Source organism: Gymnodraco acuticeps, unplaced genomic scaffold (genome assembly GCF_902827175.1).
Source record: "Gymnodraco acuticeps unplaced genomic scaffold, fGymAcu1.1, whole genome shotgun sequence".
NCBI lineage: Eukaryota > Metazoa > Chordata > Actinopteri > Perciformes > Bathydraconidae > Gymnodraco > Gymnodraco acuticeps.
In genome coordinates, this window is record NW_022992287.1 from 193,474 (window position 1) to 265,562 (window position 72,089).

The following is a 72,089-nucleotide window of genomic DNA, read 5'->3' on the forward strand; positions in this document are numbered from 1 at the left end:
GTGTGTGTGTGTGTGTGTGTGTGTGTGTGTGTGTGTGTGTGTGTGTGTGTGTGTGTGTGTGTGTGTGTGTGTGTGTGTGTGTGTGTGTGTGTGTGTGTGTGTGTGTGTGTGTGTGTGTGTGTGTGTGTGTGTGTGTGTGTGTGTGTGTGTGTGTGTGTGTGTGTGTGTGTGTGTGTGTGTGTGTGTGTGTGTGTGTGTGTGTGTGTGTGTGTGTGTGTGTGTGTGTGTGTGTGTGTGTGTGTGTGTGTGTGTGTGTGTAGTTTAAAAGTCTCAAAAATGCTACAACTACTGTCACAAACTGGATGAATGTGAAGTATTTTGTTAAAGGAAGATGAAAGCTTAATTAAGGAGCACTATTGGAGTGACTTTGATGGTTATTGGACTCAGGATTAATTCATTTGGATTCCCGCTGTATGAAGAAAATACAGGGTGGCGCAAGTAAAACAATTCACAAGTGGATGAAACTGTTTAAAACACATGCTCAAAGTAAGCCGGATGTTGCCGATGTGTTTATGTGGATTCAAAAGTCGTAAATAATCTACAAAATGGAGGAGACCGATCTGATCGGAGCAACTGTGACAAATAATCCAACTGAAACCGGCATGGCCAATGACTATGTTTTTAAAATGTGCTTATCCAGACAAGCCTGGTTTGGACACTTTACGGGCAGAAGAAACATTTCTATTAAAGAAAGAATTATACATTTCTGTCTTTTTATGCCTTTAATACTAACTTGAATATTAAGGTATTCAAATTAATTAATCAATTGTTTTTTATATTTTATTGTAATGTAGAGACAAGGCTTTTAGTGACAATCATGTATTGCCTTACAATTATGTGTAAAAAAAAAAGGCTAAATATGATATTTATATTTGGCCTCAAATCATCTGAGGCCTGGCGCCCCTCCCTGTGATCTTTGGTGCCCACTGCTCTAAGGTAATAATAAAAAGGAGTAGTTTATTAGGGGCAACGGTGTTGATTAGACTAAATGCTGTGGTCATTTGAGTCTGTATCATTGCTATTGTATGGTTTTGCAAGGTTTTTCTAATATTTTGTCCATCTCCTTTTTTGTGATAGTAGGGCTGAAATTATTTGCCAAATGAATTAATTCATATATTTGGAACAAAAAAATAATTGGGACCTTTTTTGATGATTGAACCTGTTTCTGTTCTGTTATCCTATATCCATAGGATATGTGTTTTAATTCATATATTCAACTTATGAAAGCTTACGATACATTATGTTCTTCTTTCTTCTACTTTTATTTTGAATCTTTCTTAATTTTTTAGCCATGTTTTTGCTTATTTTAAACGGGTAATTTAAGTCTTCTCTTATTGACTATCTCTCTTTTATTCTCTTACAGGTATGCAGTGATTTACCTCCGTACATCCAAGTGTGTGGTTCTGCTTCTTGTCCCATTCCTGTCTTGGCAAGTCTTGTCCATGGCTGGTCCTGTTTTTAATCGGTAACCATCCAGCGTCAAGCTGGACTCGAAGACGTCACCTCCCCTCACCTGCTCCTTTGCCCCGCCCCCTCAAAAGTCTTCAGATCAAACAGCGCGGCTCCACGACTCTGGGCTCCGATTGGCAAGTGAAGAGGAGGAGGAAGAGGAGGAGTATGTCATTGAATCAAGTCGACCCGGTACAAGACAGGAGTTCACAGCCACCTACAGAGATGCAGAAACCATTACTGGTAAGAATACGTTATAACCTTTTGTAGACAAAACTTGCTGGAATCCATTTGGCAGTGTTAAATTGCACTAGATCAGGGGTGCCCAACCAGTCGATCGCGAGATGTGTCTAAAAATAGAACAACAATATTCTGTTTTATCGTTAATGTCCTATAACATAATCTTCCTGTGCCAGAATAATGTACTTGAACGCATCAAAGCTTTGTGATTGGCCGGCGTGACCCCATGTGTCGGGGCGTGGCTGGTGGGCAGTGGGCACTATTTCGCTGACGTTGTCCGTGTCAACAGGAGTGACAGTCCGCACACACACAAGACCGCAATTATGGCAGAAGCAAAAAAGCCCAAAATATATCATTTTCACTCCGAGTGGGAAGATGATTATTTTTGTATCTATTCCAATTCAAAGTCCAATGCGAGCGTGGCTTTATTCTTTCACACACACATACGGGTATTGGGCCGAGGGCGACACCGTACTTCCGGTATCCGCCGTTTTACGCGAGGTGCAAGCAGGCCAAGGGTTTAGCCGTACACCGTCTAGGTGTTGCTAAGCTTCCTGTACTGAATATCATAGTCTATTGCCTTAATCAATATCTAGTCAACTCTAAAATACCACATATGCAATGGCATGATAATATTATTGTGACAAGTGGGGTATTCACCTGGTGTTTCCAGAAATTAGACGTAGATGCAGCCAAAATCGACGTTTTTCCATACATCTGCAGGCAGTCCGTAAGGGCAATCCGACAACCCACACAGCTCTAGTTTACGCTGGTAACCACCTAGAGCACACCCCTCAAGTCCAGAGATGTAATCCGAAGACATGCAGCGATTTCTTCGGTCGTTAATTCAGAAAAAAAAACTAGTGCGCTCTGCCTTGCTACATTACCTAGCTGTTTATATTTGCACTTCCAGGATATTTGCACCTCCATGAAAATGGCGTATTTATATATATATATATATATATATATATATATATATATGGCGCGTGTTGCATTGTGGGTAGCTCGTGACGTCACTGTGTGTGAAAAAATCGAAGAAGGGTAATTTAGGAGTGGCATTTCAAAACAGTGCACAAACGCTACGAGACGGAACTCCCTCCTAATTCTGCCCTACGCTCCCAAAAGGGGAGGGGCCTGAAAGGACAGCTAAATGCACAGCAGTCCATTTTCACCAGGCCCTAACAACAAGAGCAAGGCTGCTACCATAGCATCTTATCGCAATCAGTCACGTTCTTGAGAAACACATGAAGTCTTTCAAAGACGGCGAAGTTGTGTAATAAAAATAACAGTAGCATTTCAACAGGTTTTTGATATAATAAAAACTCAAGTTGGATACCGTTATTAATCAGCTGTAAGTTTTAGTTTGTTTGAACTTATTCATTATAATTATTGTACAAAATGGTATAAGAATGCAAACTTAAATTGATTATAGTCTATCATCAATTCAGGTTAAGAAACTAGTGTTGCTTGCATCCTATTTTAAATGCATTTATTTTTATAATCTACTAAAATGCAACAAAAAAGGGTTTGATTCTATTAATTTTGTCTTTTTTATTGCACTGTTGCAGCAGATTCCTGTGTAGCTTCAGATCTGAGTTGTCTTATTAGTAAGCCTAATTTATACTGCAACACTATTTTTATATAATGGCAAAGAAAGGGTTCAGAGTCTTTTATTTTTTCCCTGTGTCATATGTGGCCGCACTGTTCAATGTTTCTTGAAAACATTACCCACTGTAGTATGTGACCTGTGAATACACTCCAACTCTGTATCAACAACACTGTTGTGTAACTTCAGTTAAATACTTGTATGTGTGTAGATTAGAAAGAGGTAAGATAAAGGATCTGCAGTATTTTATGAAGTATTAATCGTACAAAGGTCAGTTTTATACAAGTAGAAGTGTGTATTTACCTGGTAGTAGGCTGTCAGTAATGGCTACGCCTCTCTATTTGGACTGGTAGATCTCGGCAGACTGGCAACTTTAAAAGTAGCTCTCGGTCCAAAAAAGGTTGGGCACCCCTGCTCTATGCATTCATATATAATGCAGCTGTCAAATATGCCCTCCTAGTAAATATCCATCTTGTAGTATGGTCTGAGTCAATACAATAGGGTTGGTTATTAAATAAGTTTTCAACCTAATTAAAAACCTCTAAGAATTCAAGTTTACTATGAGTAATTGTGATGGTCAGTTTGTGGTCTATTTTGGATAAAGTGAGACTGAGGCATGTGGAGCTGTGAGAAAGGGTCACTCTCTGACCCTTTTTCTAATGTCACATCCTGTCAGTGAAGCAGCTCCAGGGGACCTCAGCTCTGTGTACAAGCCAGCATGTGAGAGGAGCTCCCAGTGGAGGGTCTCCATTAGCTCTTTCACTCATCTCCCCTCCTCCGCTTATCTTTCTCTCCGAGCCAGCAGCGAGACACTCATGTTTTGTCCTCAGTGATCACAATTTAGCTCTGCCGTGGCCCAACTCATTGTGACCAAGTTTCTGACGGACTCTTAACTATTAAAGTGTATTAAAGTCCCTTTTGTAATGCTGTCCTAATCATGCAACAGCCTATATTGTCCCAAACTCGATTTGAAACAAACCCTGATGACAGGAAAACATAAGGAAAAAAAAACGTTTGACAGACTACATTAGAATGTAGTACTACAAACACACTAAGAGACAAGTTGTCTTGTGATGAGACTTTAAGGACAACTCCTAAGTTTCAGCAGTGCTCAGACTCAATTTAGCAAGACGTTTCAGACCTTGAGAAACTGTAAGGAATGGGGCCCGGGGGAAGGGAAAGGGAGCCTTAATACAACTTGGCCTCAAGCCACATCAACAAGGCCATGAGGCTTGCCATGCATTGTACAACACCAGACTAATGGGTCGGTTGAACAGTGATTGAGACTCTTGCCGTTTCTTACACACAACAGGAAAATAGTTTCCTTCTAAGGTTTCCTGTAGCACAGGGGTTCCCAACCTTTTTTCCCAAGAGCCCCCCCAAATGACTCCTGTTGGAAGTTGCGCCCCCCCCCCCCCCACACACACACACTTCTACGGGCAGAAGAATCATTTCTATTAAGGAAAAAATTATACATTTCTGTCTTTTTATGCCTTTAATAGCTACTAACTTGAATTTTTATTAAAATTCATTAATCAATTATTTGTTATATTGTAATGCAGAGACAAGGCTTTTAGCGACAATCATTTATTGCGTTACAATTATATAATTTTTTTAAATGAAGAAAAAGTCTAAATATGATATTTGGCCTCAAATCATCTGAGGCCTGGCGCCCCCCCTGTGATCTTTGGCGCCCCCCCAGGTTGGGAACCACTGCTGTAGCACACACCCTCCTACCCCTTACCATGACCTTAGTTCCTTGTATTATTTGAACACAAAGTGGAAAAACGGCATTTAAAATTCTAGAGCTTCTGTTGTTTCTCCCCTTAAACACTCAGAAATGTCTCTCTTCTGTCTGTACATCTATTTAGTATCACATTTATTTTCACAAGGTCCTACTGGGCTGCAGCCTACAGTGGTTAAGAGCCTGGATGCTCTCTGGAAAGGTCATCAGTCTATCACAGAGCTACATTCACTACAGGCAGTTCAGAGTTGTCAGGTCACCAATTGGAGGACACCAGAGCACCCAGATGTCCTGTCTTGTTTCCTTCTAGATGGAGACGCTGAAGTTTAGCACAGCAGTAGTTTTGCAAGAGCTTCTTCATGGGAAGCTAAATGTTGTGTGTAGATGTGTGGAGTCCATGCACTGGAAAGGGCGCTAACAGTTTTGATGGGCTCTGGATTAGTGCATTTATGGCTACTTCCTACTGCATGCTGTTCTCCCATGATTAAATAAGCAGGTGGAGGACAAAGTATAAGGAACACTGTATTGTCGTGACAAGTACAGTAGCCTTGAAGCTTGTTTTGAAGCTTATTACTTCAAGTCTCAAGTGTAAGATACCTTTTGTAGGAAATGTTTGCGCCTGTGTTGCATTATATTGTTAGGCTGTAACTAACAATTATGTATACCATCAATTACCAGCCACATTTATCGTTAGGTCAATACCATGTCAGAAAATAGTGCAAAAAGTCAGTTTCTTAAAATCCAAGGTAATGTCTTTAATTATCTCTTGTTTTACTCAAAACAGATTGGTTAAAAAAAAACAGATGCATAGGGAATTCTACATATTTGAGGCTTTTAACCTTATTTTCCCAGAATGACAATTTCCTTTAATGATTAATAGATTATCAAAATCATGATAATATTTCTTACAATCTACAAATCAGTTATTAGCTGAACCTGGGAGAAAAATGTAATTGCATCACAGTCTCCGTTTCACTTTTGCCTGTCTTTGGTTCTGATACTGTCAAGATGTCCAGGTTAATGTTGTGTGTCTTTGTTTTAATGTAGTATTCTATGACAATATTCTGATCTCCTAAAGATTTGAATGTGGTAGTTTCATTTCCTTTCCCGTGACTTCAACCTGGCATTATCAGTCAGACAGACCAGTGTTTCCCCTACCATTGTCTTGGCGCTGCGCCCCTCCAACGGAGCCCCACCAACGGAGCCCCGCCAACGGAGCCCCGCACCCCCCTGAAATTCAAGGTGTTAAAAAAAATTGTTTTATATATATATATAGCACCAAATTGCAACTAATCTATATCTACTGTCACTTTTCACATTGAACATGTGCTCTTTTATTAAATAAACTAAACACTTTCATTTTAAGTTGTGAGTTTAGTGTTTTTGACCCTAAGAAACACTGATGCATTAATCAATAACAATAATCCACAGCTCCTCTCTCTGCTCCAGAGGATTTAAAAAAAATATATCCCCCCCCCAAGCAGTAAACCTAGGGGTAACACTGCAGACTGAACAGACACAGATTGGTACATGCTAGTGCAACAGCTAAACGGGTACATTTTCTAAATCAGATGGTGAAATACCATGCTGTTGTAATATATTCTGTAGTCATTTGTCTTTAACACTATCATCATTTAAGGGCAGTACAGTGGAGCAGGATGGATGAGTGCTGCCATCTGCTGGTATGGAAGTTTACAAAAAAATCAACATGTTTCGTTATCACCTGTTGTATTTTACGTTTTTACTTCTTTCCCATCATTCTTTGTCAGTCACGTCTGCTGCCTAAAATACTAGTTGAATACTTCCCTGCCAAGAAAGAAAGAAAGTGTGTGTGTGTGTGTGTGTGTGTGTGTGTGTGTGTGTGTGTGTGTGTGTGTGTGTGTGTGTGTGTGTGGTGTGTGTGTGTGTGTGTGTGTGTGTGTGTGTGTGTGTGTGTGTGTGTGTGTGTGTGTGTGTGTGTGTGTGTGTGTGTGTGTGTGTGTGTGTGTGTGTGTGTGTGTGTGTGTGTGTGTGTGTGTGTGTGTGTGTGTGTGTGTGTGTGTGTGTGTGTGTGTGTGTGTGTGTGTGTGTGTGTGTGTGTGTGTGTGTGTGTGTGTGTGTGTGTGTGTGTGTGTGTGTGTGTGTGCGGTATAATTTCACTAAGCTTTGAGGATGAATGAACACAAAAAGCTGAATAGAGTAGCTCATTGCTATGGGGCAGTTCCTGGGCGTGGGGTTAATTCTCCATGGTTACCAGCCAGCAGTGATGTAAGGAGTTGAGTAACTGTGGAAATTATTATGGGATGCTGGTTAGGAGAGAGAGAGAGGGATAGAGAGAGAGAGATCAGGAGCCTACAGGCAGAGAACTGGAAAGAGACTCAAGCAAAGTTACGTAAGTGGTCAAACGGAGAAAAATCCAAATAGCTGGGTCTGCTTCCTGACTCATCAAACCACGGCAGGCGAAAAACCTCCATTGTGCTGTAAAGCTCAGAGCACAGCTTCACACACACACACACACACACACACACACACACACACACACACACACACACACACACACACACACACACACACACACACACACACACACACACACACACACACACACACACAGTAGAGACGGAGCCAGAAACATGTCTTAATGTTTGACGTGTGTGGAGAAATTAGCAATTGTAGCTTGTTCGTTCATGCTGTTGAGTTTATGGGAGGAGTGCAGTCCTTTTTGTAGGATTTTGAATAATCTTTGTGTCTGTTATGACACGCTGACAGTATTTCCATGGATACAGAGTTTTTTTTGAACAAAAAAGGCTGAACCATCCAATGAATAACTAAGAGCAAGGACAGTGGCTAGCTCCGCACTTCACTGAGCAGGCTGAATGGGGAAATTATTTAGTGTAATGATCGGATTATAACAAATCAAAATACTTGGGGAGTTTGTGATAAAGTCATACAGTCATTCAGTTTCTGTCTTTGTTACCTGGCTCATAAAGGTGGTGTTGTTAGCATGTGACGTTTCCTGTTTACATATCCGATACAACCACATGTCCTGTCATGTCCATGCCTCCTTTCGACCTCTTGAATCGGTCTTATTTTACATAATATGAGCTTGTTACTACAACAATTGTAAAAAAAAAAATACAAGTTGTCGACCAAAATAATTGCCAGCAAGTTTAAGCACATACTCACAAAGGATTTCTTAACATCTGCATCAGGATTTGTGCAACTGAAGGATAATTAGTGGTAATTATTATTTTACAAGTGTAGACAAGAAGGACATTCTTACTGGACTCTAAGCTTTATTGGGTTAGTGACATTTAAACACCTTGGTACGGTCCCCCACACGTAGACCTTTTAGCTGCCAGTGATATTTGACCACGTTGACGTACTCTCCTGTATTTCATTCACTTAACCTCTGTGACCAGCGGCAGCTTTCAACTGTCGCCCGGTCTAATTCTGGACAGGGTTGTGCTGCAGCTCTATAAGAACAGTACTGAGGTATTTGTTTGAATGGCTCCAATGGGGGACGTGTTAGTGGATTCAAGTTCATAGTCAGGCCATTCTTTTTATTGACTTTTGTCATGATATGTACTAAGGTTGTGTGGAAAGCAGCATGCTCATACAGTGCCGGATTCAAACAATTCAAAATGTGTTTTTCATAGATTGAATCCTTTTAAAGAAGACCTTCTCTCAAGGAATCCTTTCAAAAATATTTGAACAACAGAATTCTTCACATTCACATTAGTCAGAATAATTCTCTGGATTGTCGTTGTCGCTATGCTTTCTGTCCTTTAGCTTCTACTAATTTTGCATCTGGTACCTTGTCTGTATCTATTGTCTGTGTTAATACCCAGCGGTGGTGGATGAATCCAAGCACAAGTTAATTAAAGAATAGGTACCCAACATTTCTAAAATACAACCTTTTAGTCATCTACCATTACTTTGCAATAATATGAAATGTATGAACTTGATATACCCAACCTATTTAAACAGGATGTTTTGTAACTAATAATTATAAACTGATTAGTGTAGTTTCCAAGCTTAAAAACAAACTCACTTATCAGGTGCATTTGATTGCAAAACACACTGGGATCTGTAGGATTACAAAGAGAAAACTGAGTGGGTTTTTGGCAGTTCTTCTGCTGCAGCTTTGCTTGTGTTGTGGGTGTGATTACGGCTTTAAATGGGCTGGATCCGTCACATGACCTGTTGATCCCGCAGTTATAAAGAGTTTTCATTCTCTACTTCATTAGTATCTCTCATCAGGTATGAGTCTCTACATGTACCTTTTTAAATAGACTGTGGGGCAGCTAGGAAGACAAACAGTTACAGGAGCAGCTTCAGGCCTGCTGCTAAAGTGTTTATACTGGAGCAGCAGAGAGAGAGAGAGAGAGAGAGAGAGAGAGAGAGAGAGAGGGAGAGAGAGAGAGAGTGTGTGTGTGTGACTGTGTGTACAGCCCAAAGGAAGAGTCCAGCTGGGCTGTCAGAGAGGAAGAGAGAGGGGGTGGGGGGCAAGCTGCAGGGCGGGCCATGTGGCTATCGTCATTGGCATGTCAGGCATGACGAACCAGTTTGGCTCGGGTCTCTTCTCCTCTTAACTCCTCCCTCCCTCTGTTCCTGTCTTTCTCTCTCTGTCTCTTCAACCCAATGCCGTCCTCTAAAACTTTTAGCACCCTCTCTCTCTAGTTCTTCCGGCCTCTCACCCTCCCAACAATCTTTCTCTTTCTCTCCCTCCTCTCCGGGTTACTTCTTGCGACCTTGCCTTCTCCCCGTTCAGTGGAAAATGTGATTGGGGGGCAGTAACGTTGGTGGTTGTCGGGCTTCAGGCACCATGAGTGAGTACACTGTGCACAGCGTGGGTTTCTGACAGTTTTCAGCTAGTCACGAGTCTGGCTAAGACACGGTGACACAGAGCTTATCTCGCTGCCTCTGTGTTCCCTTTGTTTGTCTGGGAATCAGATGTTGTGAAGTTAACGGAGCTACAGGGATTCGGTTAACATGTTAACTGTTGTGCTGTCATGTTAAATAACCTTAAAGCTTATCAGAGAACATACAACTTTAAACTCTACATGATCTGTTTAAGGAGATGTTTGTAAAGGTTTATAATAAGTGTATTGTAGAAAGGTCAACTTGGCTCTGTAACTATCTCTTGCCTTACCCACTGTACTGTTATAGTTGACAGGAGGCAGCCATGTTGGACAAAAGAGGTATTGGACTTTACATTTGTACTTCAGTTTAGCAACATTTTAACAACATGAATCAAGCCTGTGTGCTTCTACAGTATAACAATTCTTGTCTTAATTAACCTAGTTTTGATTCTCACTCAGTCCAGTGATACTTTATGTGCAGTGTTGCTACAAGTGTGGGTTAACTGTTAGGAGGCAAGTAAGCAAGTTCTGTTTAACCACAAGCACTATTTGTATGTTTTTATTCATATCTTTAAACCAATTTCTTTGTCTTTTTGGATTATGATAAGTACATTTCTAGTGCTTAGCCCACATAATGCCTTGATCTCTTGAATTTGACACTTGTCTCTTTCTCACTCTGTGTCCTCTGCACAGGTTGACATGTGTGTTTCTGCTCATATTGACAGTAGTCTATTCTTGCACTTGAACTTTCTTTCTCTGGTGGCTGCTAGCTGCTGCTAATGTTGCCATGACCCTGCGCGTTGTGTTCTTTGTGCCAGCAGTCTATATTTACATTTGATTATCAGACTTGGACTTGAACTTCTTTTGGTCTTATATTCACTTTGTTTATTGATCCTCAATATAACATGAAATGTTTCCAAGGGACAAAACTCATAGTTTTCTACAAAATACTACTTTCATACATTTATTTAGCAAAAAACAAGTAAGTTCATAGTTGTACTACTCTCCTGCTAGATGTAAGGTAGTCCTTGCATTGCTAGTGACTGGTGGTCTTTAAAAGGGTTGACTGTCTCAAAGCAGAACACAAGTCAACAACACAGCTGTCGGTTGACTCTGCCCTTTGGACAGTCCTGATTAACTTTTTTTGCAATCTTTGCAACTTATTTAGCCACATTGTTTCTATTTAAGAACAGAAATCTAATCTTTAAATGACTGAAAACTAGATTAGTGCAAAGATGGGTGAAAAGTAGCTCAAACAGAGAGGTTGCAGTTGGAAAACAATAATTGTTTTACCAAATACAGCAAACAACACACATTAGATACTTGTCAATAGGAAAATACTTGCTTTTCCAAAAAAAAGTAAACATTTGAATGCTGTATTTACCCAGTAAGTAGGCTCAAACTTGTGTTTATTTTGTCCAGTCACAGAAAACCATATGTAAAATTAGCCTAATACAATGATAAGGCTCTCTTCTGAGCATCGTCACGTTATTCTAAGGGCCCACTTTATTATAAAACTTAGATTAACAATAAAATGTCTTTCCTAATGGCTGGCATTGGTTGCCTTTGCATTTCAGTACTGACTTGTCAGTTGAAACCTCATTGGCTGTGCTTCCTGAAAGATTCCCCTGTGTGTGTGTGTGTGTGTGTTGTGTGTGTGTGTGTGTGTGTGTGTGTGTGTGTGTGTGTGTGTGTGTGTGTGTGTGTGTGTGTGTGTGTGTGTGTGTGTGTGTGTGTGTGTGTGTGTGTGTGTGTGTGTGTGTGTGTGTGTGTGTGTGTGTGTGTGTGTGTGTGTGTGTGTGTGTGTGTGTGTGTGTGTGTGTGTGTGCGCTTTTCAGCACAGCCAGTCATTCAGTCTGGATTAGCAAACTGTGAGAGACAGCATTGTTAGAGAGACAGACAGCAGAGAGCTACAGAAATAGAGGGAGACATTATTTGTTACTGTATGTTAAATCTGATTCGATGCTACTTCTCTTAGCTTGTAATTTCAACATTTCTGTAGAAAAAGTAGCTGAAATCTCAATTCTGTGTGAGCAGAGTGCACGTTAACAGAGTCATAAATGGATTCCCCTTTAATAGCACACTAGACTGATGTTTCAATAGAGAGGCACATAGCTGAAAGCTTAGGTAAGATGATTTGGTTTTCCACAGTGGTTTCAGTGGGAGGCTGCTGTTGACTTTGTTAAGAGAGTTAGTGGACCGGTTTAGCTGCCATGCCAAAGAGCACTTCCTGTGATGGCGGCAGAGCTTTTATTATTTAACCCCATAGGGAGTTAATAAAAGGAACAGAAACTGTTTTTCTGATAACTGGACATTTAAAATTGTCTCTGTAGTTTTTTAAGAATGCTTGACTTCTGAGAAAACATATGTCTAAATAATAATGGCTAATGTGCATAATTGCAGCCAGAATGCAACACATAGCAGTCTATTTTAATCTGCAGCAATGCAACTAAAGGGGAAGGACTAATCCAAGATAGAGTTTGATTCATTTAAGTGAGGATACAAAGCGAGTCAAATTCATCTGAACCTTGAGTTTTGATTTGTGAGTAATGAATAGTATAGGCCTCACTTTACCACTAGAGGGCAGCCTATACTTTCCGCTGTAATGGTCTGATGCAGTGGTTCCCAAACTTTTTCAGTCGGGACCCCCTTGGGTATTGGAAATATTTTCGGGACCCCCCAACCCGGTTCCCATCTATATTGGTAGGATTAATTGTATATTGTTGTAAAAACATTACATTTTCTCTGCTAATAATAACTATAATTTTATATTTTATTATGGATTACACATGAACAAAAGTGCTTGTAATAGATACTGTGAATTAATTTGGCCTAATTAAAACTGGTTGGCCTTCTTCCCTGAGTAGTAGATTTTTAAATTCAAATTTCTTTAAGGAAAATATATTAATTAACTACTATTTCTACTGCAGGTTGCAAACGATCACATCACTTTACCATTCCTATTCCACACATAGCCTATCAATGACTTGTGTGTGCTTGCTTTCCCTCGCAGATCTTCTCAAACCGGGGCTGTTGCTTTGAGACTGCCCCTCTCAGTTCATTCTCAATGTTCAGCTTTGATCTGTATTTCGTTTTGATGGCAGCAAGAAAAGCCTATTTCACACAAGTAGGATGTTGCAAAAGGCAGCATTATGCCCACAGCTCTCTGACCAATGAGATATTTTCGAGCAGTGTTTGTTTACAATTGAATAATAATAATAACAATACATTTGATTTATATAGGTGCACTTTAAAAAACAACGTCATCTCAAGGTGCTTCACAAAGCTAAAAGGAGAAAATAATAAAATAAAAAAATCTTCCCTCGACCCCCATGCAGTACCTCCGCGACCCACCAGGGGTCCCCACAGTTTGAAAACCACTGGTCTGATGAAATGTCTTGTTGAGGGGTATTAAAAATGAGGAGAGTAATTGTCACATTTACATTACCGAGGGTATTTATAACAATAGCATTCTGCCTATGATAATTTTTCATTCCTGTATAAGCTAATATTATCAATCATGAAAGGTTTTGTCTAAGTGAAGAGAAATACTGTAAATTGTCCGTGTTTCCCTCTTTGCAGATGTGTGTAACAGTACTGATTTGCCAGAGCTCGAGATTATCAGCCTATTGGAGGAACAGCTGCCAGTCTACAAGCTGAGGGCGGACACCGTCTTCGGCTACGAACAAGATGATTGGCTGCACACGCCACTGGTGGAATCAGACTCTGCCCTCGAGCTGACTACTGAACAGATAGAGGAGACCCTTAAATACTTTTGTAAGTTCATCACATACTGTCTGTTTAATTAGAAATGTTACTAACAATATCAGTCCAATCACAAAATCTGTCACATCAGAAAAAGACAACTTTTGTTCATATTTCCTGATATGTTGCTGAATTTGCCACGTTAATACTTAATGTCAGACACTGGTGAACAGATCAGTAGATTTCTAGGTTTAACCTCCTGGACACTGTTATTGGAGAGTGACACTGAGGATTTAACTTTGATAGGAGATAGATTTGAGCTGTATTCTGACCTTGAGCCAGTAGAAATCAAAGAGCAAGAGATGGCCTGCTGCCCATCAGTGTTAGCGCGACAGCTGACCGGTTGCCACAACAAACACACTTGATGCGTCCCCCTCTCTCTGCTGGTTGATGTTTTGCTTTCACTTGCACCCAGCCCTGTGTTGTGTGTCTGTGCATTTGTCTGCTCTCATCTTATCAGACTAGAGCTACCCACACACTACTATTTCCACACAATTTGAGCCAAATGCACACAAGCTCACATAAAAACACGTGTACGACAAACCAAGGGGACGTAGAGTGTGTTTTCTTTTTTCAACATCAATTATTCACTACTATTTGACGTCTACTTAAGAAGTGACTCAGGGTCAAATACAGCATCCAAAAATAGGTCAAACGTCTTAAAAATAGTCTTAACGGAGAACTGTAACTTCACATTGTCGCCCCATGCTGACACGGTCACTTTGGACTTGACGTTCATCATAGCCTATGAGGCAACGACAAGGTTGTGTTACATTATAAATTGTATCTTTTTTTTTTTTTATCCTGGAGGCAAATTGCTTCTCAATATTGCCTCAAACAGATCGCCGGTCATTGACACATAAAGAGCCATGAATAAGGATGAGGATGGGTCATATTGGTTTCATCCTGATCATAAAGCTATGTTTCCCTGGAGCTGTGTTTTTTTGTCTTTGATCAAATACACACTACCCATCTTAAAACAGCTGTACGCAGTAGGTATTTGTTTTCATTGATGAAACTCCTGGTCATGTCTAACATTATCTTTCCCTGGAGCTCTCATTTTATAACAGCTTTATGAATTAACAGGATCATGTGCACACTGTTACATCACAGAGGTGGTGATTGATTGATTTAAGCATGTAACCTGTGGCATGAGGAAGACGGAGGCAACTGTCTGATCGAGAGCATCTTCATGTTGTGATGACATCACAGTCACGTGTCTCACCGATCAGAAGAGACACGTTGTGTCATTGATAAATGTTCCCAGAGCCACCACTGGTGTGGCTGGTGATCAGTACAAACAACAATACATTGCATTTAGCTGACGTTTTTATCCAAAGCGACTTACAATAAGTGCGTTCGACCAACAAACTTCAAGATACACTTCAAGATACAAACTTGAAGAAAACAGAATCATATAAGTACATCAGGTTTCATAGAGATAACACATTTCAATAATACATCTGTATTCATTATGGAGATTATTTTGTTTGTATTATTGTTCTTCTCTTCTTTATTGTCATCCGGTAGTGACTATAGATGTATCCCCTTCAGGGTTATTATCATCAACTCATACAGATACTGAAAGGAAAAATAAGCTGCAAAAGAAAATACAAAAACAACCAAATCCTAACAATAAAAAAAAAATACTAAAATGAATACAAATCCTATACTAGTGTAACCTTGATAGCATACAGGATTAACACATGATGAACTGTAGATGAATCTCTTATGTAACCTCACTGTATGTGGAGCAGTGAAAATGTCCTCTCTTGCTCAATAGCATTAAACAGTTTAATGAGAACGAGTTGCATTTTTATTTTTTCATCATAAAGGCATATTGTTCAAGCTTACTTTCTCTCAGTAAGCATCCTGCCTTTAGCCTTGTAGCTTCTGGTTGTTATCTTGTGTAAGCTTCATCCTATAAGTGTTGCCGTGTGTTGAGCTTATTCCCTCACTCCCCAGCTAAAATTACAAACTCTTGAATGCCCATTGTGTTCATTCATTTTGGTTGGCCACGTCACCTCTGCCAACACTGCACTGCTTTGCTGCTAACTGCTCTACATGCTATGCTGCTCAGCGCCAGGCCTTGGGATTCTGAGCCTGTTACTATAGCAACCTCACAGAAGGACAAAGTAGAGGAGAGGGAGCGATGCTTGCATTACGAATGTGGGGCGGGAGCAGGCTAGTGATACTGCTCCCTCTGATTGGCTGTGGGCATCCTCTAATCCCGCCCACCCCACTGTGTCATGATTCTCATCATCTCTGCTGCAAAACCCGTGACTGCTGCTGCTGCTGCTCTCTCAATCCCTGTGTTTATTGAGTCATTGTTAGAGATGCGGCGTTGCATGTGTAGATATAGTGCTGTCACTGAGCAAGGGACATTACAAAAGAGACGACAATTGTTGTAATGACCTCCGATAGAGTGAGCCAGAGGACATACTGCCAGCAGTACAGGGGGATATATTAACAGGAAGCTATTAATGGATGGAGACGTGAGAGGATAGAGGCTGGTACATATGCTGAAGCTCTGGAGTGACTGAGAGAAACCAATGGACGGCATAAAGGACAGAAACCAGAGGACACAGACTGGTTCTAAATAAGCGACACATTTGCTGAAATGAACCATGGGAAAAAAGGATAATAAAGTGACTGTGTTTTTTCTGCTGACAACTGATGACGCAAGTACTGGTTTTCTGGGATGACACGCAGAAATGGAATGGGAAATATGGAGCATAACACGCTGACACTTTGCTGCTAATGAGTGTCGGCCAGAAATGGGACATATGATGAGAATGGGCAGGCTCTCACTAATAATGACTGTGTGCCAGCTGGGAGCTGCTAAGCATGCTGGGGGAGCAGAACTGGACAGTTGACTGAGTAACGGACACTATCAGTAACTCGGAAGACCCCAGCCACCACTGGTTGTCTCAAAGCATGCTGGGACATTGGAAACAGTGAGGATGAACAGAGGAGGCCAGAGCAGAGGGCAGAGGTTTGTGAGGGGGGACTATTACGAGCTGGACTGGTACTATGACGAGTGTGCTGATGGTAAGACTATTTTTATGCTCTGACGTGTAGTTGTAGAAGAGTTGACTCAGACTACTAACGTCACTGATGTTACTGGCTAGGTAGACATGGTAGGAGGTTGATTTTATACACACTATAGTGGCTTCTGTTAGGAATTGTATGAGATAAAGTGATGTGAAGTTTGATATACTGAGTATCCAGGCCAAATCAACCATATTATCCCGATCTTAATCCAAATATGCTTACTTTTCAAAATGGCACTACAATACACTAGAATCACATCATGAATCAACTCATTACAATCTGCGATATCAAAACAAGACACAAGCTGTCGAGAAACTACCATGACACAAAAAGTGAGCTGCACAGTCAATAAGATGTAGATCTCAACGTACAGTAGCCTATGTGTAAAGTCTAATTACAGAAAATGAATCAGATTTAGTGTTGGAAAGTACTTCTTGGACTACATCATTTGGGAATTAAAGTTCATTGATATATTGAATGCTTTAGATCAGTGGTTCTCAAACTTTTTTCAATCATGTACCCCCTTTGAAAAAAAAATTCAGCCACGTACCCCCTGATCAGCGCAAAAACAATTTGTTAAGGAAAAAATGCCTATATAAACAGGTACAGTACAGCGCTGCACCATCAGTGTCTGATTTATTAAAACAACAACATTGTAACTGAGAAACACTTAAATGCTACATTTCAAATTTTAACATCGTGCAATAACACTAAGACGGCATTAGTTGCATTGAACTGATCTTTTTAATAAGTTGTCCTTACATGAAACATGGGCTTGTGCTTCACTGAGGATCCTTGTCATTCTGACAGGGAGGCCACTGCAGTTATTACACTTTGCGTTTTGAAATATGTGAAACTCTGTTAATATAAAACCCACACTGCTCAAACTTCGTTACTTTTCCTAAAATTTGTATATTTATTTATTTTGGGGCGTGGGGAATGAAGAGAAAAAAATATGAGCATTTTATGAGCATGGGATTTTGACCCCTCATATAAACATATGCATAATGCTGCGCTATACTTTGCAGCCACACGCCGTTGTCAAGCAACGCTTATTATTTAGGTCCTTTTGATAAGCAGGCAGTCATATAATTAGCTAGAACTATCTAGATCTGATAGATTTGGACATAAACGGGAGTGAAGTCTAACCGGACGGGAGAGAGAGATCAGAGATCAGATCAGCTGCTGCTGACGGAGAACACGCAGCTCTGCATGATCACAGCTCCGCCGCTGTGACGCACCGTTGAGTGGAGCAAAATACACTAACGGCCCGTCCACACAGCGGCGTGCGTTGAAGCTTCCAATGCTTCTGCCCACTCACTTTGAATGGGGTGACGTCACTTTTAGCCGAACTGCATTTTGGGAAGCGACGTGGAGCGTTGCTGGCGTTGCTCGCTTCAAAAGTTGAGCAATGTTCAGCTTTTGACGCCTCGGCAGAAGCGTCAGCCAATCGAATCATATGCCAGTACAAGCTCTAGCCAATCAAACCGCTGCTTGTGTGTCAGGGGCGGGAGATTCATGTGATTGGTTGTTGGTCGAGTTTCAGACACGCCCGCCGGCAAGCGTCAACCCACTGTGTGGACGGGCCGTAACCCCCTGATCCCACCGGAAGCGTCTGCGCTGCGGCTGCGCCGCGCTGTGACCTCCTCCTGCGTCATAACCCACCAGGCGCATTTCAAAACGTTGCGGAAGCGGAGCGTCGTGTGTGCAGCCTCGCAGTTGTTGGATGAACATTCCACTTCCTGCCTGCGCTGCGCTGCGCCGCGCTGCGCCGCGTCAAAAATAGGATTCATCCTATATTTTAGAAATTCCTTGCGGCGAGGAGCTTCTGGGACGCTTCGAGCCGCGGGTCTGGTGGAATAGCACCTATTGACTAGAGTGGCCGCGATCGCTAAAAACGCCGCAACGCAGCGCAGACGCTCCTGGTGGGATTAGGGGGCTAGACCTAACACACTTAGCTAGTTTATATACTCTGGAACTAGCTAAACTAGTTAAGAATATATTTATTTATTTATTTATTCTTTACTGTCGGGTCACTTATTACAGGTTCAGCGAGCTGCACGAGACTGACGGGCTGTCAGGAGAGAGAGAGAGGAAAAGAGAGCACCCCGTTTATTTTCCCATTTTATTATCCAGAGTTTCTGTAAACCTTTGAATAAAGTAGTTCATCCTAGTAGTTTGTTTAAATGCATTAATTATGTTTGTTTTTTTCATTAGCATAAAATAAATCTCACGTACCCCCTGCAGTACTCCAACGTACCCCTAGGGGTCCGCGTACCCCCATTTGAGAACCACTGCTTTAGATAATGCCATGTCTGTGTCGTTAAAGCGAGGAGAGATCGTGACAGGATCAAGCTGGATTAGTTCATATTAAACAAGCTTTGTGATAGGTAGACATTTATCCCAACAACATAATAGAAACAGTGGATTATAAGGTACTTAAACCCATAAAAGATACAATCCTTTAATTGTCCTCCAGTTAAACCTCTAGTGGAGTCATTAAACGGACTTCTTCCTACTCGCCTTCATTTACATGTAGAGTAAGAGAACACAGAGAATGTGACCTTGTGCACTAACATTCAGGACAAAATAACAGATCTAGGCAGATGTCAGCAGGCAGTGTCTGCTGGATACAGTGGGTGTTGAAACAGGTGTTCTGTGGACGCTGAGTCAGTGATGCTTCTAAAATAGTCGCTCATATGACTAGCTGTAGGTGCAGGAAGTGGTGCTGGAGCAGGGCTCGAGTGGTGATTCCTCTGTGCAGGTAGTGAATCTGTATAGAGGCTTGTTGGTTGTGCTGATGTCAGCTGCCTGCTTATCACAGCTGCTGATAAACAGATACCGGCTGACCTGAAGAGATGTATGGGAAGTGGTGGCAAACGCTGTTTATTTTTGAGACGATAGGTAGGTATAGGCAGTAGATAGATTGTCAAAGTAGCTATGAGAAAGGAAGTGATGCTTGTTGGGAGATATTGAGAGCCGTGAAATAGCCTCCATATGACATGTAAATGCCATTTGATTAGGATTGATTAATGGCGAAGAAAAACCATATTTGAACCATAATGTCTGTTTTCATCTCATGTTAATGTCTGTATATTTTGTTACACCATGTCTTTCCAATCTGGTATAAGGAAGCCTACAAATGTAAGAAAACATAGTTACTGATAAGCATAACAAATACAAGATTAATACAAGAAAATGAATACAACTCAAACACTGTAAAAATGCATATTTATTGTAGATTTCTGTTAAGTGATATTCATTTATGTATTCTTCCCAATGTCTTACAAAAGCAGTATTTAGCCTTTTGTGGATAGTGACTAAAGATTGACGCGCGCACACACACACACACAGTCGAGACCTGTGGAGGGCTGATGGCACCTGGTCATGTGACATGTGACTAACAGGTTCAAGCAATGGTCGGTTTATTACAGGCCTGATGACGCTGCCTCTGGCTCTTCCTGTTGTCGGTCTCTCCTCCCTTGTCTTGTAAGGCAGCTTTGTTATAGTCTATATCTTAATGTGCTATGTAATCCATTTGACTCAATTCAGATATAACCTGCTTTAATTGCTGTCAATTCGGCAAAGCAAAGGTGCGATTTTTGTATTTATTTATGTATATTTTGATATATGCTTTAATTTGAAGGTTTGATGTATTAATGGAGATTATGTATGTGTGTCAGGGATGCTATGTAGAGATCCTTGCATAACAGTTCAAACGGCTCTGTCAGCACCCCCACACCCATTGTGAGCTGTGCAGATGAAATGTTATTTAGCCATAGCTGCTAACACATGTTTGGTTTCCTGTCTTGTGTGAAATGTTTCCTGCTACACACTGACTATCGATTTTCCAATGAGATCTTTTTGCTGAAATGAGTGAGGGACATGCCGTTTGTTTGATAAACCCACTTGTGTAGCGTAGAGGCAGAAATAGAAAGCAGCTGGTTCGGTGTTATTCTGAGATTTGCATGGGAGCAATGCAGAAGTAGGTTAGCTTATATTTAGCTCAATGATTTGCATTCTGCTCTGAGCCACACTTGTCAATAGCATTCTGCCAAATATTCTTTGGCACTTTAGATGGAGGGCAACCAGGAGGACAGAGAGGGGCTGGGAGGGGGCAACATCTCTAGGGAGTGGGGTGACAGGGTTGAGGGATAATCACAGGAAACAGCAATGGAGCTGGGAAATAAAGCATGGATTTGAGTGCCAGTACTTAATTTGGTTTGAGAAACCACTGCAAATTGCTTGAATAGTGTGTATTCAAGCTTTAAATAAGTAATAGATTTTAAATTGGAATTGTCTCCACTACATCACACAAGTTTGTATTTGCTTTTAGAGTCTAGATTCATCACTGGGAGAATGATTCGATGTTCTGTTGCTTTTTACTCAGAAATCACCAGCTGTATTTTTTCTACAGTTTTTCTGCCAATAAGACCATTGACCAATCGTTGTTTTAGCTTGGTGGATTTTCTTAATTTCAACAGGTTTATACATGCAACTGTCTAAATGGTATTTGTGTAAATTCATTGTCCAATTAATGCTACCAAACTACTACAGAATAAGTTTGTCAACAGAGACTGAACATAGAAATGTGGTGAAAAGCGAGAGTGCATGAAAGGGAAAACCCAGTGGAGTGTAAATAGTGATTGTGACCAGAAAACAATGGCAATGGGATAGTGTAAACAGTTCCTAGAAGCATTAAGCGCTGTTTGTCTTCGACTCCTTTGTCATGGTCTCCATTGGACCATTGTGAGGAATTACTCAAGCCTGTAGGACAGTGAGCTGGCATCAGATTTCCAAACCAATTACAGTAACTATAACAATTGAGCAGTGACTAATGAGCAGAAAAGTGGGCTGCTTTGATGCTGCTTATATTCATTTATTATCAGGTATTACTTACTCAAATGGACATGTCAAATGTACATACAGTTTAAATGTTCAGTTATTCTCCAATTGTCTTTTTGCATGTGACATTTAGGTCTGGAATGGTATAGTTTATATTTTGCTAAAGTAGTTGGTAGTAGTAGTTGGTTACTATAGTAGTTGGTTGGTCCATACTTTCAAAGTTTGCTAGATGGGAGACAGGCTTGTAGAGACGGGTTTTGAAGTTTGCTATTGGATTCTTCCTTTTGCTTCCATTTGTATTAATCCCTATTGAAGCCATGGCATGTTCTGGTCAACGTGACCCAGTTCAATCTTTTCTTGCATTTAAAGTTATCTTTCTCTGACAGTTTTAGGGCAGTAGTCTTGGAATTGGATTTGTTTGATAACTTACAAGTCCTTCCCAACATCGACTTTCCTGTACAATTCCAAATTAAGATGGAGGGGATAGGTGAAATCAGCTCTGCATCATAGCCAGTTTGTACAGTACACAGGTGTGCAGTCAATTTATATGGCAGTGGTTGCATAAAGATGTGAGTGTACTTGTCACTGTCTCTGAACTTTGCCTCTGTAACAGCATCAGCTGCTACTGACCCCCCTCCAACGTCTCTCCAGTCTTCAGTGCTCATGTTTAATAGCCTACAATTATACAGATTTTTTTATTTTTTGGAATTTCAAGACAAAACACATGTACAGTTAAATACTCAAACACGTCATATTGTCTTTAACCTAAGAGAAGGGCAAAAATAACATAACATTGGTAAATCCCAGAAAAGATTGGTACTAATACATTGAGATATCATTGATACCAACATAAACAGGACAGTTGTTCTTCTATCACTTCCTCCTTCACATGATATCCTTATAAATGAGTGTTATTTAGGGAGGATGGAAAATGCTTAAACTGTCCCTTCTAGATGTTTTTCCAATAGCATTACTTCCCGGTGCATATTAAAATTTGTTTAGGATTTCCCTTAATGAATTCAATCATTTAGCAAACTTCCAGCCCAATTGAAACTATTCAATGAATCTTACCTGATGACACAGGTCAGGTAGATATGTGTAAACACTTTCACCTATAAAGATTTCACTGTGACTGGCACGCCCTGGAAACAGGTTATTATTGTTCGCTCTGCCCTATTGTCACCACAGGGGCTGAACAGGACTGTACCAAGTTAGTTTCACTTGAGGGGGGTTTGTTCTGTTAAAGGTCCCATGTCTTGGCCATTTCTACTGATCATAATTCCATTGTTGAGGTCTACTAGAATAGATTTACATTGTTCAATCTTCCAAAATCACATTGGTTTCTCATACATCATCTCTGTATAGTATGTGTATTCACTCTCTGTCCTACACGCCTTGTTGGAGCTCCTGCCCCCCCTCCATATAAGCCCACTGTGCTCTGATTGGTCAGCTCGCCCACTCTGTTCTGATGAGTCCACCAACGTTACAGCTGAACATCAGTGTTTATGTTTTACAATGGTGTTTGTTAGCACCCAGAAAAGAGTACATTGAGGGTTTGTGACTTTGCAGACCGTTTACATGCAGAAAAAGCTACATAACACACAAGGGGACGGGTAATAACCAGAAAAGCATATGATGGGACCTTTTAAAGGACTTGCCTTTATTAGTTTTAAAGACAACCTAAGAAACAGAAAGGTGTTTTTTTATATAAGTGAGGCGTAATATCCTTAAACTCGCGCCCAAACCGTCGGAATTTACGATGTCAATTTTGCCGTGAAACTCCGGAAACGAGTCATTTTAGAAAATCTAAAGTGCCTCTGTTACCTGTCAGCGCAACATACATGCCGAGGGCACAGAGCCTTCGCAGCAGCTCTGCCCCTACCTAGGGGTTTTTAAATCAACACTAAAAACTCACTTCTTCTCCCTGGCCTTCTAGTCAGAGCGGAGCACGACATTTCCCTGTGTTTGATTTTTATATTTGCTGTTGTAATATATTGTCTTCTTTTTGCGAATGTAGTAATGTGTTATTTATTATATGCATGTACAGCACTTTGGCTCGACCAAAAATCGTTTTTAAAATGTGCTATATAAATAAAACCTGATTTGATTTGATACATGATGCCGTTTAAAAAATAACGCGGGACAAATGATAAAAATGCTGTGTGTGCAGTCCCGCACAAAGCGGGACACCTGGGGCCTCATTTATAACGCCGTGTGTAGGATTCACGTGGGAAGGTTGCTTACGTAGTAAAAATCAAAAAAATAGGTACAGAAATGTTCCGACATTTTCCGATTCACCAAACATTGCGTACCGGCGAGGAAAGTGCGTATGGCACTTCCTACGCCGGTTTCCCTTTATAAATCACAACCGACTCGAAATGCGGTGCAGCTTTTGCGGGCTTCACGTAACGCCCATATTTGCCTATAAATAGTCAAAGAAACGCCCATTCATTCATTCATTTTGACTGACTGCATGAAGAAGAGCGCAGGAAATGACGACAGAGCAGCTAAAAAAGACATCTCACACCGTGTCAGATTGTGGTTATTTTGGGGAGGTCGAGATAAATCATATTGTTTGGTGGATGCAGTTTGAACCAGAGTAGCAGCATGGAGGTCGGATCGTCACCAAAATAAATAAATAAGTGGTCCGAAAAAGGTTCATGACAAAACAAATACACATAGCCTTCCTCAGGCAGTGTGTTTGTACCGGGGACAGGAGACCCCCCCTTGATGAGAGACTGTAATAAATGATCGGGGAATCCCTCCGGAGTGGAGTCATGACGACTGAACTGAATTATGTTTTTGTATTTGGTGGTTTGTGTCCCAGCTGTCGATCAGCTGTGCGCAGCGTCTCCTCTTCATATATGATAAATGAGAGGTAACATTTTATTTATGGTATTATTTGTTATTATTTCCACACATTTCTCTCCATTCTTCCTTCTGCCAACGGTGTCGCAGTTTCTCGTTCCTCCCATGGTTGTGCTTAGTGCGTACGCATGGGTTAGAGTTTGCGTGGAGGACCGCACGTTTTCCCGTCAAGTTAGTATTTTATAAATCGCAAACATTGCGTAGAAACTGGCGTACGCCATTTTTTGAGCGTATATCCCTTTATAAATGAGGCCCCAGGTCACCCTACACACACGGCGCTGCCCCTCACACACGCTTCAAATGCAGTGGCGAACCGTGTCTATCACAACTGGACCTTCTGTAGACACACACACCCCCCTGATTTGCAGTGGGGGCTCCAAATAAGTGGGGGGACGGCGATCCCTACACCACTGCCTCCAACCAATGCTGTCTCGTATGGCAACCAAGTACCTTTGTGTTCAGGGAAGCAGCGTGCCAAGCGAGAGAGTGTTCAGTTCAGCAGGTGATATCCTATGCTGTGAAAGGGCCCGTTTGGATCCAGAGAGCAGATATGCTCATCTTCTTGAAGATGAATGCACAAAACTGAACTGTGATGGGATTTGTTTTCTTTCATCAGGCAAATGTTGATTTTAATGATGCCATTTGTTTTATGTGCAATGCCGAGATCTCATGATCCTTTGTGTTCTCTGGTCAGTCGAATCTCAGGTTGAATATTGATTATACTGGTGCTATTTTCTTTTTCCATTGACAAGATGTACTATTCACACCTGATGGTTGTTATAAATGATATTTCAGAATCTGTTTTCTTCATAGATAACGTGTGTTTCATTGTTTACTCAGTACTAAAGGGTCCAAGTCCCACAATTAATTTTAATATTCATTTGACATGTTAACTACATCATAAAGCGCTTCATGGGAGTAATTGCGGGATGATTCAATTTTTCTCTTATGCAACATGAAAGTATCACGATATGTATCGGTTGAGCATCAGTATAGTAAAAAAGTCAACGATATGCAACCCTAGTTGACAGGTTGAGCATGGCAGAGATACATAGTACAGATTACTGTCAAAGCTCTCATGTGTTGAGTTAAAACATATTTTAACTACTTTTTTGATTGTCAATATCAGATTCCTATATATATATACACACACAGTACATGTCTGTGTGTCCACCCCTCAGTCTGTGGTCAAATGGAATAGCCCGTTCACTGACCAGTCACAGAGGAGAAAGGGAGGAGTCAGGTTATCTGGTTGTCTCACAGGGCTACCTCTGGGAACAAATGACACACACACACTTTTAGAAAGTCACTCAGCAAACATGATTTGTTACTTGACAGACAGACATTGGCTGTCATGTACAGTGGATACGGTATCCACTATACACACCTACTGTCGTCTTTGGCACACACAGATTAGGTTTTTATTTGTGGAGTAAAAACACCCTGAAGTGCACACGGAACAGGTAGGAGCCATGGCGAAACACCTGCAGGCTTCGTGGTTTAGAGGATAGCCTCAGGGCCAGAGGGGAGGATGGACTACTCCCAGCAGTCAGAGGAGGACGAGGAATATGTTTGTCTACCTAGTCATGAAAGCACTGAGCTTGAGGATGAAGAAGAGGAAGAAGAAGAAGAAGAAGAGGAGCATGTGTGTCATCCCGGTGAGGAGAGCACAGAGCAGGAGGAAGAGGAGATGGATGAAGAGCAACAGGTTCTGTGTGAAGGTAGTCTTCTTTGAGTTGTGCTTGGCTCTTGCTATGAGGGTCATGAAAAGGATTATTGTACTTGTGTAACCCTTCAGAGGGAGTTTAGTCTCCTATGGGTGCTTTCTTTATCTTGGTAGTGCAGTCCTTAATGTTGGTGTCGGTCTGATTTGACATGTTCAAATATGGGTTGGGCTGTTTTCTTTCCAGCTGTCACTGCAGTGCCAGCATGCTACATTATACATCTATTTAATAATGCCAAAGCTTCTTACATTATATTAAAGTATTTTCACTTGTGCGTAATCCCTTTGGGAATTTCACAGTAACAATCCAGACTTTTTACGGACGTTGTAAGAAAGAAAGCTGAGACACAGGAGCAGATAAAGACACAACATAAATATGAATAATATAGAGATGTGTAAGACTTGTACTAAAGGTTAATGGAGCACTTCTTAGTAACCTGGTGAACTGAAAGTAAAATGACATAAACATAAAGTATACATGAGATACAGAGGTTAATTAGGCATCAACATGTTATATATTGGCGATGAAGTTCAACACAGGTCCAATAAGGAACAGTACTCAGTGGTATATATTACATTACATTTTAACATGGGCTGTGTTTTGGTCATTGATTCGAATAACAGTGGCTTCTTTCTGTCTGTTGTCCTTGAACCTGTGTGTTGCCTGTTGCCCTGTAGCAGCATGGGGGCTGACGGAGCCAAACTGCAGACGTCTGGCTCCACCAGGAGTCTGCTCATTGCTCCCTATTGAGCTTTAATTACATTTCAACTCAGAACTCAAAGTCACCAAACGTATCTTATGGGGTTGCTTTTAACATTACACTTGTTGTGACATAAATGGTACAGTTGACTGAAATGAAACATTTTCCCCTCTTTATCGTTCCTGAAAATAGAACAAAGAGAGGGATAGAAGTGAGTGGCTCTATCTTAAGTTACCTGCTGTGCGTATAAACACCAAGAAAGCATCCAGATCACGTTCCAATATTAAGTTGCATCTCCTTTAAAGTTATCCAGGTTACATTGGCCTCCTCTAACCTCTTGTCCTCTCCTTTTCCTTTCACCACCCATTTATGACCAGTTTGCAGACATGACCTGTCCACCATCATTATAAAGGCTCTCTATATTTGTAGTTGTACCCCCTTGTTAATCTAACTTGGATGGCTTTATGATGGAAATAAAAAAATAAACTAGCAGGGTGATGTATAGAAGAGGGCATGCGCTCACACATGCACACACACACAGTATGACAGGTAAACAGGCTGCACCTTTTGCTATCAAGTGTATGATCTCATTATGCCTCTGAAGCTGCTAAGTTTCATGCATGCTTATTGGACCTCGTCTGTGTGGAATAGAGAGGCTAATGAAATAATGGATGATAATAATGGAAATATCTTTAACTAAAGCATAGTCGACTGAGGCCTTGTGTCCAGCTGCCATACAGTGCACTGCCTGTGATGAATAAGGATATGAAAATATGTTGTTTGCATTAGCTGACGCTGTTTTGCATTCTTGGAGGCCTATAAGTTAGCTCCACTGTGTAGCCTGACATGACATTGGTCCTTCTAAGCTGAAGTTAATTATTACATCTGTAAAACTGAGATAGTTAAAATGTTTTAAAGCGTGTATCATTATCTCGCTGTGCTTCCCGGTATAACACATTATGTGATGTTGGACAATACACCTCCTCCAACTGACGGCGTTAAAAGTGACTAACAAGACAAAAATAAATATCCCAACCCAGTCATTTTATAAACACGGACGTGAGAATGTAACTTCAGAACAACCCAATCCACATGATCTAATAGACCTAAACTAGTGACTCTCCAGAAGAGGATATCGTTTTTCCTCAGAATGCCCCTTCCTTGATATTTTGCCACAGAAAGAGAGACACACAGTTTAATGTGATGTATTCCATCAACAACAGCCTGTTTTAAAGTTTGCTTCTGAGGTAAATAACCTCCCCGTCTGGATTGTTAAATGATTAATTTAAAGTCCGAGCTTTGTATCAATGGCAGGAGTTGATAACATGTGTACCTGAAGTAGCAGAGCAGGGGTGTGGTTCGTCTTCACATTAGGTCACTTATCTTTTCTGAATCACTGGGTATGAATAGTGGAGGAAAGGTTTATAATCGTGGGTGTATACTTCTTAGGAACAGCATGGCACAAGGGGAGGCTGTTTATTTATCATTTAAACTACAGTATGTTATCTAACACGTAGCAGCATTGCGTGATAGCAGCACTCAGAATCCTGTTATCTTGAGCTGGGTAATCTGATTCAATCCTCAATTGACCCTTTGTATCAAACACGGAAGGGTAAATATTGGAAACACAACTGTAATGCATTACAACCATCGTATCAACATCTCTAAAACAGTTCAAAGAAAAAACTAATGTTAGGAATTTGATAAGGATATGATTTTTTGAAAGGCTGCTGTGTCAGACTGCATTCGCTTGATGTAGATGTACCTTATATTCTACTAAACTGGTGTGTGTATATGGAAACTACTTTTAAGGCAAGTTAATATAAGTTTCATTATTTTAAAAAGGATCCATAATTCTAAAGAATTAAGCACCAACACATCAGTTACTGTGTACCCTACATCCTATGCCACTACAGGTTTTCTTTCTGTCACCTACTGTACTTATAAAAACTCAACACATTTTGACTTTGTTCCAACATTGGGAGTATACTATAGTCTGAAATACTGTAAAGAAGAGCTAAATATGCTGTTGAGAAACCATGATATCTGGGATGAATGTGATGATTTCACACATTTTAATACATGGTAGTTTATTATTGAGTGCATCATCTATTCAGTAATCTTTGGGGAGTCTTGTATTGAGCCTTTGTATTTCCTTGTCTTTCTTTGTGTGCAGTACTGTGTGCTGACAGGGTGGGCCAGATGACGAAGACCTACAGTGACATTGATGCTGTCACTCGACTGCTGGAAGAGGTGAGATTAGTTCAAGCTGAAAAAAACACAGAGGAGTACAGTGCATGCAGATTTAGAGGCCACATGTCATAACTACTGTACAGTATGTGGTCTGAACACAGGTTGCTTTATGAGCTTCATGGTATCATAAAATAGCTGCCGGCAGCGGCTGATATTCAAATCTTAATTAATCCACATCAGCTGCTGGTAAGGAGCTCATACGGCTTCCTCTGCATTAATAAAAAAATGTGGAAACAGAATGGTGTCATTGTTAAATGATCCATGAAATTCAAAAGCCAGCGAGCTAGCCATTACCTAAACATGGGATTCAGAGCTGTGGCATCATCAACAAACGGACCCTAAGAGAGAGATCATTGTACTGACCTGCACTGCTGTGAGAACTACTTTGGTTCACAAAGCATTAACATTCACCATGCAGACTCTTGTTACCGTACACTAAGTTAATCCTTACATGTATGTTCTAAACAGCCGTGTACTTCTGTGTTGCTCAGTAGCAACGGCCATTGTTATTGATCGCAACCAGACATTCCGAGAAACAGGAGTGCCTGGCAGTCCTTGTACACATTTATAATAAGCTGTAATTATACTGTAGCTCAGTGTGAAGGATTTTAACCCTTAAATGGGCAATCACATAAATATTGTAAAATAATATGATACTACTATTTTTATATTACACCAATTTAACACTATCACATTATTACACTTATTGACCCATGTTACACCAATATTACACCCATTTAAAAAATGCACAGAGCCTGTGAGATGGCTGCATCCCTCAGGATACAGAAACCATTTAAGGGTTAAAGACATCTTGATTAACCTTGTGTAACACCACGTTTCTAACCTCTGTTGTTGACTTCTTAATTTCACCATGTTGCAGTATTATTGTTCTTACTTCTACTGTGTTGTCTTACTTTGTTCCAATAGGACGAATGCACACTGCCATCATTCAATTGGAATAGACATTCATTATTTGAAAATGTCTTGTTTTGACTTGAAAAGCTAAACTGAACTCTTTCCTCGGTGCAGAAAGAGCGCGACTTGGAGTTAGCAGCTCGCATCGGACAGTCGCTGCTGAAGAAAAACAAAACCCTCAGTGAGAGGAACGAGCTGCTGGAGGAGCAAGTGGAGCACATTCGAGAGGAGGTACACATTTTGTCACCATCAGTTTTATACCACCTTACAGCTTTTGGAACATTGTTATGGTCTCTGATTTTGGAGCAGTGCAACATTAGAGCTGTGGCCGTCTCTATTTCCCTCTGTATCTGTACACATATAGGTGTCTCAGGTGCGTCACGACCTGTCCATGAAAGATGAGCTGTTACAGTTCTACACCAGCGCAGCCGAGGAAAGTGAGGGGGAGTCAACCACCTCCACACCGTGAGTCTCCTTCCATACACCTCTCCTCTAGAGCAGTATGCAGTGCAGTTGTATATGGGAAATCCTTCTTTTGTAAAGAAAAACGTGAGAAATTATGTTTTAAAAATGTAATATAACATATTTCACATTTTCTGTAGTATTGATTGACCAGCTGCTTCACATGTTTCTCTCTCTCTCTCGTGTGTGTGTGTGTGTGTGTGTGTGTGTGTGTGTGTGTGTGTGTGTGTGTGTGTGTGTGTGTGTGTGTGTGTGTGTGTGTGGTGTGTGTGTACACAGTGTGCGTCCCAGTGAAAACAATGTGTCAACTCCAATTGTTTTCCCCATGGACTCCTTGCAGAAGAAACTTAAAGATCTGGAGGAGGAAAACAAATCATTGCGATCTGAGGTACGCACAAGCTGTGAAAGCTATTTCCTTCAACAAGTTAGTTACTGAGGTGATTATTAATGTCCAGTGTGTATTTTGATTGTTATTGTCCATTTTGTTGTTTCAGGCCATTCATTTGGAGACAGAAACGATCTCATATGAGGAGAAGGAGCTGCAACTTGTCAATGACTGTGTCAAAGAACTACGTGAGTATTGGATTGATTAAAGTCACATTATGTCATTTTGGTATTTTTATATTAAATATATTATGTATCTGATGTTTCCAGGTGATGCCAACGTGCAGATTTCCACTCTGGCTGATGATCTGGCCAGAAAGAGTGAGGACGCCTCCAGACAGCAGGAGGAGATCACACACCTCCTCTCTCAGATAGTAGACCTCCAGAAGAAGGCCAAGATGGTAAGAGAAACTGATATCTTCCATACTAATACAAAATAAATATCTTCTGTTTGCTTAACTATGTTTTGTTGTATTTATACCTTTGCAATGTAATAAAGCAGAGACAGAATACTTTTCATGTATTTGTTATTAATATCCTATGTTTTCTCTGTGGTGTTTGTAGTATGCGGTGGAAAACGAGGAGCTGACTCAGCACTTAGGTGCAGCCAAAGACGCCCAGCGACAACTCACCGCTGAGGTAAGGATATCATCAACACGCCGACCACCTACGCTATCAATGAAACCATGAATTAAAAAAAAGAGCACTACATAGGATACACCCAAGATGAAATAATTATATAATAAAGCACATTTCAGACTTCTATATAACAACACTCCAGGTACGAAGTCTATATTGCAAAGTGCAATTTAATCCCAAACTAAATGAAGCCCAGTCCATTTGAATTGTAATTCTGTTCTTAATATCCTCCCCCTTCCTCCAGTTGCTAGAGTTACAAGATAAGTATGCAGAGTGCATGGAGATGCTTCACGAGGCTCAGGAGGAGCTGAAGAACCTGAGGAATAAAACTCTACCGCTCAGCACAACGAGGCGCTTCCATTCTCTGGGTCTGTTCCCCATGGTGAGCTTACACTCATGAACACGTCCATCAGTATCACAGCACCATGCTCTCAGTCGCTATCAATCAAAATCATTTACCTTGTCTTCTGCAGGACTCTCTGGCAGCAGAAATAGAGGGCACCATGAGGAAGGAGCTCCAGAATGACGATCCGGATGTAGAAGAGCAGAGGTCTGTCATGTAGGAGCCTGGGGCACCTTGAAAGGAAAAAGAAATGACTAGTAATATTTTCTAGGTTTATTTATTGAACCATATGCTTTTAATTATATTTAACTAAAGAAGGTTTATACATATCCTAAACAACATTTATTAATTATAAAAATAGTAACTAAATAGATATAAAGCCTTACATTTTCATTCTAGTTCCTCAGGGTCGTACATCATTGTTTTAAATACATTTGGGAACTTTCCCTACATTCAGCCCTTTCTTTGATAGCAAGGGTTCATTTCTTTAAAGCATTAACAACGTTTTTTCAGCCACTGACCGATTATGCCTTTTAATTTGGGGGAAAACTGAACATGAACACAGTTTGGATTATTTAGATCTCAGTGTATGAATATGTGATCATGTTCCTACAGAATGCAACCAAAGCGAGTGTTCCAGACGGTGAAGAACCTGAACCTGATGCGTCAGCAGCGTTCCTCCCTCGCCTCCTCCCTCAACATCCCCGGCTCCAATCAGACCTCATGCCTCACCTCAGAGCGCTCCAGCAGGGTGGGCACCCCGCCCTGCAACTCCTTATATGGCAACGACAGCGGGAGCGGGATCATCCTGGACAACAGGACAGGCAGTATCATGCAGGGTCCGGACGATGGGTACGGACAGATCCACTATGCCAAACACATTCACTTTGTAATCCTCTTGATTGTTTACTTTACCTGACGTACAGTTCTTTACCATTTGTTTCCCGGTTCTTCCTCATTGTGTTAGTAACAAAAGGGATTTCAGTCACCCTTACACAAAAGTGTTTCTATGGTTTATGTTAGAGTTTCCATATCTGTTTGGTGCATACGTTTCAGTCCTCAACTTCTTCATTTGTATTCTCATCTAAAACAATAGGTGACTAACAAAACATAGAGAGAGACACACTGCTATAAGAAAACTCAACAATATTAACTACGTTGTCCTCCCCAGGTCAGAGGACTCTAACAAGCGGCCCCCTGGGACCCCAGGGACGCCGGGCGGCAGGGACCTGGAGGCAGCCCTGCGACGCCTGTCCCTGCGCCGCGACAACTACCTCTCAGAGAAGCGCTTCTTCGAGGATGAGAGGGAGAGAAAGCTGGCTTATCTGGCCAAAGACGAAGAAAAGGGGGGTGAGGGGAGCAGTGGGGGCCCGGGGACGCCCACAGAGAGCCTGCTGTCGATGTGCTCGCATCCCTCCTTCGGAAGTGTCTGGTCGGGGTACTCTTTCACAGCCAGGTCCTACCTGCCCGATAAGCTGCAGATTGTAAAGCCGCTAGAAGGTGATTATTCCTCTGAGAGGCACAAGTCCTCTGATCCTCCACATATTGAGAAAAAGAGTCAAAATCAGACCCCCCCGCAAAAAGAAAAGGAACATGTTGAGAGCCCTCAGCAGAGTCAGAAACTGAGCCTAGCACCCCAATTTAAACAGATTCCTACAAGCTAGTCAGAGCCCGTCTCCTCAGAACCAGCAGCAGGATCAATATCTCTGTTTTCAACGCAGCAGTCAGTCTCAAATCTTTGTGAGAGCCTCTGAGGACCCTAAGGGCCGGCAGAGGAGCTCCAGTTTGTCGGAGCTGAGCATCCTGCGGCCCTCCCTCGTAGCTTCACTAGCTTTAGTCACAGGCCTGCTGGAGGTGCTGGATCCACAGGAGGGCCCTTTAAGTCTCCAGCACTCCTTTTATTTCAGACACACACAGCCACGCTGCTGGTTTGAAATGTAGATTACTACATCATACTTTGTGAGGTATCGGCACCACCACCCCCACCTCCTCCCCTTTAACCCTTCTCTACCACACCTTCACCTTCCTGCACCCCCTGTCAATAAGCCATTAACACCGCTTTATATTTTACATAAAGATTTGTGCTGTTTATCTCTTTCAAAGCAGGTTTTTAAGATATATAAAAATGTAGACCATACCATGAAGAAGAAGTATTTATTGTATTTGCAGTGAGTGAGTCAGTATGTTGTACTTTAAATGGCACCTTCTTTTTTCAATCCTACGATTATTTATTTTCATATGGTAATGGTTGTGGACAATAATGCAGTGATAGTATATGGGGGGAGAAATTGTATCTTAAGTACTCACTGTCTAATAGTATTTAGTTGGTTAAAAAAGCCTTAGCAATTCAAATAATTGCTTTCCTTAAAACGTTTATCACTTAACATGTTTTCCCCTAAAAGGAAAACAACTGCTAAAAACTGATGTTTTAGAGGTCTTTCTGTTTAGTGGCACCACCTAGTGTTCAAACTCTGTCACAACACTCATGGTTGTGACAGAGTTTGACACTAACAGGTACATGATGTGCAAGGCAGAAGAAGATTAAACTAAACGCAATGATTGATTTCAAGTCTAATGAAGGTTGGTCAGTGGTCTGTGATTATAATTATGGCTGCTGTCAGATGAACAGAAAATAAACTAGAATGGAAACAGATATTTTAACAGCCATCCTACAATGTGAGCCTTACATTTACCCATTTTACAGATTTATTTTTGCTACATTTGTGCCATACTACTGTATGTACTTTTGATCCTTTTCACTCCTTTCCTTTCCCTTTTCGGTGTTGTCTTGTTTTTGCACTTTACTTCATTTCTGTTCAACTTGTTTGTTTCCTTTGATTTCTTGAATAAAATCTTACTAATTTTCTCACCTTCCCCTTTTTCCTCCTTCTTTTGGTGCTACTCTTATTTTTGTTTGTTTGTGTACTGACATTTCTCACACTACCTTCACCTTTCCTGAGATAAAACAAGCATTCATTGGACTTGAAATGAGACAAATGTAACAAAGTTCAGAGAGTTTAATAAATGCCTTTGCCTGTCTGAGTACACGTATGTAACATGGATTGTGCAACTGTCTCCCTTCTGGTGCGTGTGTGCATATGGGTAATATGCAGTATGTCTGCCAGGAAACAGCTGGAGAATCTGTGTACACATTCATACATAGAAATTACATTTACTGAAGGAATGTGATACTCTTATATAATGTGAAGCTGAATTTGGATGGGATAGCCGTATTAAGCTCTAATTAATACCAAAATACACATTTTTAGATATCATTTAACCTAAGATAAAAGTGAAGAAGCTTTTGTTAGGATTGAAACATGGAATAACATTTGAATCAGATCTTGTAATTATCCCCAACACTGCCCCATATAAAGACAATTGATCTTTTTGATGAGATGTGGCAGAGAGCATTATTTGATAAATGGAATTATATAACATCATTTGTTTTTGCTCTGACCTTTAACCCTCAGGCTCTGCGACCCTCCATGCCTGGCAGCAGTTGGCTCAACCCCACATGGGCGCTTTGCTGGATCATCGGCCCGGTGTGGTCACAAAGGGCTTCTGCACTTTAGAGCAGGAGGAACAGGAAGAGGGCTGGCAGCTGGACCAACCGGAGGAGGACGAAGTGTCATGTGACTCCTTCTCTGTCTTGTCTGGCGAGAGTTCCGCTGACATGGACGTGCCTCACTCTTCTCCCCCTGTCTGCTATAACAAAAAGGACATTGATGAGAATAGCCAATCAGAAACATTGCAAGGAGACATGTGCAGGGCTCCAGAAGCCATTCATGTAAAAGATGGACATGTTGCAGATATGCCCCTTCCCTTCTCCTGCTCCTCTTCCTCCCCACTCCCCTCTTCTTCAGAGATGAACGGACATGTGGACCTGAAGGAGCTCCAGGCCCTACAGGCCAGCCCAATGGACCGTCTGCCTGGTGAGCGAGCACTTAGCTGAGGTCACTGCACCCACCCTTGTAACCCTGGAGAATAGGGATAGAGGGGAGGGGAGGGGAGGGGAGGGGGGGGGGGGGGGGGGGACGGCGAGGGATTGGGGATTCATTCACCGGACATCTCACAACCCAAATATGACGTCCCTTCCTGCACGCTCATGCTCACGAACCCCCACCCATCCCATCCACTGGCCGTCCTTGTGTGTGCAGTGATCGAACCCCATCAGAACAGAGTACATGTTTTTTGTTTATTCATTTAAATCCTCATATTCTTCCTTCTCATTTCAAACCTTCTTTAGCTGCCACACTATACCTTTTCCAACCAATCACAATTATGATGTACTCTTCGTCCATAACTATCCTCTTCATCAACTTGATAACTTCCTAAAGTGTCTTTCGCATTTTTACAATTACAATGTAATAGTGCCTTTTTTTGTTTTGGTGTAATTTCTAGAAATTTGATTCCTAAATATTGTGCTTAACTACTGTCTTCTAGCAGTGGATACTAAAACAAAACACGCACACCCACAAATACCATGGCTTGGCTCCAGTATGTGAGCACGTACGTGTATATCAGGTGTTATTAGTGCAGCTGTCCAAGTCACATGATCACATGACACCCGCAGCTGGTTTATATTAGAGTTGACCTGGCTGTAGCTCCGGTGAATGGTAGGTCACCTTCAGATATGAATTTGTATGGGGTGCATACAATAAAATGTTAGTGAGATTTATGATAAACCACAGAAATACAATTATTTCCCAAAATCTAAAATGACATCACTACAAACGAATAACACCCAAATCAAAACACCCATAAAAATGGGATATAATTACCCATACAGTGTAATATATGTCGCTTCCTTTTCAGGGGGATAGTGATTACCCATTTACTTCTGCCTTAAAACTATATAGTCAGACGTCCAAATGTACACAGAAAGTTTACAGCTTTTCTTGCTTTAATCATTTTCCCCGTAAATGTAATTCTATTGCACGCTGGTGTTTTTTCTTGGGGCTTTTACTATAATCATAATCTATATTTTCTCCACTCTGTGTACAGCGTATTTGCAGCGATGCTTGGTACCTTTTGTCTGAGTACTAAGGGCCTTCTCCTCTGTTCTCCTCTCTAGTAAATTTCCCAGGGAAGTGTATGTCCACTACTAGCTCTACATACACCTACACCACCTGCAGGATCCTCCACCCCTTGGATCAGCTGACTTCTGTATCCCAAAGGTAAATATCTTCAATTACAGACTGCTATTTGTACCGTTTAGTTTTTTTTAGTAGTTTGCCGTTATAAACAAATGATATCAGATGTCGTACATTTTTTTCTACTTGTAGTATTACGTTAGAATTTTACCAAATAGCCCATGAAGAGAAGGAGCTGCTGCTACATCTGATGTAAAAAGGAAGCCTTCAGTAGAAAATAATGACAACCAACTGTAGTAACAGTAATATGTCTGAAAGGGTTATCTACGGTAAAGAGGTGTGGAAACAATATCTGGTGATCTTTTTCTAGGTCTGATATCAATGTGTTCTGTCATTATGAGTTAAGAACTGGTGTCCTTAGAAAAATAATATTTCATACTTTCTTAATCTGTGAATCAGGTGAAGAAAAAAAGCCAATGGGAAAATCAAAGTCAAGTTACTCAATGCTTATCTCATTGATGTGTTTTTCCTAATGGTGATAAGAACCAATTCAATTCAAATGTCTTGCCAAAAAGACATGACATTAATGTAACATGTTTACAGGTAAACATTACTACTCACCTGGAAGAAAACATGAATTAATTTATTCCAATTTAGAATATGGGTAAGTGGTGCACTTCTGCCTCTTGAGGCCAAAATGAGTATTACAATAACACACATTTTAAGATGGAATAATTATCCTGGCAATAGATGATGTAAACCTTTAATCAGCTTTTCTCAAGTCATAAACACCTTAGAGAAAACACTTTAGATCAGACTCAGGAATGGATCACCAGAACTCATCTCGTCTACTACCTGCCTCACAGGGCTTCTTTAAAAAAGTCTCCACTTATACTGTAAATCAAATAGCCCCTCTCATCCAAGGAGGGAACCCCCTCTTGTTCCCCTCTGATAGATTTTGAGGCAGGGAAACTGATGCCTCAGCACCTGGCTGACTTCATACTTTGTGTCCCTGCTGTCTGATTGGCCTTGGCAGGTCATGTGATGAGGAAGATGAAGTGGAGTTGTATGATATGGTTGTCATGCCCGGCGTAGAGCAGACCCATTGAGTGCACCCACTCAGGTGCACATGGGTGAGGCAATGCATGGGAGTGCATTCCTAAGAATGTGGGTGTGTGTTAACCACAATAACAGCAGCTTGCCCCTAACTTTACCCCTAAATGTAGTTAGCCTCTAATGCTACCTGTTAACATTTTCCTAACTGACTTCAACTTGTTAGAAATAATCAGTGGTTGCTCTGATAATAACCTAACCACACCCTAACTTTTAGAGCTTTTAACCACATCCAGCCTCTTTATTCATGGCTCAGGTGTCTTCATGTCACTTTGTTGTGGTATTTCGGAGGGTGGATAACAAGTTGTCTTATAAGAGGGTGAGGGTGAATTCATGGCTGGCCTCAGGCATTGCTTGGGTCCTTGCTGCATTCCCCACATTCAGTCCAGAGACTGACCCTAACCTAGGGGATGCATATCGTTGACTTTTTTACGATACCGATACCACTGAACGATACCTATACTCGACCGATATACATATCGTGATACTTTCATGTTGCATAAGGGAACAATTGAATCATCCCGCAATTACTCCCATGAAGCGCTTTATGATATAGTTAACATGTCAAATAAATATTCAAATTAATTGTGGGACTTTGACCTTTTAGTACTGAACAAACAATGGAAAACACGTTTGACAACAAGGGCTTGAAGACTGTACATACCTGTACTCTGATTTTATGTGACAGTAGCAAATGTTTTGAGAGGTTGGATGTGTTGCCGCCTTTCCCAGAAATAAACTTCTTGCAGTGGTTACAGACCCCACCATTCAGACTGGCAGTCATATGCCGCCACACTTTAGATTTTCGTGCCGTGAAAAAACGAAAGATAACCGAAAAGCTCAGACGTTCGGGAGGAAGGTGAAGGGCGTTGCTTGGCAATCAAGCCAATCACCGAAGCTGTTGCAAGACGCGCGATCTGATTGGCTTGCGGATGTCGACTCGTTTGCGGAGTTTCACGGCGAAATTGACATCGTCATTTCAACGGTTTGGGCGCGAGTTTAAGGGTATTGTTTGTTTGTAGCCTTTATTTAACCAGGTAAAATCCCATTGAGATCAACGATCTCTTTTTCAAGGGAGACCTGCAGCACATTGGTTACACATAAAAACAACAGAAAACAAAAAGGACATCATACAACATAATTACAGGGGTACAAATTACAACCTATTCACAATGACAGGTATCAAATAACGTTTCATCTATCCGAGCTTTAAAATGATGCAGGGGAACCAAAATGCTCAGTTTCAAAAAATGTTGCATAGTGTTCCAAGCTAGAGGAGCAGCACACATACAATCTTTATAATAAAACAATACCGGATCTGATTTCGGTATGGTATACATATATATATATATATATATATATATATATATATCAGTGTTTCCCCTAGCTTTACTGCTTTGGGGGGGTGCTGCCTGAGTGGGGGTGGGGGGATGTCATTGGGATATATTTTTTAATCCTCTGGAGCAGAGAGAGGAGCTGTGGATTATTGTTATTAATTAGTGCATCAGTGTTTCTTAGGGTCAAAAACACTAAACTCACAACTTAAAATAAAAACGTTTAGTTTATTTAATAAAAGAGCACATGTGAAAAGTGACAGTAGATATAGATTAGTTGCAATTTGGTTCCGAATAATAATAAAAAAAACATGTAATTATAATTTTTTTTTGTGGCTTTGGTTGTCATTTGACAAAGACATGGGGGCCAACAAATACTTCGGCTTAGATGAGGCCTAAACTGAGCTACACATCTCAGCTGCCCATATAGTGTTAATTCCTGCATGACTATGTTCAGGGTTGTACCTTTAATAAATAATGAGTCTTAATTGTTACTAAAAGCCAAGTATTAATACTTATTCATTCATGTCTGCTTATTTCTGTCCTATCACCCATTCTCTATGCACACCTGCTTGTTCCTCCCCCCCTTCTCTCCCCTCACTCTTCCATCTGCAGCTCAGCTCTGTCTTCTTGTCAGAGCAGTGCTTATATCGGCACCCCTACCACCACCACCACCTCCTCTACACCTTCCTACACCCCCTGCTGCACCCCACGCCGACTCTCCCTGTCCCTCTCAATGGCCGAATCCTCCACCAACCTCCGAGACTCCACCAAGACCACCAGCACGTCCCTGGGCCTGGTGCACCTCCTGCTGGAACATGGGATTTCCGCCTCAGTGTACGACCCCTGCAGCTGGGACCGAGGTTTGGACACCAGCGGAGCTTCCACACCGGTGAGAGGAGCACAAGCACGGAGTATCACCGATTCCCCGGAGCCGGAACGCAGACGAGTGTTGAAACGCCCGGACTCCCTCCTCCTGCAGCCCTCCACCCCGCCCAACTCCCCTCGCTCCAAATCTGCCTCTTCCACCAACACCCGGCCAGTTTTCCAGTTCAGCCCTTCCACTGAGGACCCGCCATTTTTCGACACCTTCCTCGCCTCGAAGCCGGCTCGAACCATTCTGAGGGAGGTGCTGGGGGAGGCGGAGAGGGAGCGAGCGGGGGACACGGATGATGAGAGCCAATCGGAGAAGCTGAACCTGCGACTTGTAGACAAACTGAAACGTTTCCGCACTCTCCCCCATCACGCTGCTTCTGCTTCAACTGGGAGTGCTCTGTTAGCCCCCTTTGGGCCAACTGGACTGGCAAACAGTGCACTGGGGGGGGGGCTTCCAGGACTGAACGCAGGGCTGAGGAGGAATCGAAGCTATCCGGCCATGGTGGGGGCCAGTATGGCGATGAAAGACCCAGGAGGCCCCCCCAGCACAGAGATAGTCATACCACATACGATGCAAACCCCACACACAGTGTCCACACAGGAAAGAAATCACACCCAGGCCAAACACACACCACAAACTCTACATGAAGTGGAAACAGTCACAATGCAGACTTAAAGCAGAGACACGCCAGGCCCAACGATGGACTGTGGCAGTTGATAGGTAACGACGAGAGTGGGACATAAAGGGAAAGGTTCAGTGTGTTAGCTCATATGCACTGAGACTAGATGTGTATGTGCATGCATACAAAATTGCAAAGCCAAATAACCTACATGACTATAGACATCCTGAAGGTAGTGTGATGAACAGTGCAGTCCTCAAACACTAAACTACACGATAAACCATCTCTACTCCTAACCAGTCCATACTCCAACTAATTATTGAAACAATCGCCAGTAGACGTGAAAGGCTGGTGAATAAAGCAGTAGTGTCTGACACTAACACTGTGTTATACTCATAAACTGTCGGAGCAGACTGCTGATGCTGGAGTGTGTTGCCTTCCTCTGTGTCCATTGTAATTTGTATGTTGTACATGCAATATACTGTCATATAAGGTATAATATTAAAGACCCAATCTGGTGAAAGTACTGCGCAGCTTTTCAGTCTCATTTTCATATTCAACCTGATTGAGTACAATTTTGGAGAAAATGACATTAATTACAAATGTAATGTACTGGCCAGAATATAATATGATTTATGAGGAAAAGTATATTTCAGGACTACACAGTCATGCATTTACTGAGCAGATGTTACTGTTACTGCACTTTAAAGAAGTCCTGTGTCATCATGTTGGGAGGCGGGCAAGTTTGTACCGTAACATTGGAAATCCAAAATCGAATGAAAGCATTGATGACCCTCATCTATTACAAGTCTGTAGTCTTTGACATATTTGAAATGTGCGTGCCCACTGATTATTTTTTAAGTCAGGTCCTGCCAGTGTTCAGTCTACAGTTCGAGCTTGCAGCTAATGCTAAATCAAACCAGGAACAGAACAAGAACTCTCTTCCATTATGAGGATTCAGCCAAGATTAAGCTTTCTGCTAGTCCTGAATGAGGCAAGCTTTGCTGTACCGTATTTTTATATAAACATGGCTAATTTTCCTCCCTTGTTGCAAACCATTGTCACCTTATGTTCGGGCCAATGTGACATTTTGAAAACCTTAATTGCACTGGAATGAAATGGAAGTGATATTGTCATATGGAGTAGCATTGGCACTAGAGATTGTTTTCTACCAGCAACTCTTGTGTTCTCCCCCTTAATATGTGTATGTAAGAAAAATGTATTTTCTAAATCAATCCAGATTGGGGCTTTAATGTGTGATCTGTTCTTACGTGCCTAAAATCATACTGTATGTCATTCGATTATGGGTTTGTACAATTTAAGAACTTTATTATTTGAATGCAGTAGAGAAAGTTAATGAGGATGCCCGGACAGGCTCATTTGTGTATTTTTTGGCATTTTGTTTTCATCTTCTAATGAGTTTGAGTTTATTTCCTCCTCCACAGGGACATGTAGCACATAAACAGTAATGCAGAACAGCTACAGCTATACAGACACCTGGTTAGCACTGTGACGAACACATTTGCTTTGTCGGATTCACTTTCTTTTCCACCATATTTCCTTTGTAAATCTGGATCACACGCATACATCTGACAGCTTATAACTTATTTTGTCAAAAATGAAGTGCGTGGGTAAAAAAAAAAGTAATATCAAACATGTTTGTTTCTGAATGTAATTGTAAATGGAGTGACTTGAAATATCCGAATGTTGGTTCTAAAGAGCGTGATATTGCTTTTATCCGTTTGTTGCTGAAGGGACGTTTTTTTTCATCACTGACCCAGTTCCAGTGTCCACCCTCGGGAATGCCCAGACATCTACTTACTGCAATTCTTATTAGACTATTTTATGAGTTTTATGAACCCATTATTGAAATACGATGGATATAATGCTGATCAGGTATCGGTTCAGTCCGAGGTGACGCATTGGGACTGGGCCACTGTCTGTCAGTGAATGAATATTTCAAACTGTGTGGCTCTGATGCTGCCAGTGATCTGCTGAAATCCTTAATAATTAAGGAGTTAAACTAGCAATGTTATTGAGTGAGAGATTATTAATCATTAAATATATTTATTACACTTGGATTATTAGAAGCACGCATATTACTGAATGTCCATTGTACATGTTAAAGGACTTTTGCAGATTGTATTTATATTTTTAACGGTCGCACTGACATTATGAATCATTTGTCCTCCGAGAATGTGTTGTTATTGTTAAATGTTAAACATTTCTCTGGCACTATTAAAATGACTTCATAGAAACATTTCTATGGCACATTGTTCGATGCTGCCCATAACTTCACAACAGTTGCCCATTTGGGGAAGATAAAGAACATGTTACAGTATTTATGATACCAAGTGCTAAGACTGAAGGTGTGTGTGTACGTGTTGAATCATCTGAATGTAAGTTATGACAAACACTAATCTGCTGAAGGGCCATACATTTGTGTACAGTACGTTGATTTCTCTTCAGTTTCTGGTAACCTCAGACAGAGGGCTATTATTACATTGTAAATGTATGCAACACATGTATTCATGCTTACTATTTTTTAAAGAAATGCATAACAGTTCAACAAAAACACAGGGAATTAAGTTGTTCATTATTAGTGAAGCGGGAAAGAAACGTTTCTGTTCAGGGACTGATGTGTTCTATTCTACAGAGCAGACCGTGCCTGCTGCCAATAAAAATAAATACGTGAAGACTGACTTGTTTGCCTAATTCATCATTGAATAACGCAGTTCTGCACTGTGAGTCCAACTTTACTCATCTTTGATACAATTTGAAGTTTTTACAGACTACTGGTTCAAGGATGTTGATCAGATTCCCTCTTCTACAGAGCTCTGGGAACACTGAATAAAACAATAAGTAGAAGAAAAACTGCACCTTGGCCAAAAGAATACAATAGGAATGTATTGTATTCTGTAGTTCTGCAGTTTTTCACTTATGTAAGCGGCCATTTCCGGCTTATTTGAAGGCAATGTATAGTATTTAGCATTAAAAGATTATAATCGAAGTTACTTGCAGAATTCCGTTTTTTAGTTTATTCATGGTTGAATGCACTTAATGTCAGTCGCTTCGGATAGAAATATCAGCTTAAAGTAATATATCCTATTATAAGGCTGGGCGATAAGTGGGACAATAGAAACACATTAACCAGAACAATTATCCAATATACAGTATGCCACAATATTGTAAATGCGTATAATCCGTATAATCACAATACAACCCCACTACAATATGATAACTAATAATGTACTAATGCTTCCCATCTGGAGTACTACAGCTCCATTTGTCTGCCACCAGGCCTCCCTCATGTGTACTTCCACCATTCACAACACCGGAGAAAATTTGGACCTTGCATTAATTTGTGCTGTGATGTGATGGGACCGGCTGCTTTATATCTCGAACCTGTCAAACATGACAGTCATTCACTCTCTGGCTCTTCTACTTATTCTCCTTTATGGAGGAAGGTGTTCAAAACAATAATTGCCCATAACTGTCCCACTGGTCTGATATTGCTACACCTGAACACCATTTCAGAACCAAATGTTTTGATTTTGAGTGATCTGTATTTCAGGCAAATTAAATAATTGCTTTAAACTGGAATATTCTAAAGTTGGTGCTTGGATCAACAACATTGAATGTCAAAGAGGAGAATGACATTACCATGAAAAACAAATGAGGTGATTATGATGGAATTTGCAAACAATTTAAAACGGTTTTTTTTGTAATGGGAGAGTTTCTAAAGGAGGGAAAATGAAAATAGTAAAGAATCAACACTGTACGTTGATGGGGTAATTTGTCCCTGTGAATGTGAAGCACTGAAGACTACAGAGCAACTTTTGTAGCTTTGTGCCAGTTACAGCTTTACTCCACAGGGAGGCAGTGTGTCTCAGAGAACAGACCTGACAGCTGGTGTAAACACAAACCATGGCCAACACTAAGCCGGCATCGGTAGATTAAGAAAGGCAAATGTTGGTCTAGTAAATCCATATGTGCCCTGGACTCACAATGAAGCTCAGCAGAAATTTCTCTCAGCCTCGTCTAAATCAAATCAAATCAAGTTTTATTTATATAGCACATAAAAAACGATTTGTGGTCGAGCCAAAGTGCTGTACATGTAATACATCCTGTCAGGGTGACTTTTCAAACTAATGAAATATGAAATAGGGTTTTCTCTTTGAAGGTAGGTATTCAAAATCAGTTTGAAGCTTAGAATTACTTATCAAAGTATAGCAAGAAACTGAATCCCAATCAATGAGTTGTAGAAGCAGAGAGACAGAGTAAGAAGGATTTAGAGGCGACTCAGACGACTGAGAGCCAAGCACTCTTAACCTGAAGGATGGAGGGAGAGATTGAGATGAACTTTTAGAGAGGAGACAGATGGATTTGGGCAGCACTGGATGCTTCTGAAATGCTTTCTGATGCTGAGTGGAGGACTAGCAGGTGTGTTCGGTCCCACAGGGGAAATGAAACATTCTTCAGAGTCGAGTCAGGGAGGACAGAAATGTGAAGACAAGCAGCAAAAATGGGCGATAGAGGAGAGGAACGCTTTTTTCCTCTCCCTGGCATGTAATGGTCAGCATATCTCTGATGTTGTTTGTCTGTGCAGATTAATACTTGGGAAGTGGGTTGTATCTTGGCATCTGTGGAGGAAGTTGGAGCAACAGCAACGCAGCAGACTTTAAAGATCTCCTATCATGCTATTTTTAGGCATATATTATGAGTCTCAGAAATATATAAAAAAACATGTCTATGATGTGTTTTGCTCAAAATACCAAACAGATCATGCATTTTAGACATCCCTCATAACCCTCTATTTCAGCCCTGTTAGAGAAGGGCTGGCCCCGCCCCCTTTTGATCAGCAGGCACACTGTGAGTTCTGTGACGAGCAGGCTGATTAAACGCCATATCATGTTCCAAACCACTTCAAGGAGTAGTCTGAAACAGTATGAAGCTCAAATGCTTTTTTACTTCCAAAACACGTCGCGCATTGTTTCTGATAGCGACGTTTCTGATAGGGCCGTGGGTGTAAAGCCAGGCCACATTTCCGATATTACGTCATATCTGCAGCAAATTTGGATCAGCTTGGTTGTACCCCCGTTTTTAGAGATTTGGGTACGGAAGAAAAGAGAGAGGGTTTTGTTCTCTGACACTTTGTGAGTTTCCTGATACACCGGGGACATATATCTATGTATAAAAAACATCAAAAAGTGCATTTTGCATGATAGGAGACCTTTAAGATTCAAGCTGAACTCGGTTAATACTGTCTTTAAATAGAACACACCTTAACATGCATGCGCTTCATTGATTGCCTGGTTTATAGAAACTGACCCGTGCTGAGGTCAAGTAAGTCTGGATCTCCCCCTTGGCTCTTCTACTTTAGCTGCTGTGCATGTTTCAAAGCAAAAGATGGCTCATGAGACTCTTAGGCACGGAGTAATTAACAGCAGCTCGGAAAGAAGGTCCACTTTAGAGACAGGAAGTGTGATGGTGTCCTCAAGAGGGGGAGCATGATGGGCTGGAGAGCCAACATCCTTCAGCTACTCACATGGTGACCAGAAGAAGGGCTTTGCTGCTTGTGTGATCTGCACACATACTGCCAGCATTCGGTAACTGAATGTGTACTGCGGTTTGTTTACAATGTCCATCTTTTGTCAAACTGTTTAGTAGATGGGTGAATGCCTTGTGTTTGTGTTGATTCTAAACACATTTTGAATAAAACAAAATCTACCAAAGTTAATTTAATGAGTGTAAAGACTGCCCACATGATTATTTTGCTAGTAAAAAATATATTAAATTACTTGAAAATTATGAAAATTATTTGGATATTCATTTGACTGATTCTATTGCCCATTCTCACATTTTCTTTAACACAAACACACACCCACACGCACACACTCGGATGAGCTGTAGGGTATAAAGTGCAGCCATTAGAGGTTGTTCTAGTCCAGTGTAAACAAATATAACATATGTTCTCTGGATAACTGGAAGTCATAAATCTGTGGGACACGCTTAGTTTCTTTGAATGATGCTAATGATCCAGAGCATGCATTGTTTATGAAACACAATAAACTGAATGTCAGTCTGTAACAGATAATATGAAATGTTACTTTACACCACAGTTTGTCAATTTCTCATTAGGCACTAAAATATGAAAATATATCAAATGATTACTGTATAAATATTTTTGAAAACATGTGCGGGGTAACTAATTGTTGATCAAGTAACTATGTGTTATTATATATTTAGGTTTGATTAGGAAATGGTTACGTTTTTTTTTTTACTGGGGGGGGGCAAACGGCTCCGTGTGTGCGCCCTATACGATTATTTTCCTGATAACGATGAAGCCATAGCCCCACCTCTGCTGCTACTGTCAGTAGCTACTGTCAGTAGCTACTACTGACCGATGACAGATGTTAGTGCAACATCTACAGCTCCTCTACCACAACCATCAGCAACAAGTGGACATGGAGAATTACATGAACTACATGTTGCTAAATCCACTATCCACCGCGGGGCATAAACAGAAGGGCAACCATGGCAACCATGCTCGGGGGTCTTCTTCGCTGCTTTTGTTGTATTTTGTGGCGGAAGTACAGCGCCACTTACAGGCCCGGCATATGTATACAGCGTCTCCAACGCTCCCGAGCGGTCTCATGTGAACGGAAGACTTTTTTGATATCGTATTTGGTTCGTTTGCATTTCGTATGCGTTTGCGTGTAAATGGGGTCTTAGAAACATGACATGTATTCACTTTCACAGCTGCACAACTGTCCTGGTGCACGCATATCCAAAAGGTAATAGTGACCAGATCTCATGGTAATAAACCACAGTCAGAGCCTCGATCTCATTCATATTTATACTCTCATAGTGTGGATACTGGACATACATCTTTTATGCGTCTCATTCTGTTATTTTCTAAGACCATTTTTTCCCCCTTTTGGCAACCATTTATCATGAATATCTTGCAGTGGATTACCATTTATTTAGTAAGGTTACATCAGCACGAAACATCATACTGATATCCTAAACATTAGCCATCATCAAAAACACAATTGCATCTTGAGAACATTTCTCATACTATGTAAGAAGTGTTATATTTGGATAGTTTGAGACAGTATGATCACAAGGTAACCATCTTCATGGTTGTTTATTTCAGCAGCAATTGCCTTCATGTGTTAGAAGCAGGTCCTGAAGGTTCAACGAAATTAGAGTTAAAGTCTTTCATGGCTGTGTCCTCTAAATGTGGGAATGTTATCTGCTCTCCTCATTACAGCGTCATTGTGACCTTCAAGCTATATTTACAATAGATTATTAGAATTTGCAAGACGACAAATTGAATCAAGTCAAATGAAATAGAATTGCATTATCTCATTATGCGACATCAGATGCCTCATCAGGGAGAAAATCCTTTTGTTGTCCCTGCGACACTTTCGACAGCTTGAATCTGAATTACAACAACACTACAGAGTGCAATAATTAAATTATTATAACATAATCTTCATTTCCATACCGTACAAGGTAGAGCAGGGACATTTATTTCAAACTTAAAGAAAATGGAATTTGATAAACTTTCGAAAGATCAAATGTATGTGATGTAATTGACTAGAGTCTTTCAGTAGGGATGCTCCGATCGATCGGCCGACTCTCTGCTGATCGATCGGTGCTCTCTAAAAATGCCGATCGCGAGGGCCGATCGCATGACGTAAAATGATGACGTAAAATACATGACACTTTTCTCTGTGCGCGGCAAAACAAGCTCGTTAAAATGGCTTCACCGGTCTGGCAGTTTTTTAAGGTGTCCTAAAATGACAATAAAATAGCGGTACGCAACGTGTGTGAAGCAGAAATCCTGCAGCTCCACCCGCTGTGACGGACCGGTGAGCGGAGCAACACTAAGAGTTAGACCTTACACACTTAGCTATTTTATCTACCTCTGGAACAAGCTACATTAGTTATAAATATGTTTATTCTTCACTGTCGGGCCACTCATTACTGGATCAGTGAGCTGCATGAGATACTGACAGGCTGTCAGGAGAGGGGGAGATGGGGAGAGAGGAAAAGAGAGCGCTTCCGCTCATTTCTCCCTTGTTATTATCCAAAGTTAATGTAAACTTGAATAATGTACATCATTTGAATGTAATAATTATGTTGGTTGTTGTTTGTGGAAGCGCCAGTGAATGAGCCCCATTAACTGAGTTTAAACATCACTTTAAATGGAAGATCCCCAAAGGCCCCGCCCACTCGATCGAATCGGCGAACGGTATTGGCCGATACTGATTCCGGCAATCGGCCCCAAAATTGGCGATCGGAGCATCCCTATCTTTCAGTTTTGTAAATTGTTAGCGCAATCAATAAAGTTAATAAACTTGAATGTGGATGATTGACACAAAACTAAAGTCATAAGTCCTTTTTCAACTAAATTGCAAAAAATGTATACCATTAGGTATACATGTTGGGTGGGCGTGTCTGGCGTGCGACCAACAACCAATCAAATGAATCTCCCGCCCCGGACACACAAGCACGCGGTTTGATTGGCTAGAGCTTGTACTGGCATATGATTTGATTGCCTGGCGCTTCTGTCGACGCTTGAAAAGTTGAACTTTTCTCAACTTTTGAAGAGAGCAACGGAGGCAAAGCAAAGCGACGGAACCACAATGCAGTCCGGAAATGTGTGACGTCGCCCCATTCAAAGTGAATGGGAAGCGTCTCCGTTGAAGCACGTGACGCTGCCGTGTGGACGGGCCGTTATAGGAACGTGAAGTGAGTATATTAAATTCAATATTTGTTTTTTAGGCTGTTGGTTGGGAAAAAACAACTATTTGAAATTCTGCCTTTGGACCTTAGGAAGTTGTGAAGTGACGTTTTTTATGACTTTCTGAATACTTTAAATCAGTTTTCAATTATTGAGAAAATATTAACACTATGTCCTCACCCTATTTGTATAGGTCTAATCAAAACCGAGAAAGTTGATACCACCAAGCCTTCAAAAACGATAAAAATAAATATAACAGAGGTAGAGAAAAATATTCAAACGGGGGGTTGGGATGCAGGTACATCAAACAATACTGAACATAGCAAGTGACATTAGCTGCACCTTAGACCAGTGTGTTCAGTCACCTGAGACACACACATGTGCTCATAAAAAATGAAAATCTCACACGTGACCGGCCTGTTTAAACGTAAACATAATGCAGATGGAATGATTCACCCTAAATCCTATGTGTTATTAGAATAAATGTAAAATACATTTTTGAAGAAGAACTGACCAAATATAATAAATGCAATGTAGAACTAGGGCTGCACGATATATCGTGTCGTGACGATAATCGCGATATCCGCATATTCACATCGCAGGACATGCGACACTTTAAAAAAATTAATGTTTAGGACTTGCGATATTAAGTAGGCAAATTAACTCAAACACGTCATGTCACAATTATTTTTGCTGCTTGCTACAAAAGGAAAACTTGCAATGTCAGTTTTTTCCAATATTGTGCAGCCCTATGTAGAACCCCTCTCTACAGTTTGCTGCCTCTTGTTATTCTGATTAAACATGGTTGGGTTGGAATTTGTCAACAACATACATACTCGTGCATAGTATAATACCAAAAATAAATAAATAGTACACATCTGAAATGTCAAGGTGAGTTTTATTTTTATTTAGGTAGCCTATGTATCAGTGATGACATTTCCAGTGCAAGGTTATTTTTAGCGGCCTGTGCTCGTATCACCTGCGTCATCAGAGGGATGTAGAACAAGATGACATGACATGAAGACAGAGATGTCGCCTTTATTTATTTATGTCTGTGTGGGATTGCGTTTGTCAGAATCCAGTATCAAGTAACTGTTTATATCATGGGTAACATTTAACTGTCTTTGTGTGTTCTTAAACAAAACATAGTTTGCATGTGCTGCCATTTATGTTCTCAGCAGTGATGGGACAACATACATGAAATATACATACATGTCAATTTTTTATTTTGACATTTGTATTACCAATGTAACACTTAGAGAAGCATAGCATATTTCTTTTACTTTAACTTAAACATGTGTGTTCATTTAAAACAGTTTTTGCATTTGCTTATGTAGCCATGGATAAGATAAACGTCAAGCAACATAAGTATTTACAGTAATTGTTAAACCAGAGTTTAATAGTAAAAGAGTGTTTATAAATATTTAATGTCATGTATTAATTTATAATCCTAGCTCTTTCTAAACATGTCCCCATGTCTGTGCTGTCACTGTGCTGTTAGAGCTGCCAGGTAACATTGATGTCACTATGAGAGCAGGTACAACAACAGGACAGTAAAGACAAGTAGAATCTATAGCTTCTCCAATGTAAGACAATGTAAGAAATATTTGTTCTAGCTTCTGTAATTCCTGACATATTGCCTGCTTGATAACCATTAAATTGAGAAAGGGAAGGATGGTCAAAAGCAATTTCTAACCCAGGGATGTTATGTTACCTTGTCAAATAAACCCTAAGGGCAGCTGTAGGTAACAGTTAAACGGTTTTCCTTTATGTTTTAGGGATCATTTTCAGTGATGATCAAGCTGGTCCTACAGAAAAGAATGGCTCCATACACTGATATGTTCCTCTGTCAAAGCCTCATTTAAAAGACGGGCTGTAGATGGCTATAATATATTGTATTTAGCCAATGTTTGACTCACGTACAGTAGGGCTCCCATTCATTGTTTTCAAAATCTCAACCATACCCAACACCCATATAAAACCATTACAATTATTTTCTAAGAAATTGTACTTTTTCTCAAATTTTCCACGTGTTTTAAATTACCTGAAAGTTGGTCAATTGTTTTCCATTTTTCTAAATGGCCAGATTCACCTGTTGCTTTGCGGCCACTATGAGTCTGGGACTAAACGACAGTACATCAGTTATTTAAAAAAAGTAAATACAATCAATTTAAAACATGCGACATACATTACTGGAATACTTGAATACAACATTTTAAAAGACAGAACAATAAAACAAAAGAACATGTTAAAACCATAGGTTAAAACACAGGCAGTGGGTTTTAAGGAGCAGATGATTGTGTCAGTGTTGGCAGAGCTGATTCCTCACAAACCAGGTTTTGAGTTTTGATTGAAATAAACTAAATGTAGTCTGGTCTCTGATTGGAGATGGGATTGAGTTCCATTGCTGAGCAGCTTTAACAGAAGATTAATGGAATAATGCAATCTCCTCTCACTGCACCTCTTGTTATTCTAGTTTCAGTTGTGCGTATGTTAATAAACTGTCCTCCAAAAAGTCCCATTAAACATGCAAATCTTCCTTCAAGCAATCCTCTGCATTTTTGCTAAACCCTTTCAGTCAACGGGCTCTTCCTGGGCCTCATCAACATCACACTCTGAGTCTTCCTCTTCACTGTCACTGTCCAGCCTTGTTGAGGATGGCTCTGTGTCAGGCTCAGAGAGCCTTAGGTTTGCCCGAATGCCAACCAGTTTTTCCACTCTCACATTTGTGAGCCTGTTGTGAACCTTTGTGTGGTCTCAATAGCCATGCAGTAAGCAGTGTGCTATGGCATGGATATTCAAGTGTGTGTGTTTCATCTGTTTGTTTTAGTCAAGATTATGCTAAAATATACTTTCCCCAACTATATTTAAGTTCCCTAAGAAGGGCCAAACTTCAATTTTGAAAATTCCCAGTTTATTCCCATAAATTCCTGTTTATTCCCGTTAATTCCCATGGAAAGTTTCCATCTTTGAAAATTCCCGGAATTTTGCAACCCTAGTTGCAAACAGCATTGTTCCAACCAAGTTGTTACATGAACCATGGTGTTTGTCAGTTCATTAGCCACTTGTGTCATATTGCTTCCATGTACATATATTACAGTGTCATCTGCATACATTTGGATGTTTGTGTCAGGACATACAGATGGTAAATCATTGATATAGAGCGAAAATAGTAATGGTCCCAGGATTGAACCTTGTGGGACCCTTGTTGAAAGACGAAGGTCAGCAGATTCATAATTTTGAACTCTCACATACTGAGATCGGTTAAACACATTTTCTATCCATTTAAGTGTTTGTGAAAAAAAGTTAAAACTGGAAAGCTTAGATATGAGTATTTTATGATTAACTGTGCCAAATGCCTTTTTTAGGTCAAGAAACACAGCTCCTACAACACCACCTTTATCCATTTTTTATTTGATTTGTTCTGTGAAAAAACAGTTGGCGGTCTCTGTTGAGTATTTTGCCCTAAAGCCAAATTGCATTGGATGCAGAGAAAAAAATGCAGAGAAAAAAAAAGTGTGTAGGAAGGATGCTAATTGGCCTGTAGTTACAGGAAGACGTGGGGTCTCCACTTTTAAATATTGGGATAACTATAGCCGGCTTCCAAACACTTGGAAACATTCCCTGAAGGAGAGGTTCATTATTTTTGGCAATAGGATAAGAAAGTGTTGTGCTGAGATCTTTTAGCATAACCATGTCCATGCCAAATATATCCTTTGTTCTAGATGCTTTAAGAGATCCAATCACTTTTGTAGCTTCAGATTCAGTGATGTCTTATGCTGAAAGCCGGCTCAATTGTATTAACATAACACAAATGTGTGCAGTCAGGTGAGAAACACTGTGCAATGGTTGCAAAATAATCAATGAAGTAGTGGTTTAAAACTTCAGCTACGTCAGCTGGATCGTTTATAAGCTTCCCATTGACTTAAAGTTCAAGCTGTTTCCTTTCCCTATATTTATTTCCAGTGAATAGTTTTAACTGTTTCCAGATCATTTTAGAATTACCCCCTGCCTTGTCTGTTATAGTCAAGAAGAAGTCTGCCTTAGCCTTCCGTAACTTCTTAATGACTTTGTTCCTCAGCATAGCAAAGTGATGCCTGTCATGGCTTAATTTAGTCTTGATTGATTTTTTTAGGACTAGATCACGTTCTTTCATTAGTTTTAAAATATCGTCATTTATCCAAGGGATACCCCAAGTATATTTCAGATCTGTGGGAAACACTGCAACAGCATTTATAAAAGGTCTCATATTTGTTTTGGGGAATTCCATAAGAATCATTTTTCCTGAAAGAAGGACTAAATTGCCTCTTTGTTAGGTTCCTGGCGACTAAAATCATATTGTGGTCAGAGAGACCAGTTAACAAAACAAACATTCTCTCTGGTTTGTTACAAAAATGTGATCAATTTGTGTCCTGGTGGAATTAGTGATTCTTGTAGGTCCATTGACCATGTGATAATGTATCACAGTAATGTAAATTGGTGGATTCAATTTACCAACTGAGACAGCTCAAACATTTAAATGGACTGACAACCTGCAAAAGCTTCATATGCATTTGTTATCATCGCCACTGTCAATTCTTCTCTTAGTAATTTTTTTAACACATTTAAATATCAGTGATATGAAAAAGTTTTCTGTTCCTTTTTAAAGTATTATTCATTACAGAATCAACTACAATCTTTTTCTCATTATTGACCATGGAAAAATGGTTGTAAATGACTACATAGGTTTTCTGTGACAGCTCAATTGCATTCAATAAATCCTAACTTGACTAATTAATAATGATAATGGGATATTTTTATTGTAAGCCTTTATTAAACCACCAGTTCTCACAGATGTTCATATCTACACTTTGTATGGTAATAACTGGAGCTGGCTGTTATCTGGCCTCCTCTCTGGCCATTTAGATGTCAGATACATCCTCCTGCTCCGTGTACTTAATACACATTAGGGTCACATTGGACTCTGTGAGAGTGTGGTGTTTTATGGCTGCCATCTCCTGTGGTTAAGCCCTAATGTCTTTATGGCTGCTTGTAATGGTCATCAACAGCAGAAGAAGAAAGGGTGATGGACGGGTGAAGAGGGGAACACGCAAAGAGAAAGGAGAGTGCTGTGTGTGTGTCTGTTGTCTGCTGTGTGTCATCAAATCAAATCTTATTTATATAGCACATTTATAAAGGATTTTTGGTCGAGCCAAAGTGCTGTACATATAATAAAAATAATCTACAGTAGAGACACTTTACAGCAAATACAACAGCAGATTGTTCAGAATATCAGTATGAGAAAAACGACACCCTCTATCCTTAAATGTGTCTTACATAACTTTTTTGGGGTCAAGAGTTCAGCATTTGTCTTTGCAGAACCTACTGTGTATACTGTATGTGAATGAATTTACTGACATTTTGAGTAAAACCCTACCCTACTCCAGCTGCTGTTTGTTTTTTATATAAATTCGAAATTATGCAGTTTTATTGAAATTAAGATCTCTTTCCCCAAGAGAGACCTGAGAGCAAGAAAACAATCGGCCAAAAAGAAACAAAGAAAAATCACAAATACAGAATAAACAGTAAACTGCTGCAAAGTAATACAAAAACATTATATTAAAACGCTTTAAATCATTCAAGAGCATGAAGACTGAGGCTTTTGAGGGCAATTTGCAATTCATTCCATTTAAAATGTACGTGGTGCTTAAAACCACCTCTGAAAACATTAGTGGGTACATTAGGGCTATCTGAGGTGAGGCTATGTAAAGTGTATTCATAAACAGAATTGATTCATTTAAAAGTCTGGATAAGTATCGTTGTCCAAGGGTCAATATAGATGGTATTTTGATGAAACTTGTGAATCATACCCATACTGAGTAGTTACTGGAATGTTATTAAGTTACTAGTTTTGAACAAGAGAAGAGATGTAGATTTGACAAGTAGAGCTTCATAAATGAATAACATGAGATGGCTATATCTTCTTGAGTGTGAAGATGTGTGATACAGAGCACAATGATGGATGAGAAATGTGTCATTTGTCAGTATTTAAAAAGTTTGAAGCATAAAGACATTAAAGTTTTAAGGCATGGAAGTTGTCACTGGTGGCGGAGGAGAAGATGATCTTCTTTTTTGCATTGAAAATTGTTTTGTGCTTTAAAAGTTATTATTAGAAAAGCATGAAAGCAGAGTGAAGATGAGGGACCTAGGTTGGATAGGAGCCTGGGGCCAATACAATTCTATCATCAGTTAAACAATTGGAAACGGAAGTTTGATCAGAAAGTAAACGGCAATGGGCCAAGAATAGACACTTGCAGAAACTCAATTCTGATCAAATGGCTTAACTGAGTTCCATCAAAATCAAGCAGTATTGACACTTTATTTGAACATTACATTACATTACATGTTACTTGTTAGATGCTTTTATACAAAGCGACTTACATACTCAATACTGTGGGCAATCCACACAGGAGCAATTTGGAGTGAAGTGTCTTGCCCAGGGACACAACGGCATAACGACATGCTGACTGCAGTGGGGTTTGAACCTCTGATCCAAACACCAACGCACTAGTCCACTGCGCCACACGCACAATTGATCTTCTATTAATTGAACAGTTCCTGTATGAATGACAACACTTTTTACCTTTCTGACCTTTTCTCATCATTTACAAATAGCCTTTTCCCCTTTGGTCATTATTGCTGCAAATTATCCTGTGACATGGCTTCTTACTATGAATCAATAACTTGACATAACATAGTAATTTAATAATGATTTGATTGATTCCTCAAAAAAAAAAAACGTTTTCTGTCAGATTCCACTGCGTACCAAGGGTTGAAAACTAGGGAAGAAGCAACAAAACCCTTTAGCCTTCTTTGTCAAAGATTTCATAATAATAGACATATCCCAGCAAGTAGGCAACATTAATCCCAATTTAGGGATATTGAACAGATGAATAAAATGTTGCGTTGATTAAGGTGTTCTGCCCCGTAACAGTCAGTCTTTATCTTCACAATAGCCAATACCTATTTTCTTTAGTGTTTACATCCTGTATGTCTTCTTCTGTTGATTTCTCCGTCGTCTCGGTCTCACTATCTTCTTCTGCTTTCACCAACCCTACAGAAACAACACACTGTAGAATGTTGTAATTGACCAATCATGATTCATGTTTTTAACTCCGCAAGGTAAAAAACTATGAGGATTTTTGTTGTTAGCTCTCTACAGTTATTATTTCAGTATATGTACGAATGTCTGCTCTATATGGTTAGCAAACAGTAAAAATATAACTTTAGAAGATATTGTTTTACCTCAGGGAGCCTGGTAGCAACACTACAGGATGGATTGGTCTCTGTAGGCGGGTTGGTATGTGATCCGTCATCACAGGGATAATGAAATAACTGAAAGGACAGATCACTGACTCGCCCTCTCGCTCTGTTACTCGCAGCTTGCTGTCTGTCCGTTTGCCTATCTAAAGGTGTGAAATCGATATTAGTCCGAACACCCACCGAAGGTGCCAGGGAGAGCGTCTCAGGAGGAGCTACTCATCCTGTGATTAACCAGCGGGGACTAGATATATTGTCCATAAGGTGCCCAAGGTGTCGCTGTGCGTGGGTCTCTCCAGTTTGGACCTGTCATGTGTATGTGTGTGTTCCTCTAGGCTGGATGGCACCAATATAAAGGTGACAGAGGCATACCATTCAAAAGATGGAATGAAAACATGATACTTTAGAGACCAGTCAACGAAAGAGAGAGAAACGGAGAAGGATTTCAAATCAATAGTAGCCGGGGAGATATAGGTACAAATATATTGCTGCACTTTGTTAAAAAATTAAGGTTAAAATGTTTTCATTAATGGTGACTCAAATGACGGTCAGGAGCTAGGACCTCATTCTGTTGAAAAGCATGACAAGCATCAGTTTATCGTTCTCCATTGACTTAATACAGTCGTTCTCAAACTTTTTCTGTCAGGCCCCCCCTTTGGAGAAAAATAGTATTTTATAATTATAATAATTTGCCACTTTGCAATCTGTGAAAAAAAGTGAAAAGAAAGATGATGCTGATATTTGGCAAAAAAGTGTGTCTTATCACAGGTGGCTGCAATGAGCCTGTTTTGCACTGCACATTTCTTCAAAACGGGGTTGCAGGCTCAGTGGCGGCGCCAGAAATTTATTTTGGGGGTGCTGTGGAGTAGCTTGACGTTTCATAGAGGGTGCTCAAACATTTAGGGTTTCCCATTAATGTACCGGTCTATACAGTGGAATTTTCTACTGCGACACTCCCCACGCACATCCACAGTGTACCCGCGACTGCAGTGTTAATTTTGGCAGCTGTTTTTGATTTAGTCTTACGGCCCGTACACACAGCAGCTTTTGGCGATTTGTCCACCGCTTCCAGCGCGTCTCCGCCCATTGACTTTGAATGGGGATGACGTCACTTTCCCTCGCTTGTCGCCGAACTGCATTGTGGGGGGGCGAGGCGAAGATTTCCAGGATTTCCAGGATGTTCAGGATTCCAAAGTTGAACAATGTTCAACTTTTGAGGCTGAGCTGGAAGCGACAGCCAATCAGATCCGTTTATGCAAATCTGACAGTTCAAGCGCTAGCCAATCAAACCGCGTGCAAGCTGGGAGAACCAGACCCGCAGTTCATTTCTATATTCCACAAAAATGGAGGAGAACTTAGTTATTGCGGTAGCAAATCACCCGGTTCTTTATGACCAGTCCCTATTTACTTACCGGGATACAAACCGGAGGAACCAGGCATGGAGGGAGGTGGCAGAGGCAGTGGGTGAAACTGGTAGGTTTTCGCTTGTTTGGGGATTTTATATCCAGTTTACTTCGTTGCTAGTTTACTTCGTTGCTAGCAAGCATAGACAGTATCATTAGCCAGCATGGAATGTAGCATAAAATAGCACCATAAACATTAATCTCATAAATGTTCAAAATGTTAAAAGAAATAGTGGAGAAGAACCGGGGTTTTTTGCTTTGTATGTCGGGGGCGGGAGATTCATGTGATTGGTTGTTGGTCGCGAAATCCCCAAGCTTTCAGACACGCCCAGCTCCAAGATTTTCAAGATTTTTGAAAAGCTGCTGTGTGGACGTACCGTTACGGCCCGTCCACACAGCAGCTTTTGGCGATTTGTCCACCGCTTCCAGCGCGTCTCTGCCCATTGACTTTGAATGGGGATGACGTCACTTTCCCTCGCTTGTCGCCGAACTGCATTGTGGGGGGGCGAGGCGAAGATTTCCAGGATTTCCAGGATGTTCAGGATTCCAAAGTTGAACAATGTTCAACTTTTGAGGCTGAGCTGGAAGCGACAGCCAATCAGATCCGTTTATGCAAATCTGACAGTTCAAGCGCTAGCCAATCAAACCGCGTGCAAGCTGGGAGAACCAGACCGCAGTTCATTTCTATATTCCACAAAAATGGAGGAGAAGTTAGTTATTGCGGTAGCAAATCACCCGGTTCTTTATGACCAGTCCCTATTTACTTACCGGGATACAAACCGGAGGAACCAGGCATGGGGGGAGGTGGCAGAGGCTGTGGGGAAAACTGGTAGGTTTTCGCTTGTTTGGGGATTTTATATCCAGTTTACTTCGTTGCTAGTTTACTTCGTTGCTAGCAAGCATAGACAGTATCATTAGCCAGCATGGAATGTAGCATAAAATAGCACCATAAACATTAATCTCATAAATGTTCAAAATGTTAAAAAAATAAATGTTCATCATAGCCCTTCCTATTTGACAATAGTGTAGAAGAACCGGGTTTTTTTGCTTTGTATGTCGGGGGCGGGATATTCATGTGATATTCATGTGATTGGTTGTTGGTTGCGAAATCCCCAAGCTGTCAGACACGCCCAGCTCCAGGATTTTCAAGATTTGGTCAAAGCTGCTGTGTGGACACACCGTTAGGGTGCGTTCACACCTAATAGTCCGCTCTCAGGTGTGCACCAGACCACAGTTTGTTACATTGTTTCATTTTTCAGAAGGTTCGGTTTGCGTTCACACTGGCAAAACTCAAATGGACTATAAACTTTAAACACAAGTCATGTGCTCGGAAATGCTGTTCAACCATTGGTCAGACATTAAGGGGGTAAAAACACAAATCCCTGCAATTTCTAGCGGAGCCTCCGCCATGGAGCATCGGCGCTTTCGGCAGGTTATTCTCATGCTGCTGTTAGTCTGGAGATCAACAGACACTAGCGGCCCGCGCATATGATTATATAATCAGACAACGTGCGTTAAAAAACATTATTACATGGCTTTGTTGAATACTCGATTCTGATTGGTCAATTCAGAACACGTGACAAGTTGTTAATCCAGAACAGACAGACCGCTGTCAAGGATTTATTGACAGTTGTTAAGGACGCTCACATCTGCACAAAGAAGTCCGTTCGATTTAACTGTATACAGTTTGGCTGAAAAGCAAACTGCATGCAGTTTGCTTTTCTAACTGACAAGACAAGAGCGACAAGAAAACAGCGGAGAAGTAACGGGCAGAAACCCTCCTTTTTACGCAGCGGTCCAGACATAGACATCAGACGGCGACACATATTCAGTTGCCAGTTACTTTGGCATTAGGGCAGGGATATCTAGATACTTTCCAAGGTTTGACATCATGAATTGTGCTACTTTTAAAGCAAGCAACGATGTTTTCAAATCTGTAATCAAAAAGATCCTCAAAAACGCTATCGAAGCAGTTCCTGCCGTTGCTACGTTAGTTCAAACGGTAACAACTATTTTTCTTAGCGGATGCATGACAATTGAAATCAATACATATACAACTATTTTTTAAATCAATAAAATCATTTTCTAAATCCACAAAAGCATTTCAATTAATATTGGGAGTCATGTTGTTACTTTGTTGAGAATGTGGCCATGTAATAAGCGGGATAATGTGCATGCCTTCATGCCGATCTAGATCCCTCCGCTTCGCGTCGTGCTCCTGATCAGCCTGTCGGTGTTATTTTCCCCATAATGACCGCGCCGCTGCACATTATCCATGAGAGACGTTCTGCAGTAAGGAGGGGTGTTTCACCGACGACAAGTGTTCTTACTTTTATGTAGGCTAGTTGACGGAGAATTTTTACTTTTCACTGTTCAACACTTCATTCTGCTTCACTCTTTAACTAAACAACCGCGGATGTCTTGAAAGACTCCTTCGCTAAATATTTTTGAAGATATCCGCGTTCTTGTGACACGTAAATACTACGCTTCCTATGTTTTGGTGCGGATCGCGTTCACACCAGCAATGAACCGCTCCAGAGTTCACTCGCAAGCGCTCCGAGACCACCTATTTTAGCGGACCAGAGTCCGGTTGTTTAGTTCCCTAAAGAGGTCTCGGATTGTGTTCACACCGACCCAAATGAACCGTACCAAGCGGCTAAACGCACCAGGGTTCGATTCAACCGGACTATACAAGGCAGGTGTGAACGCACCCTTAGTCTTTCGACGAAAATGGTTATTAGTTTTAGTCACATTTTAGTCATTTCTATCCTTCATAGTTTTAGTCGACGAAAACTCAAAACGTTTTAGTCAACTTTTAGTCGATGAAAAATTACATTTGAGTCAACTTTTAGTCAAAATGTTTTCTCTCTTCAAACCAATTCAGTTAGGCAAATACAGGTTTCTGACATTGGAATCAAGGTGACAGCATCAAGTGTTGAAATTCGTAAAGCAACATATCACTCTCTTAACACTTTACTTGTGTAATATCTAGGGATGGGTAACGTTAAGGTTTTCTACGGTACTACTAGTCTTATCGATACTGCTTATCGATCCGGTACTTTAACGGTATTCTTGTATTTACTTTTTGTTATTTTTTAAGGGGAAAAACTAACAAATTGTTAACCAAATTAATTGCTTTATTTAAATGTGAAATAAATGAAAATATATAATTATGTTAAAATATTGTACTGTACTTGAGTAAAATGTTGAGGTACTTGTACTTTACTGGAGTATTTAAATGTGTTGCTACTGTGTACTTCTACTCCACTACAGTTCATAGGTAAATGGTGTACTTCTACTCCACTACATTTATTTAATATCTTTAGTTACTTTACAGATGTGGATGAATGATGTGAAATATAATCAAGTCTTAAATCAGACTTTAGTTCCACCTGGAGTAAATTCACAAGCTACCCTGCAGTATACAAAGTCCTTCAAACTAGCTGCATCTTTACCAGCTTTGAGAACACTTTAATGATCAATCATTATAAAACATATCATATATATTATTCTGAAATGGACCAATCTGCACAATGACTACTTTTACTGTCGCTACTTTAACTATATTTTGATGATCATATTTTTACTTGAGGAACTCTTCCTACACTATGGTATTTTTTTTACTTAACTACAAGATCTGAGTACTTCTCCCACCTCTGCACACATGATGTGATAACGTTACTTGTAATTGGGGAAACAGAGCTACGAGTTAAGGAAGTCGAAAATTGTGCATTTCTCCGACTGAATATGCCGCCTTTTGGCCAGCTGTTTGGACAGACTACTCTACTTGTGTCAACGCGCTAACGCGAAAACACAAACGCAGCGTCCACACGGCGGCGTGCGTTGAAGCTTGCCAGTGAGCTTGTCTGAAACTCGACCAACAACCAATCACATGAATCTCCCGCCCCGGACACACAAGCACGCGGTTTGATTGGCTAGAGCTTTTACTGGCACATGATTTGATTGGCTGACGCTTCCGCCGGAGCTTCAAAAGTTGAATATTGCTCAACTTTTGAAGCGAGCAACGCGAGCAAAGCGGAGCAACGCTCCCACAATGCTCCCACAATGCTCCCACAATGCTCCCACAATGCAGTTCGGCAAAGCGTGACGTCACCCCATTCAAAGTGAATGGGCAGAAGCGTTGAAGCTTCAACGCACGCCGCCGTGTGGACGGGCCGTATCGGCCCGTCTACACTACAGGCATCGAAAAAGCTTGAAGCTGGGCGTGTCTGAAGCTTGGCGATTTTTTGCGAGCAACGCGACCAACAACCAATCACATGAATCTCCCGCCCCCAACATACAAAGCAATAGCAATGTTAAAACGAAGTAAACTGGATATAAAATCCCCAAACAGGCGAAAACCTACCAGTTTCACCCACTGTCTCTGCCACCTCCCTCCATGCCTGGTTCCTCCGGTTTGTATCCCGGTAAATAGTTCTGGTCGGAAAGAACCGGGTGATTTGCTACCGTAATTTCTCGTTTGGAATATGAGGAAATGAACTGCGGTCTGGCCCTCCCAGCTTGCACGCGGTTTGATTGGCTAGCGCTTGTACTGGCGGGAATTGCAAAAACGGGATTTGATTGGCTGACGCCAGCTTCGAGCAAGCATCGAGCCTCAAAAGTTGAACATTGTTCAACTTTTGACGCCGATAGATGCTCGCGATGCTTGCAACGCCTTGCCATGCTACCCACAATGCAGTTCGGCGAAGTTTGAAAATATCCTACGTCACCCCATTCAAATGAATGGGCGAAGCGTTGAAAGCATTTTTTGACGCCTGTAGTGTAGACGGGCCGTAATGGCAAACGAGCTTTGTCCACATCAAGCCTTGTAGAGTGTCTCTATACTTCTGAACGCTCCGCCCCCGGCAGATATCTGTGTGCCGCTGCAGCGTGTCTGTTAGGCCCCGCCCCCCCGCACACAGGGAGATCGCTCTTCTGGAGTGAAGAGAGCGGAAAAAATGATACTGCAAGTTAGAAACGTAAGATGCATTTTGAAAGACAAGACGAACAATTGGGGGAAAATACCCTGCATTTTGAATGTCCGATAGTCCACCATTAACACCTTAGTCCCGTCTCGTCTCATCAACGAAAACTAAATATACATTTCGTCAAAGTTTTCGTTATCAAGAATCTATTTTTAGCTCGTCATCGTCTTGTCTTAGTCATGTAAAAAAGGCTGTTGACGAACATTTTTCGCCATAGTTTTCGTTGACGAAATTAACACTGCGCGACTGTTACAATGAAGGCTCGATAATCAGCTCACGGCATATAGGTGTAAGCAGGGGTAAAGTGCTATTTTTTATAAGTGGGGAGTGGACCTAACATAGGGGGGTCCGGGGGCATGCTCCCCCAGGAAGATTTTCTTTTAAATATTGAAGTTAAAAGCATCAATCTGGTGCACTTTGAGAGCAAAATGAAGAGATCTATGGATACATCTCTCAACACCCATTTGAAATAAAACTGTAAACAGGTTTTCTATTTCTTTATGGATATTTTACAAATCACTCCCCTTTTAAACTTTATTCTTTTTTTAATGTCATATAGTATTTCATACCTGTTTTTCATTAATTCTCTTATTTTTGTATAACTATAATGATCATATAAACATGTGCCTCGGAAATAATTGTTTACATTAATCGTGACCAAACCGTTTGAGACCGGGCCACTTTTTTTTCCTCCTGGTGTCTCCTGTCATGCCTCTGCGCCCCCCAGGGGCCCCACTTTGAGAAACACTGACTTAGTTTAACTTGACGTTGCCTCAAGTGATGTTGCTTGGTACACATCCTGCGTAAAACCCAAAAGGACACCGTAAACTATCAACGTTTGCAGGGGAAGCACCCTATCTTTACCCTGATAATCAGAGGAGTTTGATTTATTTGAGAGGTGGTATGAACAAAGAGTGTGTTATTGACACCGTTAGATGAACAGTGAAGAGCTCTGCGGCGTGGCTCACTATCTGCAGCAAGTGTTTAGAACTGCGCTTGTCTGATCTATTTTGTCCACAAGTCTATCTCTTGCCATTTGGGATTGTATCCCTAAGTTACAGACTTATTCAATTTGTTTTTGGCTTTGCTGGCTTTAGCGAGCCAGAGAGAGAAAGACGAGCCTTTCTGATCAGCACAGATAAATGGATCAGAATAGAAGCTATTTGTGATCACCCGCGACCCGTGATCAGTCATCGGACAACACTGCTATCGGTGACAGGCCTAAGAAATTCGGATTAACACCATTAATAAATGATAGTAACATGTGTTTACCTTCGAAAAAGTATCATGGTATCATTTCTGACACTAACCACAAGAGAAAAATGAAAATCTAAACCAAAAGAAAAGCAAGATTCAAGTGGAGTTACTGTAGATACATGAACATCATAGATCAAATTGGTGATTAAAAAACATAGCACTAAAGGATTAAGGTCACCTTCTCCGTCATTACATTATGTCATTATTGTATTTGCAGCCTAAATGATAGCAGTGGTGGGTTCAAATGTGCCTTAATGATCTATATAATGTTATATTTCAATACTTCTCTAACTTCTGGTCACTTTCCAAAACAGTCTCAAGGAGGCAAGAGTAAACCCTCTCCTAAAGAAACCCACTCTCAACCCGTCTGATGTTATAAACTACAGGACTGTCTCTCTCCTCCCGTTCCTGTCTAAAACACTTGAATGCGCTGTCTTTAAACAACTCTCCTGTTATCTCTATCAGAACAACCTTCTGGATCCACACCAGTCTGGTTTCAAGGCAGGTCACTCCACAGAAACTGCTCTCATTGCTGTCTCTGAGGAACTGCACACTGCCAAAGCAGCATCCCTCTCCTCTGTCATCATCCTTTTGGACCTGTCTGCTGCATTCGACACGGTGAACCATCAGATACTCCTTCGCACTCTCCAAAAACTTGGAGTTTCAGGCACTGCACTTTCCCTCCTCACCTCATACCTCAAAGACCGCACCTACAGGGTAACTTGGAGAGGGTCCGAGTCCGACCCTTGCCAATTAACTACAGGGGTCCCTCAGGGCTCTGTTCTTGGTCCCCTCCTCTTCTCCCTGTACACAAACTCGCTCGGATCAGTCATTAGGCCGCATGGTTTTTCATACCACTGCTACGCTGACGACACCCAATTAATTCTGTCCTTTCCCCGCTCAGAGACCCAGGTCGTCGCACGCATCTCTGCTTGTCTAGCTGACATCTTTCAGTGGATGTCTGCTCATCACCTCAAGCTCAACCTTGACAAGACTGAACTGCTCTTCCTTCCGGGAAAAGATTGTCCCACTCTTGACCTAACAATCAACATCGGCACCTCTGTTGTTTCCCCGACTCAGATTGCAAGGAATCTGGGTGTGATCCTAGATAACAACCTGTCCTTCACTGCAAACATAGCTGCTACAACCCCTGCTGCAGATACACACTTTACAACTTCAGGAGGATACCTTCCCAGCTGACCCAGAAAACCACGCAGGTTCTGGTCCAGGCTCTCGTCATCTCACGCCTAGACTACTGCAACTCCCTCCTGGCTGGTCTACCTGCATGTGCCATCAGACCTCTGCAGCTCATTCAGAATGCAGCGGCTCGTCTGGTCTTCAACCTTCCTAAATGTTCCCACACCACTCCGCTCCTCCGCTCACTTCACTGGCTTCCAGTATCTGCTAGAATCCACTTCAAAACAATGGTACTTGCGTACCATGCTGCAAATGGATCTGGCCCTTCCTACATCCAGGACATAACTGTACACCCCAGCGTGTGCACTTCGCTCTGCATCAGCCAAACAACTCGTTGCACCCTCGCTGCGAGGGGGACCCAAGTTCCCATCAGCAAAAACATGTGGGTTTGCTATCCTGGCTCCAAAATGGTGGAATGAGCTCCCCATTGAAATCAGGACAGCAGAAAGCCTGCACATCTTCCGGCGCAGACTGAAAACTCATCTCTTTCGACTCCACTTCGAGCGTTATAACTATTAACGAAGCACTTTTATACTAATAAAGGACTGGCTTATCTAAAGCCAGTTGAGTAGCACTTGAAATGTTTGGCTCTATGAAACCTGATGTACTTATATGATTCTGTTTTCTTCAAGTTTGTGTCTTCCTGGTCGAATGTACTTATTGTGAGTCGCTTTGGATAAAAGCGTCAGCTAAATGCAATGTAATGTAATGTAATATTTGCACGAGTGTACAGTATACACAATCTAATGATTTGCTTTGCACACATACATTGAGCACTGATGCATAGATTATACAGCACTCTGCTGTGTTTACTGTCCTCTCTCATCTGCCTTAAATAACATTGAAATTGTATGGATAGATAGTATAAGCTGTTCTCAAGTGCCCTTAGTTTTACTAGTAGAAAAGTACACACACACGTACACACAATATGACCTTTGTGTAACCATGAGGATGAGATATGGTCCATGCTTGGTCCTGTACACGAGGAGCACTTAGTCATACATTGTCGTTATATATAAATGCTCACAAATCAAACAATGTTATCATCCGTGTGTGGTTGTTGGTCTGTCATCATAATGCAGAGGACCGTTGAATGTGACTCATGCGATCAACAACCTATTGTTACTCTTTCCTTTATGTAATTTGATAGAGAGCAGCTGGATGAGCAGTGCAAATATTCCCCATGATCTGCTCTTATGATGAATAAAATGGTTTCATGGCTGTTCATTCAGCATTTACTCTCTTATTCCTTTTTCAGCATCAGTGCTTTTCTTCGTTTAATCAAATCATTACATTAAGTCAACCAGGGGGCCGCTAGCTATTTCATTTTTGGTGGAGTTATTATGTACTATTTCTTGGCCTGGGTTAGAAACGTTTACATCTTTCACAATTCCTGTTGTACTTATATTTAACATAAATAAATGTTATTGAGCTTCTATTCTGCAGTACAATATTGAGCTTTTCCTTTAAAGATTAATAAGATAACAAGATTTCTGCAATCTTTTTTGATTTATTTTTGATAAATGTGTTTTGTTTAGATTTAATTCAGGGGACAGCCACTGACAAAAGATACATTTGTATGCCCAGTTTACAGAATAAATTACATTTATATCAACTCACAAAGAACAACTAACATATATTGAAATAAAAAAAACATTACTTTTATCAATTATATTTTATTACAATTACAAAGTGCCACATTTGTTATGTAAAAGGGTAATTATTTGTTATCAGTTAAGAATTATACATCAATGGCGTATCTTAAAGATGCGATCAATATTTGTACTTTGCACTGATTGATTGTTAAACCTTTATTAATAAGAGGGAAGAAAACAAAAAGATGACAGAAATGTTGACCGCTCTGGACTCTAATTGAAAGCATCTGGCTTTTGGTCTCTGGAACAGATTTACATATTTCTGTCACGACTGACTGGGATTCAGCTCCAGACATGCGCAAGCGTGAAATATTCACCTGGTATGTTTACCAAACTTTATTAAACAAACATGTTTATAGACCTAAAGGGTCATGCATCTTTCTAAAGTAAATTATTTGTATCCTATATTTGTGGTTAAAGGTTAAAATAGAGGCAGGATTGCTGGTCCTATTTCAGAAGGTTTAAAGCACACAGCCTCAGGCTCTGATTGGTGGGGAGGATCAATGGCCTAAGGCCCAGTGAGAAGGAGAGAGATTTAAGTGGATCTGAGTCACTCTGTGTAGAGTTACTTGTCTCTAGAACAAAGCAACACTTATCTGAGTGAGACACACCGACAGTGATTTAAAAGATACTCGCACACACACTGTGGTAAAATCATTGCTCTGCCACACTTAGTTGGAGCGACCTTGTTTGTCTTTCAGTTTGACTAACAATGTCTCTGAGCGTCAATGCAATCTGTCTGAGGATTATCCTATTGGAGCAGAAAGCCCAAAAATGTTTCTATTTTTTGTATTCATATAATCCGTGACCAATTAGCTGATAACTGGTTTAGAGGAAACAAAGAAAACGATAGTTACGGCTGTAACTACGGTTCTATGAGTCCCGGATGACCGCCAGAGGCGGTGCTTTAGCACTGGATATGTCCATCGCGTGCATGCGCAGCTCGAGTACCAATAACAACAAAGTCACCTGTGACCCACGTGACACCGGCTATATCAGCCGGTGTCGTCAGAGGATCTGTTCCCAGAATCTTCTCGCGAGCACACAGAATTCTGAGTGACAGGATACTCTGGCGGTCATCCGGGACTCATAGAACCGTAGTTACAGCCGTAACTATCGTTCTATTTCGTCCCTACTGACCGCCAGAGGCGGTGCTTTAGCACTGGATGACCTATACCAGGGGTGGGGAACCTCCGGCCTCCGGGCCGTATACGGCCTGCGAGACAATTTGGTACGGCCCTCCAGGTAATTTATAAACACAAGCAAAAAAGAAAAAAATGTAAGAAATCTAGACCGCAAAAAAATTAAACAAGCGAGTGCCTGTTTTTCCTGGCCAAGGTCAGGGTCCTTGAACACAACACGAGCCTAACGTGTCATCACGTGGTATATGTCTCGACTGACAGGAGTGTAGTTCTGACGGAGAGCACCAGAACGCCACTCCAGCACTTCAGAAATTGCAGTACCGATAAGGAGCCGTACACATGCTGCAGTTTCTGCGTGTCTGTGTCTTTAGTTGAAAGCCCAGTGGTCTGCTCATCTGTCATACTGATCATACAGTCAATAACTTTGTTGTTATTAGCATCTGGTTAGCTAGCTATGCTAACGAATATAAGAAGCTTTTTCTACAACCAGTGAGGGAGGTAAAGGCACATCTTTATATGCAGGGCTGCACATAACTGGTGCGCAGGTGCGCATGCGCACCTCCGCCAAAAAAAGAGCACCGGTTCATTTGAAACAAAGCGCATTTGCGTACCAACATTGAGAGAGGGAGAGAGAAGGGAGAAGAGAAAATAGAGGAGAGAGGAGAGATGAGAGAGAGAGAAAGAAGAGAGAGAGAGAAGAGAGAGAAAGAAAGATATTTGCGAGTTGCATATGAACCATGATATGAACTCAGGGCCGGCCCGTAGCAATGGCTAGATGTTCGCCTAGGGCGCCAGATCTGGGGAGGTGCTGCGCTGGCAGTTCTGGGAGGGAAAAAAACATTTTGACCGTTGGGGCTCATCCTAATTTTCGGCCTTGATGTAACAATATTCATAATTAAGTAAATGTAACACCCTTTTCACCCCGGTTACACGTTTCATTTGCCCTGTACGATGGACGCTGTAAGTGATGAAAATGGGGGATGTTGGCTTATCTGGCAGCTCACAGCCAAAATGCGAGGGAGAGAGGGAGGGTGCACCGGTACCAGCGTTGTTGTTATTAGAATCTGGTGCTGTGCTAGCTGCTCTAACGGATATAAGAAGAAGATGTTTCTACAATAATGTGGAGGGAGAGTCCTCTCCAGTCAGACTGAGAGGCTGATACTACAGCTCAGTGAGGTAAGGACTCTTAGTCTAAGTTCAAACGGTTTGGTCACAATTTATGTAAACACATATTTCCAAGGCACTACTTTATAATTATTGGGATAAACAGGGTTCAAATCATTCCAATGTATAAGACAGTAACCAAAAATATCCTTTAAAACTGGAGAGATAAAAAAAATGCATAAATAAATGTTAAGGTAAAATAAGATATGAATGAACAACACAAATAAAATAAGTTACATTCATGTGTTATTGGCTATGGTAGGTTATTGGTTATGTTCACATACTTATTTGATTACATCCACTTGTCTAAGATGACAACAGAGACTTTCGACCCAAACCCAGCTGTTGACTTGTGGATGCAAGCAGCTAATCGCAGACTCAACCAGAGAGAAAGAAGTAGGCCTACATCATCAGCTACCATGTCTGACAGAGAGGAAGACAGTGAGGAGAACAGTCAGGAGGGTAGTGATGACAGCTTGTAGGATTACTGGTCGTGCTAATGTTGTCTTGTGTTCACCACTGCATGTGTGTTCTGTGTTCACCTCTGCATGTGTGTTCAGTGCCGTGTGTCTGGCAAATAAAGTCAAGACCCCTCAAAAGTTACGGTTTATTTCATTTTAAGGATGAGCACCAAGCAACATCTCCAGGTGCTCCTTTGAGAACCAGGGCAAAAAAGTTATGTGCACCCCTGTTTATATGATCATTATAGTTATAAAAAAATAAGAGAATAAAGTAAACAGGTATAAAATACTATATGAGAGTAAAAAACAGTTGTTATTAATAAAGAAGAATACAGTTTGAAAGGGGGTGATTTGTCAAATATTCATAAAGAAAAATAAATCTGCTTCCAGTTCTGTTTCATATGGGTGTTGAGAGATGTATCCATAGATCTCCTCATGTTGCTCTCAAAGTGCACCAGATTGATGCTTTTAACTTCAACATTTAAAAACAAATCTTCCCGGGGGAGCATGCCCCCCGGACCCCCCTAGAGGAGGTTAGGTCCCCCCCCCACTTAAATCATGTTCACATGGATAGGAAACTAAATACATTTGCACACATCTTGTGTCCATATCTTTCTGTTTTGGTGGTCACGCCACACCGTGCACGTGCATGCATACGCGAGTCATGGTGAGATATCTGGATTAAGAGGTTGCTTTTTCTTGAAATGAATGGGCTGTGATTTTAGTTTTTTTTAAGCAGAGGTCAATAATTTGTACGGCCCTCTGAGGATATTGTAAAAATTGAAATGGCCCTTGAGAGGAAAAAGGTTCCCCACCCCTGACCTATACCAACCATGTCATGAAGAATCCAAGCACTTACTCACCTAGCCGGTAGAACCTGGAGAATGTGCCAGAAAACGCCGCGGCGCAGATGGTCTCCAGGGGTACCCCTCTTAGGGCAACCCACGATGTTGAGATGCTTCTTGTAGCGTGGCATCTGACCCCTGATGGCGGGGGGCGGCCACTGGCCCCATAGGCATATGTGATGGTATCAACCACCCAGTGGGACAGCCGCTGTTTCGAGAGAGCACGACCCTTCCTAGTGCCGCCATGTGCCGAAGAGCTGCTCTGACTGCCGTATACAGGCCGTAGCATCAATATACGCCCTCAGGGCACGCACAGGGCACAGCAACTCAGGCGTGCCGCTCTCCTGTGGAATGTTAAAGCGTGCCAGCTGGATAGGCCGATTGGAGTGGGCTAGTGGAAGCACCTTGGGCAGGAACACCACATTCGGCCAGAGGGCAACACCCGAGCCATTGGAGTTCCACCTCAGGCATGTACTGCTTACGGAGAGGGCATGAAGCTCTCCGACTCGCTTCCCTGAGGTTATGGCAAGCAGAAATGGACAGGGACAGCCACTTAAGCCCAACCTGGGCCAGGGGCTCGAAGGGAGGAGATGATAGGGCATCCAGCACTAGGGGCAGGTCCCAAGCCGGGGCCCTTGGGGTGCTAGGGGGACGCTGCTGTAGAGCCCCTCTTAGAAAGAGGGACACCAACCTGTGGCGCCCCACTGTGACGCCATCGACTCCGACATGTCGGGCAGAGATAGCAGCCATATACACCTTCAAAGTGGAGTGAGAACGTCCACTCTCCAGAAGGGACTGCAGGAACTCTAAAATGGTGGCCACGGAGCAATGTCCCAGATTCTCAGCCTTACTCACACACCAGTGGGAGAAGAGCTTCCATTTGCACTCATACTGTGCTCGAGTGGATGGAGCTCTGGCATTCAGGATAGTTTCCCTGACAGATGCCGTGAAACCGCTCAACAGTGGGTTGGGCCCTGCAGAGGCCAAACCCAGAGCTGAAGGTGGTGAGGGTCGGGATGCCAAATCTGACCCTTGAGCTGTGACAGAAGGTC

At 41.2% G+C, this 72,089-nt stretch overlaps 1 protein-coding gene across 1 annotated transcript; it reads left to right on the top strand.

Moving 5' to 3' along the window:
* The first annotated feature begins 1,488 nt into the window (after positions 1–1,488).
* On the top strand, positions 1,489–43,576 carry trak1a (trafficking protein, kinesin binding 1a). The gene is given in 17 exon segments (XM_034207647.1): positions 1,489–1,692; positions 13,466–13,660; positions 29,016–29,092; positions 30,122–30,238; positions 30,372–30,472; positions 30,749–30,857; positions 30,964–31,042; positions 31,124–31,254; positions 31,418–31,492; positions 31,737–31,874; positions 31,966–32,042; positions 32,451–32,687; positions 33,007–33,335; positions 35,309–35,770; positions 36,913–37,015; positions 39,994–40,925; positions 40,928–43,576. Coding segments are annotated over 15 exon segments (3,012 nt in total). The 5' UTR covers positions 1,489–1,692; positions 13,466–13,660; positions 29,016–29,041; the 3' UTR covers positions 40,999–43,576.
* Positions 43,577–72,089: the final 28,513 nt, after the last annotated feature.